The following is a 60,948-nucleotide window of genomic DNA, read 5'->3' as shown; positions in this document are numbered from 1 at the left end:
TATAGAATAGGGTCTCTTCAACCGAGAACGTAATAAACTTCTTTTTTCCTTAATTTTCACGATAGAACATGTTCTGGTGGTGTATTATTGTATTTGTATCTCCTATATGCAAGGGTCGCATTTTTGCAACAGAATTTTTTCTTAACTTTATTATATTAAGTTTAATGTATTTTACACATACTATTTTTTTTTTTATGGCAAAATATATATATATATATATATATAAACTCTCGAAAAAGTACAAGATACACCACTAGGACCTCCGTGGAGACCCAATAAAAAACAAAACCACCAGACAACAAAAACACCCTAAGAAGGACAAAAGAGCCCCAACCCGAGCTAAAAAGCCAAGGGAGGCACCAACGGACCCAACAAGAGGAGGACACCCAAACAAAACCGCGAACCATCTGCAAGAACCAGCAAAAACAAAAAGCACAAAGAAACCCCCCCCCCCCCCCCCCCCCCCCCCACAACCCCAGGAAGACCACCGCCACAAAACCCTACCGGTGCCAACAAAGGACGGGCTGCACCTCTCACTCATGATAAGTGCAGGAAACTTAGCCAGGAACCACTTCCAAGCTAAGAGCTTTGCTCTATCCACCATTGGCTCCTCACGAAGAACGCTTTTACACATACTATTTGTCTGAATGAGATCAACATGACTCTCAAAATCAACTTCTATAGTGGATGTGCCAAACAAAGATAAAATAATAGATTACCTTTGTCGATAAATAATTTTATGGTCCTTATTTATGACAGCCGAAGGCGACCTAAGCGGAGGCTTAAAATATTTCTAGCTTAATCATTCATCATTCAGTGGAGAATTGCAGCACAATGATGAGCTTTTTTGGAAAATAAAGCAAAGCAGGGGCATTTTAATATTTAAGATTTGATAAAATAAACGGTATAAGATTTTATGACTTGATAAAATCATACGGCAGAATTGAATAACTTCAATAGTAGAAAATATGGTAGAATTTCATTTTAATGGTTTAAAGTTTAAAAATGGATGGGGATAAGAACATTAGAAGCACCAATGAAAACAAGGATTTTACCAGATAGAATGATCCTATAGTTAAAAGTACCAAAGGGTAATCAAGAAAAAACTCTAGCGAGATTTAAAAGTAATATGATTGTTTTGCACAATTCTTCAACAACAAAAAAAAAATGTTTGTTTTGCACAAAAAAAGCTAATATGATTGACCTCACCTAGTAACTTGCATTTATTTATGGTGTCTCTCTTGTGCAGAAACAATGAATCAAATACACGGTAAATGTTGGTGCCAATAGGCAAGCCAACTGAGCTGAAGATACCTACAACAACAATCAAGTTTTATCCCACTAATTGGGGTCACTACATGTATCAAATTACGCCAAATACCTCGAGAATATATTTACCAAAACTTTGTAGACCAGATAGCCGGCCCAATTGGGAATATTAGTGTAACAAATAGTACGTCCTAATTTCAAATGAACCCAAACAGGGTGTGGAAAAGTGATTTCTATATTTCTCTAATCTAAACTGCACTAGTTAGAAGCTCTGTTCTAGTACTATCGGTTCTAGAATCAACACCATTAGCTCTACTACTTTGAACATCAGATTTGGATGTTAAAGCTCCTGCAGTAGTAAATGATGGGCTATTACTTAAAGATACTAATTTATCCATTTTTTTGGTACTTGAAGATGATCCGGTGCCCGACAGAATTCGCCTAAGTTGTAACTGCTGACAAACAATGCGACCTTTGTTCCATGCAGGGTAAGTAAAAGAGGATGCAACATTATCCTGCAGGAATGAAAAGGCAGCCTTTGCGATGGGGGACTCTTGGGCATCTGTGCTTTCCTCCATTTTACCACGACTGCTTAAAGATAGTAATGTGTTAGAAAGCTCTAACCAGTGATCTAAAGGTACTACACAACTGTATTGCTAAAACAATGAAATCCAAACCAATGCATTTTCCATCTACTCGTAACCAAGGTTAACCAGACGCAAGTGTATTATGGACCATTTTTACACCGTTTCTATAACATATTGGCGTGAGGAAAAGAAAGTAAATAAGATTAAATAAATAGTTTTTAGAGACAAAAGCAACTTACGCCACAACAACAGCTGCAAGTTCAGGAAGATCCTCGCCAGTCATGAACATCTCTTGCATATCGTTCAACCAAATTGATAACGCCGTTAATGCACCGCCTTCAGACATCCTGCAAGACAATCAAGCTTTAGTTTCACATAATTCATTAGAGATGAAAATGCACAAAACCTTCTCATCTTGGAGGCTAAGAAAATAGATTTCTAAGCTTTCAATTACAACAATAGTTACGTTTTCCTTCAAAAAAAATTACAACAATAGTTACATTTATCAATCTTGTAAGCCCTTTCATGTGCACTACCATTCTAGCACTTAAATTTCTTCTACAACCAATTTATCCATTGATTCCTTGGATAGGGGGATTGTTAAATAGGAATTTAGGATCTAAAAACAACTCAAGCTTCTGAAGATTACATGAAATGGAAGAGGCTAGTTGCATGAATTGAAAGTTATAGGTTCTAAACCCCAAAATTGTGGAGGTTTTGCATATGTTTTCCTTCATTAAAGAACAATCTGAGTTTAAAAGGAATTAATTGCCACCATACCTGTGTACATCTACAGACCAAACAAGTTTATTTTTACGAAAAAGTTCAGGGAAAAGCCCTCGCTTTGATGCTTCATTGAGCACTCTGGCAGCCCTTTCTCTTTGGCACATACACCATAGAGTTTCTAACAGTGCATTGTAGAACTTCATTCCAAATCCACATCCTTCAGAATTGAGTTTGTCAAAGATATACTCTACAATCTGCCAATTGGACTCATCATCAAAATCTCCCTTGATCATTTGTCCAATCACTTGATGAACATCTGACACCCTCGTTGTGATCATTTCATCGATGAGTTTATAGGCATCATTTGACCTGAAACCAAGAAATTTAGAGGTAAGCATAAGTATAAAAAATAAACAGTGCATTAAAAGTAAAATGCAGTTAATAGGCGATCAAAGATCAGCAATTAATTTGGCCTTTACCTTACACAAGAACCAGATAGCAAATATCAAAGAGAAGCGAATAGAACGGAAGGTTCCTCATTTGCAATAGAATGGAAAAGGCTCTACATATGATCGAATTGGCATTCAAATGTGCCAAAATCGTTAAAATTTCCATCACAACTCATTTTTGCTGTTAGCCCTCGATTTATGATGGACATCCACCCATACTTGATTTTTTTTATTTTGGTCACGAAGGAAGTTTTTGACCTACTGTGGAGGAGGAGATGATGGGCTAAACGTGAGGGTAAAACGACTAAGTTGGGATTAAATGATGCCATCAAGTTGTCGCCAAAGGGACTTCGTGCCAACTGAGCTAAGGCTCTATGGCAATTCTATATTTAAAATTGTCAAAACAGTCTGATAGAACTCCAATTTAAATATAAGTTGGACTGACTAATGATAGAACACTAATTTGAACAAAAGAACGATGTGATTATCACATCAAATTACAGAAAATACAGCAATACAAGCATTGCTGTCTAAGATAGAGAATAGCGACCTTCTCCCTCCCGTTTCTGACCCTACTATCATATATACCTAAAAAAACTGCCTATGATAAGTCTGCCACATATTACTTCCTAAACATAACTACCATTACACAGATACTACTATTGCTACATTGTTTCCTATGGTGTCTGACTGATTCCATCAGTCTCGCAAACTCACTCTACTGGAACAACAATGCTCACAAGTAGAGTTCAATGAATACAAGCACACACTAGAAAATAATTTTGTTTTGCAACATGTGTTGATGATGAGCATAAATAAGGATCATATATTTACATGAGGTTCTTACAATACCAACTTTTCTGGGACCATTTACAATGATTCAACTCAAATTTTCTTATTAGAGAAATAAATCATCTATACTAAGCAGAATAAAAATGTGAAAAAAGGAAATGTAAAACTCATTGCAGAAACATACAGAGACTGTTGGAAAACAACGCAAAAGGATTGGCTGCAGACGTAGAGTATAAAAGGGAACTGGAAGAGTAAGAAGTTCCTAAGAAGACATGCAAATAGTAGCAAAATATAAATCTAAATCTAAAAAATGGTGAGAACAATAAATGAACCATATTAGAAAATAGCATGGAACATCGGGACCAAATCTCATAATTTAGCAAAGCTTTTGATTATCCAAATACCTATTTTATTTTACTTGCATCCACTGGTATGTTAGTTACATGAGCAAATGCAAATAATCCTTTGTTCAAAAACTAAGATAAACTAATTATGCTTCGATGCAAAAGACGAGAAGAAATTTCCTTGCACAAGAACTTTCTTTATCGTCCAATCTCACAAATTAGGGCTTGTTTTTGGCCTGGGTAATTATTTTTTACTTTTGCTATTAATTACAGAAATGAATATTACTGAAAACAAAAATAATTTCACAAACCAAGCCCTTAGATGCCATCATTACTCAACTGCTATTTCATCTGATCTTTGATCCAATTATTTCACATTTTTATTAGTGTACCATGCTTGGCAGTGACGGAGCTAGCTAGGGACAGGGGAAGACCATGGCCACCCCAAAGTCCCAAAATTTTCATTTTTAATAGGTATACATACACATTTTTACCTAAATGTTATATTATATATATTAACATTTACTTCTAAATGACAAACGTTTGCATCCAGTGTAGTGGTAAAACACCGCGCCCATGAGCTTTGTGACCTGAGTTTGATTCCCGCGGAGATAATTTTTGCATTTCGCTGCTAATTTTTGTATTTTTTAAACAAAAGATCAAATTTTTGTAATTTTTAAACAAGAGATGTTAAAGGATAGTTTCGAACCACGGTTAAGGGACTAAAATTAAAACGAACAAGCCATTTGACCTACAACTTCATACACAAATTTATTACAACAATATATATTTCCTAAACATATGGCCCCTACAAAAAATATTGCTGGCTCCGCCACTGATGCTTGGGATATTTTTTTTTTATAAGCAAAAGATTTAATGTAAGGAGTACAAGGGTACTCTAACTCATTTACAAAAGATCAAATAATAACCAAATTAGCAACATTGCTTCACACATGCAACAGGGCAAGCACACCAGTCCTAAAAAAGGCACCTAGCGCTTTCCACTTTTGCATCTAACCTTAAACCAAGACCAAAATTGAAATTTAATGTGAACCAAAACACCAATCAAATAAAAAATTATGCCTTGAAATAAAATCTTACTACGCATAAGTCGTAATCACAGTAAGCGACGAGCTACTGTTACTTAAAACTAAAATTGAAAGTAGCATTGCAACGTTTTAAAAATAGTAGAAAAAAGCACCGCACTATAAAATGGATGAAATTTTACCTGTCATTCTTTGTGTAAAGAGTTAGCATCATGCAGTAGCACATGACACTGGGCAGTATTCCAGAAGCTTTAATTTCTTGAAACTGTTCCTCACTCTCATCAACAAGACCTGCCGAGCAGTATATGCTTAATACTGCTTCAAGTGTCGACTCATTAGGATCACAGTTTGCTTTTTCCATCTCAACATGAGCTTTTACAGCCTCTTCATATTGACCTGCTTTCCTTAAAGCTTCAATCACAGCATTGAATGAATGCACGTCCCGCGGTAAACCAGACTCACTCATCCTAAATAAAATTGCTTCAACCTCTTTGTACAATCCCCCCCTTGAAAAGGAACAAACGAGCGAATTGTAGGTCTCAACAGTTGGGGTGCTTCCAACTTCATTCATAGTGTTAAACGCTACCAGAGCCTCTTCATACAAAGCTGCCTGCCCATAAGCTTCAATCACACCAGTATAAGCCTTTGAACTCGGAACTATACCCTTTCCATTCATGTGAAGTAAAATTTTCTTAGCATCTTCATAAAGCCCTCCCTTCCCACAAGCAAATATCAAACCTTCATAAGTCTCCATGTTAGGCTCAATATTTTCATCCACCATATCATGAAACAAAGTGACAACCTCCTTAAAGTATCCACCCTCCCCAAACACCTGTATAAGAATATTATAAGTACCAGCATCCGGATCCGTGTTGCTCACTTTCATTTCAAGAAAAAGATCCCGAACATCATCATACCGCCCATGCTTCCCATACAAATTCAACAGAATACTATAAGTAGCCGCATTTGGCACACACCCCGCCTCCTGCATCTGCCTAAACACCCCAATCGACTCTTTAATAAACCCCATTTCCGCGTAAGCCTCCAACAAAACATTATAAGAACTAACATCCGGCAAACTACCACCTGCCTCCATTTCCCTAAGAAGCTCGGAAACCTTCTCGAGTTTATTCAACTTGCCAAAAGTATGAACAAGATAACTATAAGTATGAATATCCGGAACAACCCCACCTTCATTCATCGTTCTAAACACCATCTCCGCTTCATCGCCCAATCCTCTATGAGCACAAGCACTTAACAAAGTATTATAAGTTATAACATCGGGTTGAATCCCTTCATGTCTCATTTCAGCAAATAACCCTAACAAACCCTCCCAATCTAACCCACCTCTAGCACAAGCATTAATCACAGTATTATAAGTCAATATACTCGGTGAAACCCTCTCTTGCTTCATACTCTCTAACAACTCAACCGAAGTCTGATACTGACCATTACGACCATACGCATTAATAACAGCAGTATAAGCAAAAACACTTCTTGCAACACCTTGACTAGGCATTTCATCGAACACCTCGCGACACTTATCCAACAAACCTTCCCTCCCTAAAAGAGTGATCATGATTGTGTAAATATGTTCATTAGGTTTACACCAAATCTGTCTCTGCATATATTTGAATAGCCTCAATGAGCGTTGCCAATCACCGCGCTGCGCGAATTCCTTGAAAACAACGGCGAAATCATTGAGGGATAGCTTGTTTTTGAAGGAATCGAGACAGCGAGCGATGCTGCCACGTGGTGGTAAGCTACTGAGACGGTTGATTAGGGTTTCAACGTCATAGGTGTATTTTCCAGTTTCTACTGTTACGGTTGGGTTTCCGAGGATTAATTCTCTGGGCTTTGCGTGGGCTTTGAATTGGAGTTTGCGTTGGGTTTTGGGCTTTGAGAATAATGGAAAACTAAGTTGTGGGTTTGGGTCGAGGAGGGTTGGGATGAATGGAGATGGGTTTGGTAAATGGAGAGAATTTGAAATTGAAATTGAATGACTCATTTTTAATGTTATAAGGTTTTCAATTATTCAGAAAACGGTTACGTAGTAACATATTGTTGAATTTGAGAAGAAAATGAATTGAAAAAGTGAAGAAATTGAAGCAGGTTGAAGAAGATGGAGGAGAAGAGTGAAGAAGCTATGAAGGTGACTTGAGAAAATGCCACGTGGTGTTTCTTTTTGTGGATAACAGTTAAGGGTATTTATACAGTGAAAAATGAAAATGGAAAAATAATTCGGGTTATTTGTTTGACGCGATAAAGCCCATATGAGTTTCCGCGGTGTGAAGAAATGGGTTATGCGTTGACGGGTTTTAAACCGGGTCTGGTTCTGAAAAAGGTAACGGATTTTCAAACGAGGTTCGAGCGGGAGAAAGTAGTGTTACGCCGTATGTGTTTGGGTTTTTTACACTGTCTCATGTTGCAATTATGATTTTGCACAGTAATGCTGCTCTCACTATTTGTTTTTGGACTAATGATATTTTGACATCCATTTGATGACAACTTTGTTGACAACCTTGTTTTTCTCACTTCTTATTGGTCAAAAACAATGGAGAGAGAAAAAGGAAGAGAGAGGATAACAACATCATGTGAGTATGAGAGAGAAAGTTGTCCAAAAGTTGTCAAAAAGTGGTTGTCGAAATATCATTTCTCTTGTTTTTGGAGATTATTTCATAGATATATCACATATCCATTTTAGCGTAGTGTGTTTGCTTTTACATTTAGATGTTTTAGAAGTGTTTGTCAAGTGTCAGAAGCAGTTTTAGTTCTATAAATTACTTCTTTCTTTTTTTTTTTTACATTTTTTAGATATCTATAAAATCATGTTTCCCATATTTTTGAGAAATTAGTTTTGGGTATTAAAATTAATTCTACTTGAAACTACTATTTGTATCTTTTTATTTTAGAATTGATTTTAACATGTAAATTTACAATTGAAATCACTTTTATATGAATGTATCCAACATACATATCACTTTTAAATGCAATTCATTTTTAATCGGAATCAATTCATTCAAAGTTAGTTATTGTTTGTCATGGCAAAACTAAACATACATCATATCTTAAGAGAATATGAAATATAGATGATGATATGATGTGATATGTTAGTAATATGATGAGAAGAATGAGTTGGAGAGAAAATAAGATGTTAAATATATGGGAAATTAAAAAAAAATGTGCAAATCTCATTGTTTCGCTCATTGATGGATAAACGCTTAAAGCACTCAAAACCATTGTTAAATATTAAAGTTATTGGTATTTTTAAAAATAATATATGTAAATTTTGTTTTTCAAACTTTTTCAAAATGCAATTTTTTTTATTAGATTATCATAACCATCGTCGTTTAACATTTCTTTGTCAATGGATGATAAAACTGACTCTTTTAATTTTAATTTTGAAAAATTACATTCACCAAAAGTAACAGTCATGAGAATTGTTAACATTATTTTATAAGCAATATATACATTTAGAAAGAAAAAACGATTCTTTTTACATGATTAAGTATATCAGTTGGTCTTTCGGTTTCTATTGTATAATTTCTCTTAAGATGTTTAATTAAGTATATGGATCTTCTTTTGTGTGTGACAATTTGGTATCTTTTACGTACAACTGCATCAAATAATCTCTCAAGTCGAATAAGACCATAATAAATGACAAAACTCTCCCTCTAAAGATGAAGTTGTAAGACATCTTGCTGAATAATTCTAAGCCATCAATATCCAAGTTTTCATTATGTTTTAATGAACGTTCAAGATTAATCCATCAATATCTAATGACCTTAATTTCTCAATGCCAAATAGAAATCCAAAAATATTGTTATACATTTTAAATTGTTCAAACCTACTTTGAAATGAAGTAATTGTTTTATCTACTATATATAAGAAATAATCAATTTTAAATGATTATTGAGGAGATTTTACAATCTCGTTATCAATAATGTCATCAACTTGTTTCTTTCTACAAGTATAAATGATGTGAAACACAACATTAATAAAGGAGTATGAGCCACATCGTTAATAAAGGAAACAACAAACGTTAATCGTGAAAAATCACGATGTTTCACAACAAACACTAGCACATTGATAAAATATTAACTACAATTAAGGGAGTGAATCATAGAATTGATGCTAGTGCGGAAATCACAAACATTTAAAAAATTGTTGCTATCTCAAAATTGATAACAATAAACATAATACAATCGTTCAAAAAAAATTGAGGCTTAAAGAAAATGTACTACTGGTCTAACGGTTGAACGGTCTTGCTCACACTAATAAAACTCAAAACACAACCACAATTGAATAACGAATTTAGCACATCAACATCATGAATTCAGAGATAAGAACATACCTAAAATCACAGTAACAAATTAGAGCATAAATTTAACATGAATTCATTAAAAGATCATGAAAACAAGGAAGAAAAACATAAACCCTTCACTACCCACATGTTCATACAACCCTTATGTGAATATCACCCCTTACCTTAATCAACTAAAGCTAGCCACTTCTATGGTTGGGTCTCTCTTCAAGCTTCTCTCCTTGCCTCCTTGTGTTATTCTCTTCGCAACACTAGTTCCTCTCTACATCTTCTCTCAATTTTACTCTTTGTGTGTTCTAACCTAATTCTCTTAAGATTTTCTCTATTTATAACAACTTACTGGGCTTGTTTTTCTCATAACTTTCTAACATCTTTACTCTCCACTCCTCCCAAATTGGTTACTAATTCTATTGTAACTATTCAGCTTCACTATTTACACCTCATTCTATTTATTTAATTAAAACACTACTTGACTTACTTACATAAACCTCCTTTTTCACTGATACACCTCTAATCTCTCTTATTTGCTAAAAATGCCCTTTTTTCCTGAATTTCTCATAATCTCTTATTTTTCAATAAATGACTAACCCATCTATTCACTCAACACCCACAATCCAACAACATTTTATTTGAAAACACCAAACACACAAATTCCTAAATGATACTAATATTATATAACAATAATACTAATAAATCGATATTAAAAATCGGAGTATTACAAAAATTATACTTAATACAAATGTTGAATTTTCTAATTATAATTTATGAATATGACAGATAAAATAATTGAAATATTTAATTAAAAATTTATGTGAACAAGTATTTTACAGTTAGTAGATTCTTCAATCCAATAATTGATATGTATTGAATAATAAACATTGTTTCTTGTATAGATATATTATTTGTCCTCGATATATTAATAAACATAGTTGTTCAAATCATTGGAACAAAAAAAAACGTATATTTTGAGGCAATTTCTACGGTATACTCAAAAAAATTAAGTGTACTGGTACACTCATGTATTAAATGAATAGTTTAATAAGTTATTTTTTTTAGAAAAAATATAGTTTCTATCGGTTACAATTATAATAATTATATTTTTTTCCCAAAAGTGTCGGCGAATCAAAATTCAACTTTTTAAAATTTTTAATACTAATAATAGTGAATATTGATTATTTTTTCGATAAAATGTTAAAAAATTAGTATGATTCTTATAAAAAATGAAATGGTGTTTTTTCTTATGAAATAATATTTTCTAAAATATAAAAGTCGACAAATATCTCTTTATTAGATAAAAATGATCGGTAACTTATTGATTTATGAAATAGGTGTACTAGTACACCTTAATTTAAGGGTGTACCGTAGAAATTTCCATATTTTGATACCTTACATAATTTTCATAATGAATTTTAGCACGACATGTGGAAAATTGAGAACGTGTTTTCATTGACGTTTGTTTCAATGTATTTAAGGTTCTTGCAAGTGCACTCAAATTTAACAAGGATCATCACCATTTTAGTTTCAATGTATTTAAGGTTCTTGCAAGTGCACTCAAATTTAACAAGGATCATCACCATTTTAGTAAATTTAAAACCTGAACTAATTTAGTAAATTATTTGAGTTTTTGAAATAGTTTGGTAAAATAATTTGTTGAAAAAACTAAATATGCACAGGCTATATTGGTACCTATGCAATAGCAAAATCAAAAATAAAAATGGTTTGATAAGGGTTGGATAATAATATATAAACTTTATTTCTTGGATGTCATTTGTATAAAAACTTTGGTTCCTCTAACGAGACAACAATACTACAAAAGATTTGCAGCTTTGCAGAGAAATATGTTCTGCAAGAGGACATGCGCACAAGGTAAAGAAATATAGGTTATGTACAATCTTGGAACAACCACAAATATTGGAGATGATATGCAAGGATACCATGTACACAAGCTTTGAAAACCACTTCGAGGAATCAATATGAACAATATTATTAAGTCACTCAACTAGTTTCAATCTTACCATGGTTGTTGATAGTTTAAAACTATCTTCCAACCTCCACTTTTTGGTGGGCGGAGTGTTCAATGGACCCATCATTGTACAAAGCTTGATACTAGAGATGGGGCAAATTTTATTTCAGCATTTTCTGTTTTTAACAACACCACAAACCCACTCAATACTAGAGATGGGATTAATGAGCTGAAAAATTCACATTTTCACATCATTACCCAACCATGCCCAATGGACAATACTTGATGATGTTGGTCTAGCTTCAAGAATACATTGTTTGTCAACTCAACTGGAATTGGTCAATTCTTCGTACGTTTGGTTAACAAGTTTGTTGAAAATGGTGTCAACAATGGAGAGGTAACAGAAAGTTTATTTAAATTTATTAATTAATATCGAGGGTGTGAGCAAAAATACTAACAACTCGAGAAATATGATGAAGAAATGGACTTGAGGATGAAATGTAGTCACTTTTTTTTCTTCTGTGAACTAGTGAAGACTTGGATACTAGTTTTAAAATTGTTTGTTTCTTATTCCTCAATTCATCAATTTTTTTTTGTTGAACCACTTACTATTCACATTGTTACTTTGAAATTGGTTGTCACATTTTTCCTTTGTCTCAATATATCTATCTTATAGTTATTACTTGCGAAGAAACGAAACAAATCAATAGGAACAATACAACAAGTTTTGCATGCAACTAATGTGCATTTTCCTATTTAATATAAACCTTTTCAAACTTTCATATATACGACAAAGTTTTCCACAATTACCCATAACCATCTAAAAGGAGTTTGTATATGTCTTTGTTTAAGCTTTATTTTGTGTAAACTACCTATTTTCTACTCTATGGCTTAATCACAATGCATGCATGATTTTTGTTTGAAAGAACTCTTTAATTTTGAACCCAACACAAATATATACTACTATGATCTCTATTATAAGGGAAAGTTCATTTTTAAGATTTCATTAAATAAATGATGTATGTAGTTTATATTGGAAACTATATATACACATAATTTATTTAATGAACTTAAAAAGTGAAATTTCTCTCACAGAGAGATTAATTTGTGAGCATTTATTACATTTGACTTGCACAAAGTGCTTATTTTAATTCTTTAGCTTGACCATTCTTTCCTCAAAACTTAGTTTGATCCATCGGGGACAAAATTCTCCCTTCATCAAATTCTTTCTCAGCTCCAATCTCTTCCTCAAATGTTGATCTTAAGAAATCTTCTCATATAACATGGTAAAGACAATTGGTTCCACATGACAATTCGTTAGTAGAAAACAAACTTGACTTATAAAAAAAAAATCAAACTCAACCAATTTTTTTTTATTTTTTATCAAAGCTTAAGTACATTTTCTTGCCTTTCACATTGATGATGGCTCTTGCAATTGCTAGGAAGGGCCAACCAAGAAAGATCGGTACATCATCATCTTTCTTCATGTATGTTAGCATGAAGTCAATGAGAATTATTTTCAACCTTGACTAGAACATCTTTCAAAGCACCTTGCGGATATTGAGAAAATTGATCCATAAATTTCAAAATGATATTGGTTGGTTTTGGCTTGCCCTTTCCAATTTTTTTATAGATAAAATAGGGCATGATACCTATACTAACACCAAGATCACAAACACATTTATAATATATATTTCATTTTCACCTATGAAGCATGAAATAGAAAAACTTCTTGGATCTTTTAGTTTGGGAGGTATCTCACTGTGAATAATGGTGTTTAATTATTTTGAAGTGCGATTTTCAGCTATGATTTCAAGAACTTCTAATTTTATATTATTGTTTTAATAATGAAATGTAAATATGATTGTTTGATCTTAGTTATCAAAATGTGAGATTTGATAAAAAAAAACGAACAACTATATAGTTATAATTATTCAAACCTATGATATCAACGATGGAACAAGAGTGAAACTTGATATTAACTGACATACATGAATGAATAATCGTAATAATATAATTCATAATCTTAAACATTGACTGAAAGGAGCGAAGGTGGAAGGTTGATGTCAAACATATATAAGATAAAACAAAAGTTTTGAAGATGAAAATAATCAAGATTTCTTTGAGGTGATACAGAGTAATTAGACTTAACGGACTTTGTGAACAAATCCTCCATAAAAGTTTTATATTATTGCTTATGACTTATTTAGTCATTGTTATCATTTCCCTTGTTATAAGGATAAAATGACAGCTAGATATTATAGGGAATCTTCTATCTTTTTTTTTCGAATGAAGGAAATCTTTTATCTTTTATTTTCTAATTATGAAATTTAATACCTATCAAAAATACAATCTTTACCCCATTTTAATTATTTCATATGTCCTCAAAATTATATCATTAATTGTGTCTTTTGGTTAATCGTCCCATATTATTTCTCTCTTTGAATTAAAAACTATGAACTTAATAACTACCAAAAATACAATCTCATTCCATCTTAATTATTTGACACGTCATCAAAATTATATCCTTTTGTGTCTTTTGACTAACCTCCCCATATTATTTCTCTCTTTAAAAACTGTTAATTAAAACAAACTAGAACAAAAAACTAAAACGGCAATTAAAACAAACTTACTCTCAATCAACACAAATTTTTCTATAATGACTCATTTTCCAAACAAATTCTTATGTCAGTCCTTGAAGAAATGAAAAATGTGTTCCCTCATCCTCATGAAGGTACGATTAATCTTTTTTTTATATATAAATAAAATTTGTGATTTATATAGTTCTAACAATAACTTTTATGCATAAACTAACAATGCTTTTTTTTTTTATATAAATATTTCTAGGAAAGTATTACTTGGTTGATGCAGGATATCCAACCATGAAAGGATATCTATCACCATATAAAGGTGAAAGATATCATATTCCTGATTTTAGAGATGGCAGTCAAGCACAAGGCATTCATGAAGTATTCAATCATGCACATTCGTTACTTAGAAATGTCATTGAAAGAACAATTAGTGTTTGGAAGAAAAGGTGGCATATTTTATGTGATACGAGACCATTTCCACTAATCAAACAAGAAAAGATCATAGTTGCAACAACGACACATCATAACTTCATTCGAATATGTGGCGTTCAAGATGAGGAATTCAACAAATGGGACCAAATCACTGGATATATGCTCGAACGAGAAGAAGAAAGAAACATTAATGAAGATTCGAGTTCAGATAATTTAAGAGTACAAGATGGGAGCTACATGGATAGAGATAGAAATCAAATAGCCATTAAGATGTTGGAAAACAAAAATCGTTCAAGTTTATGATGTGTTATGTTTCTAATATTGGATTTATTTCTAAAACTCTTTCAATTTAACTTATGATAGTGTTTTATATAATAATAATTTATAAATTTTCATTCGGTCTAAAAAAATCAGGTCTTTACAAAATTTATTATTTTATAAAAAAATGCTTTTTATTTTATTTATGATAATTTGTAATAAAATCTCAAAGCTCTTTTAAAAATATTTTGCCAAACAGATTTGAACTTAAAAGTACTAATTAAGTTGAAAAAAACAAAAAATACCAGACAACTTTAACTTCAACTTCAAAGTTTTAATTTTCAACTTTATTCTAAAAGTGACTTTTAGACCTAAAAAAAGTAGGGCCAAACGCACCCTAAATTAATAACTCACTCTCCACTACTAAATATCTAGAATAAAAAACAATCTCCAATAAAAATTTATAATCTACTATATAATTATGAAACTTAACTGGCAAAAAAAACATAGTCATGCCCTATTTTAATAACTTGACACCTCATAATTTTCTTACTCTTTCTTGTCTTTTTGTAATTAAAAATCCCCTTTCTTGGGGAGAGAAAATAATTGGTCAAAAAATTGAGGTAGTTTTGTAACAAAAAAAGTGATTTTTATTACGATAAGTAAACACATAATAGATTCTGATTATTTATAATGAAATCACAAAAAAAAAAAAATTTCAAGTTAATTAATGTCAAAATCACATGTATTTTTTTTTTTTGTATTTTAATCCGTAACAAACGGATCCTATACAAGGCCGTTGGTTGTAACATTTTTAGAAACAAAATCACTTTACCTCTAAAAAAATCATTTTAAAAAGTATTGCATACATTTGTTACAATTTTGTTTTTTTTTTAAAAAATCAGCACATACTTTATACTTTAAAGAGTATTGTATATATATATGTCCTCGTGAGCTTAGCTCAGTTGGTTGGACAATGCATAAAAATATGCAAGGTCCGGGGTTCAAACCCCGGCCACTACCAAAAAAAGAGTATTGTATATGTTTGTTACATTTTTTCAAAATATATTTTGTGTAGAGGGGAGAGAAATCAAAATATATTTTGTGTAGAGGGGAGAGAAAATAAGTATCAAAATACGGAGATAATTTTGTAAAAATTTCTAGCCCTCATTCTATAGAGTTCGATCCATGCACATGCTCACATAGGTTCATCTCATATGTTTGTTACATTTTTTCAAAATATATTTTGTGTAGAGGGGAGAGAAAATAAGTATCAAAATACGGAGATAATTTTGTAAAAATTTCTAGCCCCCATTCAATAGAGTTCGGTCCATGCACATGCTCACATAGGTCCATCTCATTTTCATTGTTACTTTCGCATTTATATTTTTCTCAAAATAATTATCACCTTAAAAATATTAATGCAACATCTACTATATTTTTTCCCACTATTATACCCTTATTTTTTAAATTTTATTCCACTAACTACAATTTTTTTTGAGAGATCCACTAACTACAATTAATATGAGTGTTTTAGTAAATGATATTAATTTTACTATCGAAATCAACTCAACTATTCATTTTCTTAAGAACCGCATAAACCCAAAATGAGACAATTGAAGTATTTAGATGTATTTTAGTCTTAACCAGGAAACCCCCAACAACTAAATGCCCTTTAAAATATTGGGTCTATGCGATCCTACATCCAAAAACATGTTCAGGACCACCACTATGTAAACCATGAGTTGTGATCTTCTCCATTTTTGGGTTAAATATGTTTTTGATCCCTATAAATATGTCAATTTTTCGTTTTAGTCCCTCTAAAATTTTCCTTCACCTTTTAGTCCCTATAAAATTTTCAATCACAACTTTTGGTCCCTATTTTTAATTTAATTTTTGTATTTTTTAATGAAATTGTGCAGAAATGGGTAAAATATTCTAAAAAAATTTCCTAAAAAAAATTAGAATTTTTTAACAAAACACAAATTAAATATGAATTTTTAACCTTAAAACATATAAAAAATCATATTAAATTCATGTTTTGTTAAAAAATTTTGAATTTTTTTTGGAGTGATTCTTATAATATTTTGAATTTTTCTGGAAAATTTTATTAAATAATATGAATTCTACATATGAGTTTACTTTAAAAGAGGGACCAAAAGTGAAGATTGAAAATTTTATAGGGACTAAAAGTTGAAGGAAAATTTTAGAGGGACTAAAACGAAAAGTTGACATATTTATAGGGACCAAAAACATATTTAACCCTCCATTTTTTAAGATAAATGGAAGATTCCATTTAGATGAAAAAAATCATATAGTAGATCCTACCACTTAAACTTCTTTAAGTGTATCTTTTTTCAAATGAAAGAAATGAAGAATATTTATAAATTGAGAGGATCCAAAACCATAATCTTGACCGTACGTTATGGGTTGTCCTTGACCATAAAGGATGTACATTCCAATGTTGAATATGTTTTGATCCAAAAACGTTAGCAGCATCAGCGTTGCACTTCATTTCCCAACTATGGGTCTACTCCATTGCCTGGATCAAGCGTTAATTCTAACTTGTAACATTGAGCTTTATTGTAAGGATAATAGAGCAATTCTATCACATTATAAATATACAATACATAACGTTTAAATAATTTTGGATGAGAGTATATGCTATGGTTTAAAGTAAGGAAGATCTTCGAGCACAAAGTACATTTACAAAAGTACTTAAATTTAAATCTTCTAAAATATTAGCGAGGCTTGAACAGAACCCTTTAAAATAATGGCTCATTTTCACTTAATTTTTTTTTTGTCAAGTAGCATAGTGACTAGATAAATTTCCTTAAAGGTGAACAAGTGGAGTGTCCGGGTTTGAACCCCGACCCATGCATATATTATGCATTATCCCTTATCAAGTGAGCTAAGTTCACGGAGATATTTTTTTTTCTATCCCTATAATATTATTATCTTGTTCCTTGGTTAAATAATGAAGTGGCTAACAAAACTCAACCTCATGCAACCTACATGTCGTTCGATACGTGAATGACATGTTACCGCCTCCTCCACATTTCGCCTATGACACTCACACACCATTTCTAAAGTCACAACATTTTTCATCAGCTTGACCAAAACCACCAAACTCGTTGATTATATGCTAGAAAAACTCATGAGAATGAAGCTTTTCTTTTTTGGCAACAAGAAGGAACATTTCCTATCATCCACCTACTCGAATGATTTCCACCAAAAGCAAGTCTGCATGCAACTTCCTTAACCTTCCCAGTGCTTGAATTGAAACCTTTCCTCTCCTCCTCCCTTGATCAAAGCCACAACAAACTTAAAAAGAAAAATGAACCAATAGATTACTACTTCTATACACTTAAGATTGGTCGTTGTTTCGGATTGTGCCAATGCCCACGCCAAGTGAATTCTTGATCTAAAAGACAGATCGTATTATTGTGTCCCCATGAGACACACAAGGATACACCATTGATCCGATCACCACCCTCTACTTACCATCAGGTGATTTGAAAATTACTTCAAGATCCATGCATAACGTTAGTCATATTCTTGTACTAAAAAAAATTAATCATACATAGACTGCTTAGAAATTATTACCAGGCTAGACAATAGTTCTGTTAGCTTGGTAAAAAGAGAATATAATGCTGTTGCACATAGCCTTGTTCTTGTTGTATGCTAATGTTCTTGTCAAAATTATGACTTCTCTTTTGCATGGATTTCCTTTTAATGAATGAAATTCCTTTTCCGGTAAAAAAATAAATAGAAAATATTGTTTTGTGGGAACATATACCTTTGTGCGTAACTGCATAAACTAATTCATCAAGTCAGATAAAACGTTAATGAATAACAAATGTCTCCTTCAAAAATTTAACAATGCTGAATTCTTTGGTTGCAACTCAATTTCTCATAAACTCAAAGAGAATTTTTAAGTGTAACAAAAAAATTATTTGTCTTAAGCAGAGAAACCAAACGTTGGCGTTTTAAGGTTGTTTTACTTGAATTGACTGACTACTCCACGTTGGTAGTGGAGCAGGGTCCATATGGTCTAATTTGCGGGAATACGAAAAACGGAAGACCAGAAACAGGGTCCCACAAAGCCAGTGTTACGGTTTATGATTACGACGTGGTAAATGTAATTGCGCTCATACAAGGGCATTCTAGTAATCTCCTTCACTTCCTAACAGACACAACAAGCTACTACTTCTTTTGAAAGAGGGAAAAAGAATCGAAAATAAAAAATAAAAAATAAAAAAACAAAAACAATAACAAACTCTTCAAACCCACAATTCACTCTCTCTTTCTTTCCCCTTTCAATTCTTGTCGTTGGTTTCTTAACCGACGAAACCACCTTCATCTTCATCATCATCACCAACCACCAAACATCCTTTGAATGCATTAATCGATAATGGAAGATTCCGAGGTAAACCGTTTTTCAACTGTTTCTTCCGCCGCCAACCATTGTTTTTTTTCATTCCAACAATAACAAAGATTAAAGATTGATTATTTTTTTATTAAGGGTTAATGGGTTATGTTCAAATGAGTAAAATGTTTGTGTTTGATTATGTGATTATTGTTTGTAATTATTCTTTCTTGTGGGGTTTTGTGTTTTGATTTGGTTTTTTTGTGTGTTTGATCAGAAATTAACGGCTTTGAAGAAGGCTTATGCTGATATTATACTCAACACTGCTAAGGAAGCTGCCGCGCGAATTTTGGTTTCCGAGAGAAAATCAACTCATTTTCAACAAGAGCTTGCTTCTACTAAAGATGAAGCACTTCACATGCTTCTTAGACTCAAACAAATGATGGATTCTAAGGTTTATTAATCTTCCTTAAATTGGGTTGCTTTTTGTTTTGTTAAACTTGTTTTCTTTTGGATTTAAATTTAAATTTTGGTTTTTGTTTTGTTTTGTTTTGAGAGTTGGTCGGGGTTTAACCTACTTTTGTGATGTGAAGTTGGTTTTTCTCTGTGTTATTAATTGATTGAGAAAGTTTCGAACTTTACATTTCATTGGGTTAGTTTTGAATTGAATTATCGATTCACTTCTTGTATCAATTTTCAAAAACGCTTCATTTTGTTATGTTTGACAAAATTCTTTCCAAGAATAATAAGGATTGCGAGTATACTTTTTTAATATGACATTGGTGGTGGTCGTTGAAGGAATGCAATCTACATACAAGTGAGAATGTATTTGCTATATTTATCAATCAGTGTCTGCACGTCTCTTGGGCAAGCACTTCAATCAGTGTCTGCACGTCTCTTGGGCAAGCACTTATCTTGTTGCCCCTAAGTCTTGTTTGAGAATGAAAGCATTAAAGCTGACTTGATTGTGAATGTAGGCATGCTTCAATAGCTGTGTATACTCATTTTCAGATAGGAATTACATCCTGGTCATTATCATTCAGCATTTGAGCCTAAACTAATCTTATGTCACAGCAAATTGGTAGCTTACTAGAATTATGGTATACACTGACATAAAAGTAAAATAATATGCCAATCTAGGAAGTTTAAAGTGGAGTCCTCCTCGTTGAGTCATTTTTTGAGGTCCTATCTCCTGTTATGTTTGATAGATGACAATTTTTACAGGTCAAAGAAGCAGAGCTGACATCGTTGAGTCAGCAAAAGAAGATTGATGAGCTCGAAGCTCAGCTTCAGGAAGCTGAGGAAATAGTTAGAGACCTTAGGGCCGAGTTGAGAGAAACACAGGCTGAGCTGGAGAATGTCACGAAACACCAAACAAATCCCCCAGTCGAACAAAACATGAAGGATGAAGTTGCAGCTAATGGAAATTTTATGCAGGAGAACAGACTTGATCCTTCTGATGGAACTGTGCATTCGGCACCCGTTTTACAGTTTGAATCAGTATCAGTTCCTGTTTCTAGGTACCCTACTGTAAATGGAACAGATAATGGAAGTAAGTTCTGTGGGTCTCATGATCATGCAAACAGTTGCTACATTCATAATCCAGATTTTGCATCCATAGTCATAAGGAGGAAAGAGCCCGAGCTCTATAGAAATGGATGTACTCAGAGAATACGAGCGCTTGAAAGGAGCCTTTTTGATGGAAATGTGTCTGTTTCAGGAAATTTAGACAATGCGCGGGATGAATCTTTAGTAGGAGCACATGAAGAAGGCAAGGAAGCAACTGTTACAGCCAATGGCAAAGCTGATATTATTTGTGAAAAGGAAAACCCAGACGAACTTAAAACGATGAAATTAAATGCTGGCCTTGTCAAAGATCTAGTTCGTAAAAAAAACGTAAGATTTAAGAGTAGGAAGGCTCATCGATCTAGATTGCATTCTGGTTGGGTTAAGGAAACAAATAAAGAATCATATCTATCTGTAGCCAAAGATTCTCTTCATGTATCGGATAACAATGACCCTTCCAAGGTTAATGCTTCTATGACACATGAAAATGAGACTCTGAAGGATCAAACGTCTCCATTAGCTGAAGCTCCCACTGGCGCAACTGCAACAATTGAGCAACCAAATAAACTTAAAGTGGTAAAAGCAGGTGCTGACCTTATAAAAAATCTAGTTCATAGAAGACGCAGAAGATTTAGGATGAGGAATACTCATCGATCTAGATTGCATTCTGGGCGGGTTAAGGAAAGAAATAAAAAATCATACCTGTCTTGTGCAAAATATTCTCATCATCTATTGGGTAACAATGACCGTTCTATGGTGAATTCTTCTATGGCCCATGAAAATGAAGCTCAGAAGGATCTAATATCTCCTTTTGTCAAAGCACCAGCTGATGCAACTACAGCAGTCAAGCAATTAGGGTCTCATACCGATACTGAAAAAGGGGAATTATTTCTTAAAGGCTGCAGTTCTAGGAACAAGATTGAAGATCATAAGGAACCATTGAATAAATCAGATTTGACAAGACAAGGAGGTTTGTCCACCGTAAGTATGGAGGTTTCAGGTTGTAAAGATGTTAAGGCAGCCGATGGGTCACCAGATAAAATGGATCCCAAAGTATCCGATTTAGATGAGAAAGTTTCTAGTCGATTTGAAAATGATAAGCTTATCAAGTACACATTCCAGAGAAAGCGTAAGAAGGGGTCTGTAAGCAGTGGTGGTGTAGGCTGCTCTCCAGAAAATAGCAATTCAAAGAAAATTTGTGGAGAGAAGGAAAATGGTGACGTGGAGCCTCAGACGTCTTGTACAATGGCTGAATCATCTCGGGAAAGCCGAAGACTAGCACAAGTTGCTCGCCAGGTTGGTGACGCACATGCATATATATATATATATATATACGAATGCTTGGTTCTGTCTTTCATTGTTTTGGGTATGCATTTTTGTTTTGTTTTCCTGTCTGCATTTGCAAACTACTATGTGGTTTTGTGTCAGTGTTAAATGAACTACTTCTATATTTCAAAGATGGTTGTAGCCACGTCGAAGTTATGTTGTCAGTTTGCAACAAGGGCAATTGATTACATTGGCTGTTCTTTTGTGAGGTTTTGCATACCTAGGTAGAAATAAACCAATAGTTCCTATGCATGGCATTTTTGTGAGCCTTAAAAAGATGCTAACTAAGAGTTGCTGTTTATATAAATCCAAGAGAAAGGACTGCCTGACATATATTTGAAAGCTATTATCTATATATCTAGTATTCACTAGCCGGCCTTCCAAAAGTACAAGAGAAACAAGTTGGGACTTGGTATCTATACCCATTTATTTTCTTTGACTTAATTCCCCTTCCTCATTGCTTTTCACAGCAGGGCATCTTCTTGGAAATGATGTTTAGGAACTGGATCAAAATGTAAAGCAAAATAGCGTTTCATGACAGAAAACTCTATTACAATCTTGGCATTTGAAAGACCTGACTCTCACAATCTTAGTTCTTTTCCAAAACCAAAGATAACCTCTACTCCTCTCAAAAAAAAAAAAAAAAAAGATAACCTCTACTGCTTCTCTCTCATTATTATTTATAGCTTATCATCTTACACTCTCACTCCCCAACACTCTCAAAACCAAAGGTTACCTATGAATACTCCTTTCTAACTCCCCTCCAAACATTTACCTTGTACTTAAGGTGAACAGTTTGTGATTGCTGAAACAAAATCTCACTAGGGTTCTACTGTTTGAAACATTTATCTTGAGCTCCATTTCCACTTTGTTCCATTTGAATGGGTAAATAGGTTTGGCTTGGCCCATTTTTTTTGGAAAGGAAACTCGAATATAGCCATTGCGCTTGACTGGTGTCAGGAACGATACCACCACCCGACAAATCATCTCTGGTCAGACGTTATGGCAATCATACCTTTGTTGTGCTCACGATCTCCAGCATTGCATCGTTCACTGCAGCAATCACACCACACGATGCCTTCTTGACTCAACACTAGTTTTCCCCATTCATGGACCCAAATCAACATTTTTTTGAACACGCTTGAATGACGCATTGAAGTGAACTTACAGGTTGGCATCTGCTTTGCCACATAGCCCACAACAGTTGAATCTACCTCTTCATTTTCACTTTTGCTTTCTGATTTTTTATCTACAAACTTGAGGGGTTATTGTTTACTCACTTCTCCATCCTTTTTATTCTCCCTCATCATCACATACTTTTCATCTTTCCTGAACATTCTTCTTTGCATGTTGAATTTCTTCCTCCTAGGATACTTACTTTTCCAAGATTTATGAACCCGGTGTTTCTTTTTTCAGAATCTATTTTTGACCTTCTCACATTTGATTCTTTGCTTTCATCCTTAGTTGTCACTGATTATGGTTTCAAGTTAGTTCCTCAATCTGAGTCTTTAACCCAAATTGAAATATCTCAATCAAATTTCGGGAGACCAGTTGGCTCTATCCAACTCTAACTTCCTTTCCAGAAACAAAAATAACCCCTTTGATCTCTCATATTTTTTAGTCTATCATCTCAAACTTATTAACAAATAAGATTACATATCTTGATGATTTCAATTATGAATTATGATCAATCTTCTATTGTCTTTGACTGTTTTGTTACTTCGAGGCTTATATTTATTCATGATTTGGTGCTGCATTAGTTACCGCTTATGCTCCTTAACTTTTGTTGTGATTGACTTGTTCATTGTCTTATACTGATGCTCATTGTTTGTCTGCAGTATAGACTATGACTTGTGATTAATAATGAAGATGGTGATGGATATATCTTAATTTTGGGTGATTTTTTGCGATTGAGTATTATATCCATGTCTTGTATGTCTAAAGTGAGACTGAAACCTATATTTTAGAGGGTAGAGTGTAGAATTATAACCATTGTTTAAATCAACGTTGAGATTACGATAAAATACTTCTATGTGCGATAAGCCGATAACCTATTAAGTTGTTGAATCCTAAACTGTTGGTTTTCTAATAACTTAACACTTTACCCTCTAAAACACACACACACACCTTTAATTTACTTTGGAGGAGCCAAGCCCATTAACTTGATCCTTTATTATTAGATCAAAATTTTCTTGTAAATGGCATATCTTACCATCAGGTATACGTGGTACACTCACTCTGCACACCTAGTATCTTTTGCATTGAAATTTGACCTATGCCAAACAATATGTCCCCATAGGATTCACTGATTGGTTCTTGACTTCTATTGCATCTTGTATATCATTTTTCCTGAACTTTATTCTTTATTGTTAACATTGTAGATTGACTGCTGCCTTTGGCCTTATTTTTTGAATTTGGAGTCAAACATTTTCTAGAATTGTGAATTTTTTTTTACTGAGTTTTTCACTAAATATAACATGGTATTGTCATGGATTCTTCAGAATAGACTTGAACTTTCACTTCACATAATACTGTATTGTCTTCAATTTTGAGAGAGAGGAACCTAACACATTTCTTCAATCTTTTGGCAGCTCATTTCTTTGTCTGAGAAGAAATGGTGGCAGTAGATTCGTCGTTGATTGCTTGCAGTGATGAGTAATGCGCTATTATTTCCGGAGGTGGCGTTTGCTTGACGATGATAGAGCCATGGAGCATGTTAATAACTCATTATTACTATATACCTACTCCTTTTTCATCCTTAGATAGCAATTGCTAACAATATATATGTAGAACATAAATTTTATAGGGTTATGTTACAAGACACCTTCATAAAAAGTAGTGTGGTGTCTTTTATCAAGTCACACCTCAAGGTGTGATTTTCACTTTTTTAGTTATAACTTTGATAAAAGACACCTTCATAAAAAGTAGTTGGTGTCTTTTAACAAATGCTCATAGAGTAACTTGATAAAAGACACCTTCACAAAAGGTGTCTTCTATCATAACCCAATTTTATATGTGCTGTTGATGGCCTTTTCTTGGGGTCATGTTTCCAATGCAAATTTTGCTGATTATAAGTAATATTCCCACCAATGATTTTGGGTGCGTTGTTATCACTACTCTAGAACTAATAAATATATAACATATATATAAAATTGTGTTATTTTGTAGGAATAGTTTTTGGGCAAAAACATTTTAAAGAAAGTTTATAATTGTTTGGGCAAATATTTGGCCAAAATGGCGTTATACATACCACTTATTGTATTTTTTTCAAAAGCTAGCATAACAATTGGAAAAATAGTTAGTTGATCACAAGTATTTTAGACATTCTATTTAGGCACACACGCATACATTCTAGTTAGGCGTGCACACATATTACATATTTGAGAAAAGATAGAAAGAGGAAAGAATTAAATAATGTATATTTTTTTAAATATTGATATGCATTTTTGTGTATTTGCATGCCTAAATATTGTAATCAAATGTGTGTGATCATGTAAGACTTCCTCTAACGATTGTATGCAAGGTGATAATTCATATCTAAAACGTGTTAGGTTCATTTTCTTGAAGTTTAATTTTTGATTGATAGAATAAAATAAAGGCGGTTTCAATTTTGGTGTGTTAGTTTGACTTTTTCAAACATTTAGTCATGTTCTTATTAATCAATTCTATTTTGAATTGTGTAAAATCATAGAGTTTTTGTCATACAGTACAAGCTTTACTAAAGCCGCATATGTTAACTGCCTGAATTGAAGTTGACTGAATTTCATCAGTATAGATTGAGAGTTTTTTTTTTGGTGAAAATATAGATCGAGAGCTTAAAATGAATTAAAGTAAACATGAACGTCGAACCAAGTTCACAATACAAACACATAAAACTTAAATTTGGTCGATATTAATATAATTTCTCTAGTATAGTCAGAACAAAACACAACCACGAGCATAAGACACAAAGCTCATAAAACACCCAACCCAATAATAGAGTAAAAAATACGATTTTTTTTAACAAAACATGAATTAAATGTGAATTTTTATAATTTTGACGGTAAAAAATTCATATTTAATTCATATGTTGTTAAAAAAAATCTAATATTTTTTGGAGGAATTTTTATAATATTTTACACATTTCTGATCAATTTCATTAAAAAATACAAAGGCTACACATAAGTTGACATAAAAATAATGACCAAAAGTGGTGATTGAAAATTTTATAAAGACTAAAAGTCCAAGAAAACTTTTAGAAGGACTAAAACGAAAAGATTGATATATTTATAAGTATCAAAAACATATTTAAAAAAGAAAAAGAAAACATTGAGTCAACTTGGTGGAAGTGGTTGCAAGAGAGACTAGAATTGTTGTCTAACTAAAAACATAAAGGATCTTTCCCTAAAAAAATTTATAAATAGTTTATTAACGAGTGTCCCGTAACACTTTTAAAGATTAAAAAAATAAATTTCACAAAAAAAGTCAAATATTTCAAAAATAAAAAGCTAGTTATTTCCCAAATATAAATTTCACGTAAATTTTCAAAAATTGTAACCATTTAAACTCGTCAGCATTTCCCAAATATAAAAAGCCAATTTTCGTGCTAGTTCTTCGTTCCAAATTGAATTGAAGAACCAAAATCCAAAGCCACAATGTTGAAGAAGTTAAGGTACGTTATATTTCCTAACAATTCGTGTCTTCTTCGTTGTATGTTACACTCTCAATCGAATGTTAATGTTAATGTTGATGATGCCGTTACCTCATTCCATCGTATCATACTCCACCCATCTTCGAATTCGGTAAGATCTTAGGTTCCCTCGTTAAAATCAACCATTTCAACACTGTTATTTCCCTTTCTCGACAAATGGAACTCCAAGGAATTCAAACTGATGTTGTTAATTGGAGCATCTTGCTTAATTGTTTCTGCCACTTGGGTCACCTCAATTATGCTTTTTCTGTATTGTCCAAGATTCTCAAGCTGGGTTTTGAGTTTGATACCACAACATTGACTACACACATGGCTTTTGTATTGTGGGTCAATTTAAAGAAGCAGTTGGTTTGTTAAATCAAATGTTGTTGAAAAACATCAGCCCGGATGTTCAAACTTTTAATACATTGGTTGATGGTTTATGTAAGGAAGGAGAAGTTAAACAAGCTAGAAATTTGTTAGCTGTTATGACAAAACAAGGTGTGGATCCTGATATTTTTACTTATAATTCTTTAATGGATGGGTATTTCTTGGTTAAAGAAGTGAACAAGGCCACATATGTATTCAACACTGTGGCTCGAAGTGGAGTGACTCCTAGTGTTCAAAGCTACAGTGTTATGATTGATGGATTATGTAAGAAAAAAATGGTGGATGAAGCCGTCAATCTCTTCAAAGAACTGCACGTAAAAAACATGGCTCCTGATACTGTAACATACAATTCACTTATTGATGGACTTTGCAAATCGGGAAGAATCTCTGATGTTTGGGATCTTATAGATGAGATGCATAATATAGGCCAACCTGCTGATGTGATCACTTACAATTCCTTATTGGATGCTTTGTGCAAAAACCATCAGGTTGACAAGGCAATCACATTATTAACGAAGATCAAAGACCAAGGAATTCAGCCAAATATGTATACTTACACTATACTTGTCGATGGACTATGCAAAAATGGAAGACTTAAGGATGCACAAGTGGTTTATCAGAATCTTCTTATTAAGGGCTATCATTTAGATGTTAAAATGTATAGTGTGATGGTCAATGGGCTTTGTAAAGAGGGCTTGTTTGATGACGCATTGTCCTTAGTGTCAAAAATGGAAGACAACGGTTGCACCCCTAATGCTGTAACTTACGAAACTCTTATTTGTGCTTTGTTCGAAAACGGCAAGAATGATAAGGCGGTGAAACTTCTTCGTGAAATGATTGTTAGAGGTATATTGTAATGTAAAACCAGGCGAGATGTGTTCAAGTCACATGGTGTAATAATCTAATGACTAATGATATCAAGTTAACGATTATATGCTTCTATTTTTCCAGTTTCAAAGATCTTAATGTCCTATGTCAATTAGATATACATGATGATTTGTTGTAATAAATGCATTTAAGGCTTGTTTCAATTCCTCTCATTTGTCCTCTTATATATAATGTTTATCTTAATCGTATAGATTCAAAATGAAAAAGATAGAACCTAAATTTGTAGCATGTGCAAAAAATTAACTAGATCCGCGCTCTTCATATGTTGGAGTGATTACGTGCATACAACTGAAGAGTTTGATCTTCACTTACCTAGCTAGTTGTAAAAGGGGAAACTTTGTTGAATGCACACAATGAAACATCTGAAAAAGAACTAACTTCACTATTGAATTCACAAAATGCGGTGGTGTGGCGGATTTTGCTTGGCGGCCGCCACAAGGGTTACAGCCATGGCGGCGCTACGGAAAAGCCGGGTTTAAATTTTAATAAACCCTATAATATAGGTATTTAATGGCAGATTTTTGGCTAATTGCCTTCGACAACACTGGTATACCTTACATTTCAATGAATTGTTGCAATCAATTGTCGTCCTCTGTGTGCCTTGCTAATAATTTGATAAATATTTGTGCTTAGAAGATTTCAGAGTATCCTAATAGTGGAGATTAAACAAGGTTCATGTATCTGAGGTGGGGAGGTAATACTGATAATTTTAATATATCCATCTCTCGAACACAATTATTTTTAAGATATCCGGTAGGGCTATTCTACAATGGTTGTTAAATAATTTAATTCTAAGCCAAATACTTAGTACAATCTAAGCTCTTGCTCTGACTTTGGAACTTCTGTTATTCTAATTTGATTTTTTATACTTTACAGTAAACTTAGTCTCCTAGCCTTTGTTGTGCGCTTTGATATTTACAACTATGGTTTCTTACATCACAATATTCGGTTTTATGTATTGGTTTTAGTATTTTTTTTTTTATAATATACTCTTGGTCTTAGTGCATGTCTTGGCAGGACTTTTTACCACAGACAAACGTTATTGTTTGGTTTTCATGATACATTTATCATGTCTTGGCGGAAAATGGCATACTGATTTATGTGGCAACTCTGTAGTTAATGACGGTGTCCTGTAGGGTCCCTTAGACACTATGTGAAACCTTGTGTTTTTGAGTAGCAGATGCATGGCTGATACAGTGAAAGAAACACTCCATTTTTTATTAAACATCTCGGTCCCTGAGCAGTTTCTAGATTCAAACTTAGTGCATATTTGGAGATTAATTTTATATCTATCTTTGAAGGAATATTAGTTGTCTCTCCAACCTTCATAGTTGAGATCGGTGAGATCATAGTGTCTTATTGAGATTCAAACTAGAAGTTAGTTGTTGCACAGAAATAGTGTAGCCAAACCTAACTGATGGACTCTGTTGATACCATTTTTCATTATCTGTTTGTGTACTTTTCCAGGCTGTAACTGAGCATTTGGTAAAGCTAAAGTTTGTATTGAAGGGTATCGAGTGTTGGTTCGAGTGAACTTGTTATGGAGCTATGTTTTGTGCTTCACTTCTTTTTACATGCATCACTTTAATTGGTGTTCTGGTAATCCATGCTCTAGGTGCTTAACATTATAGGGCACATATGATCTTATGTAACGATGTTTTTGAGGATATAATAAGATAGATCCTGAACCTTACATTATAGGGCAAAGAAAATTGTAACTCAAAAACTGTTGTGCAAAGTTTTACTGCAACATGAAGTTTTCAAGGTAAAGTTTCCATTAGGGCACTTGTTAGCATTTTCATTAGAGGTTTTATGTTTTTCTTCTTTCTCTCATACGATGTTATAGACATTGAATTCCCATTTTCAGGGATATCCTTATAATTCCTTTTAGTCTTTGTTGAGACAAGTTGTTTTTCATTTTCATAGATATTTTATAGATACTAATTTATATATTTCAACGTTGAAGCCTCCCCTTGCTCTTGCTGCCAAAGCTCTCGAGTCTCATGCTACAATAACTGGTTTTGACCAATGTCTTTGCTTCTTTATATCTGACATAACTTTTTTTTATTGGCTAAGTTGTAACTGTTGATTCAATCATCGGCTGAGATTATGATAAAATACTTGTTTGTGTGTGATGAACTATAAGTTGTTAAATCTTAAGCGGTTGATTTCCTATTAACTTTATACCGTAAGTTTGTCGCTTCATATAATATGATATTGTCTTCCAAAAATTAACAATACCAATTTGCTGGTGGCTCTCATTATTTTTTTCATGTTCTTCTTAATTTCTTGCGTCAACCATTTGGCTTAATAGTTGCTTACGTGCTAAACACTAATAATGGTTTGGGTTGATACTATCATTTTGGCAATCCCTTCATTTTATTTTATCAGTATTACTTTGTGTAAAGGAAGGAACCTTCATAGAAAAAGTTGTCATAGATTGTCTAGAATAGACCTGAATTTTCACTTCACATAACATTTTATTGTCTTAAATTTTGAGGGAGGAACCTAACATATTTCTTCAATCTTGTGGAAGCTCATATCATTGTCCGAGAAGAAATGATGACAGTAGATTCGCCGATTGCTATGACGAGTAACGCTCTTTTGTTTCTGGAGGTGGCTTTTACAAGAATGCTTTACGTTGATGGAGCCTTGGAACATGTTTATAATATAATTTTATCTACTTTTCTTTCATCCTTAGAGAGCAACTGCTAACAATATATCTATAGAACATAAATTATACGTGCTGTTGATGGATCAAATGAATATCTGACACAAACTTAAATTAAACAACTCGATGGATTAAAGTAAACATGAACATAAAACCAAGTTCACAACACAAACATAGAAAACTTAAACTCAAGTCAATATAAATGCAATTTGTATATACATAGTCAGAACAAAATACAAACAAGAACCTAGTTTCAAACCATCAAAACTTGCACCACCCTCTTCTTTCTGAGATTAAAAAGAAAGATCTTTCCAAAAAAACTCATCAGGTTGACAATCCCAGCACAAAACACCATCATCTAGTTGATTTATCCAGTCATCAAGATCAACAAGTTGACTAAGTTGGTTTGCTGATGAACTTGGAGGCAAATCACCAAGACTAGTGAAATCCACAATCTCACTCCTATAATCAGGATTAACAACTTGGTCACTCATCTCCACAAGCCCACTAAGTTGGTTTGATGATGAACTAGGAGGCAAATCACCAAGACTTGTGAAATCCACCATCTCACTTGTATAATCAGGATTAACTACTTGGTCATTCATCTCCACAATCCCACTAAGTTGGTTTGATGGTGAACTATAGGAGGAAAATCACCAAGATCAGAAAAATCAATCATCTCACATATATCCAAAGTGCTAGTTTCTATTTGTTGCATATTTTTCAACATGCTAATTTTGTGATTGCAAGCTTGAATCTTAGCATTTATTGCAGCAATGAAGTCTCTGAGTTGATTCTCATCCAAGTTACTAAAATGTGGATGCCAAGTTGGGTAGATCTTAGTGAGGATATCTCTCCGCACTTTGTTAATCTTTGTTTCAACCTTTTCTATCTTATTTTCAAAGTAGTCCTTAACATCAAATATCTCAGGAGTTTTCTCAATCTTTTGATTCTGATACTCTTGAAGCAAGGAGTTTACACTTGTAAGGTCTTCTGGCCATGTCGTAGGTTCAATATTATTATGATCACCATCATACACAATAAAGCAAGCCTTTGCTCCAGACTTCTTACAAAATTCAGAAATTTTCTTTTCTAATCCATGCTTTCTTTGTTTGAAAGTTATTTTGCGAGATTTCACACTTTGGATGTATTTCATAGGTATTTTTGCGCGACCCATTCTACAAATTTAAAGAAAAAAACAACAGTTAGAAAAACTAGTCAAAAATTTTGAAACAATTTTCTTAAATAATAACAATGCCCCTTTTCTTGCTGAGTCCTATAAAAACTAATACTTGTGTGAGTCTTATAAGATAAAAACCAATGTAAAAGAATTATAATATAATAATGGTAATGTTAAAGTATAGTAAGAAAGAAAGAAATAGTAACAGTAGAAATTTAAGGTTTCAATGGCCATCTATTTGAAATTTCCTAGTGATTATAAAAAGGAAAAGAAAAATAAAAACATAAAGAATATAAGAAATTTTAGAGGATTATTATCAAAGCTAACATCCCGACATAAAACGTTGAGATGAGTTGAATGGTTCTTTGCTTTCTTTCTGGGTGCTTTCTGGGTGCAAGTTGAATGGTTATTTATACTAAATAGAATGACATATATGGAGGGAAGAGAAAAACAAGCATCATCAAAGAAGGCAAGTACAAGAACATAGTAAAACAAAAAACGAACATAAAATAAGAACAAAAAGAATAGCAATTGCGTTAAAGAGCATACAAAAACAATCAAACACAAGAATATACAAAGATCAACGTGTTTTTACCTTAAACGGTGGAGATGATCTTCAAAGACTGATCGACTTTTGTGATGTTGTGCTGTGAATGTGATACTCTTGTTTTCTTGAAGAGATTGTGCACAAACAAAAAGAGTGAAGTAAGGGTTTAGTGTAACAAGAGATGTATTTATAGATTAGGAATGTGGGCTTACAGCTTGATTTGGGAAACAAAATCTACGCAAACAAAATTTCTTGTTGCCCTAATTATTACACGGCGAAATTTCGTGCGTTCTTTCTTATATGTGTTAAAAGATTTAATTTAATTTTATTTTGATAAAAAAGATTTAGTTTAATTTTATTTTGATAAAAAAGATTTACTTTTATTTTATTTTGATAAAAAAGATTTACTTTTATTTTGACAAAAATCTTGTATTGAACAATCAGGATTTTTTTTTTGGAATAGCTATTAGGAACATTCCTTAAAAAAAACTATTCGGAATAGTAAATCTATATTAAAATCAGACTTTGATATTTGGATTTAAAATATTGTAATGGACTCTACGTAAATAGTACCTAGTCTTTAAAATATGAGTTCATTTTTCCATTTTGTTTGAATTATGAAATCCAAAATGTTGCATGGTAGGGTGTTTTTACATTGTATAGATTGTATAATTTAAAATGTTGTAGTGCACATGAAGGGCCGGAGAATGGAGAAAAAAATCTTTAATAATATACAACTTAAAAGGCTTGATATCCGATTAATTTATTCGATGGGTCGTCTAACAAGAAGAGAAACATGGTAAATAAACCCAATAAGGGGATTAGATTCAAGTCCATCTAAGGACTACTTCATTCTGAATGAATGATTATGAATGAGAGGAGTTGTATTTATAAGTTGATTTTCAAGTGGATTTGGATTGAAAAACTGGGCTTTTCCCTCAAATCTGCAGAGAAAAACAACAAAAAGTTGTTTTTTTATTACCCGGAAGCGCCTCGCGTGCTAGTGCATTTTTTTGCACTGGTTCGCACCCCCAAGGCGAACAACATCACACTAAGGCGCGCCGCTGCTGTCCTCTTATGCATTTTCGCCTTTTTCTTGGTCTTTTTAAGTGTTTTCTTCCTTGAAATTTATCTTGTTGAGACTTGTCATCGAATTTCTCCACTTTGTAATGTCTTTAGAGACCTCTTGAATCATAACCCATTGTCTTCACAAATTCTCATGAGATGCTTTGCTTTGCCGATTTGCATGATTTTGCATTGAATTACATTAAAAACACCAAAGAACGACTTGTTTTCGGGAAAACTAGAATTATATGACTTGAAATGAAAACATTACAAATTGTCAAACCATAGCCAATTGTTCTAAAACTCCTATAAATTGGATCAAAACTTAAAATAACTGAAAAATACGCTGAAAACAACTTAAGATGACTGTCATTAGAGGGTATCTCAAAGCACTATATCGTAAAATCTCACGTATTATGGCGACTAGACTAGCTCATGTATGACAACTAGACTAGCTCAGATTATGTGAACCACGATAACTTGATTGTGTCTTCTTCTTTATTTCGTATCTCTTACTTTGATAGGTTTGAAGCACGTTCATATATCCAATCCGAAAAATTGTAAATATCTTCCATTTAATTTTTTAGGATTGAGTATTTATATATGTGCATTGCAAATTCGACTCCTTCTATCTTTTTGTGGTTTTATAAGGATACCACTTTGATTATGGTTCTGATTGTCATAAAAACACATCCTCTTCATAGAAAACTAGTTCTATGAACTTAAGGGTCCATTTACTTTGCGAAAACATTAATTTACTATTTTTGATCCCTAAAACTTGTGTTTGTTTTACTTGTTAACTCGGAGAAAAGAGACTTTTAAAGTGAAGGTCTTGCATTTCCTGAAACAATGAAAATGTAGAAAGAAGTGTTTTCACTATTTCCGAAAATGCATCATTCCTAACTATCACTTTATCTTCTTTCCATCGGAATGACTCACTTCAAAAGTCTCGTTTCTCGTTGTTAAGGAGTTAAACTAACACACATTTTAAATGAAAAAAAGAATGTTTTCACAAAGCAAACAGGCTAAATTATCTATATGTTTGTGTCTTGTATGTCCAAAGTGAGCTAGAGGGATGTATTTTTTTTTTAGAGGGATGTATTTATAGATTAGGATTGTGGGGTTATAGCCTGATTTGGGAAACAAAATCAATACGCAAACAAAGTTTCTTGTTGCCCTAATTATCACGGCGAAATTTCTACCAACGTGCGTTTCTTATATGTGTTTGGATACCCGGTAGAAACCTTTAAACGTGCTTTTGGAGTGGTCAAACGCAGTTTGACAGCAAACTTTCTTGTTTGGCTTGCATCCATGTAAATCGATTCCATCACCAAAACCATGGTGGACCTGAAGCTACAATTTCGAGCTTCTGCGTTTGATTGAATCGCGTTTGCTTTTTAATTTCGTTTTCCAATGCCATCTTTCCCTTATTGCCCTTTATAATTGTCTGCCATAGCTGGGAAAAAACGTAGTTATTTAACTCACTGAGGAAGAAGCAGAAAGAGATGGACTATTTCTGGTGAAAATTCTTGTCTCGCATGAAAGAAATTGATTGCTAGAAATTCTCGTTTGCGTTTTGCCGGTGGTATCCCAATTCATTTTTCACAGCGAGTGACTCACTGAGTTGCTTAATTACCTTCGCTGATACCTTTCCTTTTCTAGTTTTTAATAAATTTATCCTCCTTTTTATTTTCTACAATATATAAACTTTAGATCTTCCTTCCAAAAAAAAAATTTAGATTTAAAATGATTTTCTAAACCAATAATTTTTTTTGCTAATTTTATTGAACAAAAAAATATTTAATTTTTATTATTCAACTAGGTTTAAATAATTATCTAAATTAAAATAAGAAAAGAATATATAGTTTTAATTAAATTTAAAAGGTTAATTTGGTCATTTACACATTCAAAAGCAATTCTGATTCAAACTATCCAAACATCATTAACTCATAAGAATCACTTTTACGTTGGTGTATCCAAACATAAATCAATTTACATCCAACTCACTTTTAATCAAAATCAATTCTCTCAAACTCAATTCTATCAAAATCAATTCTGCCCACCGCCAAACCAAACACACACTTAAGAGATCTTGTCAAAAAAAAATGTGTTAAAAGATTTAATTTAATTTTAATTTGATAAAAAAGATTTACTTTTTTGCTGCCCTAATTTATTTATTTTTTTTGTAAAGCTTGTCTATCAAGTTTTTTTTTTATTTTATGGTTGAAACTTGTCTGTCAAGTTTCAAATAAAGCGTCTCTAAAAAAAAAGTTTCAAATAAAGTGGACATGTTTTTTATTATTGACGGCAAAATTGTTTGACCGATCGACAATAATATTTCTACCAACGTGCGTTTTTCATTATATGTGTTAAATAAAAGATTTAATTTTGGTAAAAAGGATTTACTTTTATTTTGACAAAAATCTTTTATTGAACTATTAGGATTTTTTTTTATAGAATAGCTATTAGGAATATTCCTTAAAAAAAAAAAACTATTGGTGATATTATATCTATATATTAAAATCAAAGTTTGATGTTATCAAAGAAAATAAAATCAGAGTTTGATATTTGAATTTAAAATATTGAAATGAACTATACGGAAATAGAGTACTTTTCTTAGTATTTAAAAATATGAGAGTTTATTTTTCCATCTGGTTTGGATTATGAAATCCAAAACGATGTAGGGTGTTTTTAAACTATCTAGATTACATAATCCGAAATGTTCTAATGTGCACAAGAAGCTTAAAGACTGGGAAAAAGTTCTTTAAAAATATAGACTTAAAAGACTCAACCCAATTAATTTATTCCAAGGGTCGTCTAACAAGAAAATCCATAAAGAACATGGTAAATAAGAATTCCAATAAGGGGATTAGATTCAAGTCCATCTAAGGACCTATTCATTCTGAATGAATGATTGTGAATGAGAAGAGTTGTATTTATATGCTGATTTATGAGTGGATTTGAGCTGAAAAATTGGGTTTTTCCCTCAAACCCGCAGAGAAAAACAACAAAAAGCTGTTTTTTTCCCAAAGGCGAACACACCTCACGCGCCAGTGTATTTTTTGCACTAATTCACACACCCGGGGCGCGCCAGAGCTGTCCTCCAATGCGTTTTCGTCTTTTTCTCAGTCTTTTTGAGTGTTTTTTCTTCTTGAAACTTATCTTGGGACTTGGAATAGAATTTCTCCACTTTGTAATATCTTCAGAGGTCTCTTGAATCATCATCTATTGTCTTCCCAAATCCTTATGAGATGCTTTGCTTTGCCGATTTGCATAATTTTGCATTGAATTACATCAAAAAGACCAAAGAACGGTTTGGTTTTGGGAAAACTAGATTTATATGACTTGAAATGAAAACATTTCAAAATATCCCAAAAATCATAGTCAATTATTTGAAACTCCTCTAAATTGGATCAAAACCTAACTAAAATGACTGAAAAATATGCTGAAAATAACGTAAGATGAGTTGTCATTAGAGGGTATCTCAAAGCACCATATTAAAAAATCTCACGTATGCACCATATTAAAAAATCTCACGTATTGTGGCGACTAAACTAGCTCAGATTGTGTGAACCATAATAACTTGAGTGTGTCTTCTTCTGAAAAATTGTAAATATCTTCCATTTAATTTTTTTGGGATTGAGCATTTATATATGTGCATTGCAAATTCGACTCCTATCTTTCTGTGGTGTTATAAGGATGCCACATTGATTATGGTTCTGGTTGTCATAAAAATACATCCTCTTCATAGAAATCTAGTTCTATGAACTTAAGGGTTCATTTACTTTGTGAAAACATTTACTATTTTCAATCCCTAAAACTTGTGTTGGTTTTACATGTTAACTCGGAGAAAAGAGACCTTTGAAGGGAAGGTCTTGCATTTCCAGAAACAATAAAAATGTAGAAAGAAGTGTTTTCAATATTTTCGGAAATGCAACATTCTTAGTCAACACTTTATCTTCTTTCCATTAGAATGACTCACTTCAAGATTCTCGTATCTCTTTGTTAAGGAGATAAACTAACACACATTTTAAATGAAAATAGAATGTTTTCAAGAAGTAAACAGGCTAAATTATTTTTATGTAAGATGAGGCGGCCTCTTCAGAGTTTTACAATATGTTTATGTGTCTTGTATGTTCAAAGTGAGACCTATACTCTAGAGGGTAAAGTGCTGAGTTGATGGAGTAATGGAACATGTTCATAATATATCGGTATATATACTTTTCTTTCATCCTTAGAGAGCAATTGCTAACAATATATATCTATAGAACATAAATTATATGTGCTGTTGATGGATCAAATGAATATCTGACACAAACTTAAATTAAACAACCCTATGGATTAAAGTAAACATGAACATAAAACCAAGTTCACAACACAAACATAGAAAACTTAAACTCAAGTCAATATAAATGCAATTTGTATATACATAATCAGAACAAAATACAAACAAGAACCTAGTTTCAAACCATCAAAACTTGCACCACCCTCTTCTTTCTGAGATTAAAAAGAAAAATCTTTCCAAACAAACTCATCAGGTTGACAATCCCAGCACAAAACACCATCATCTAATTGATTTATCCAGTCATCAAGATCAACAAGTTGACTAAGTTGGTTTGCTGATGAACTTGGAGGCAAATCACCAAGACTAGTGAAATCCACCATCTCACTTGTATAATCAGGATCAACAACTTGGCCATTCCTCTCCACAAGCCCACTAAGTTGGTTTGATGGTGAACTAGGAGGAAAATCACCAAGATCAGAAAAATCAATCATCTCACATATATCCAAGGTGCTAGTTTCTATTTGTTGCATGTTTTTCAACATGCTAATTTTGTGGTTGCAAGCTTGAATCTTAGCATTTATTGTAGCAATGAAGTCTCTGAGTTGATTCTCATCCAAGTTACTAAAATGTGGATGCCAAGTTGGGTAGATCTTACTGAGGATATCTCTCCGCACTTTGTTAATCTTTGTTTCAACCTTTTCTATCTTATTTTCAAAGTAGTCCTTAACATCAAATATCTCAGGAGTTTTCTCAATCTTTTGATTCTGATACTCTTGAAGCAAGGAGTTTACACTTGTAAGGTCTTCTGGCCATGTCGTTGGTTCAACATTATTATGATCACCATCATACACAATAAAGCAAAGCCTTTGCTCCAGACTTCTTACAAAATTCAGAAATTTTCTTTTCTAATCCATGCTTTCTCTGTTTGAAAGTTAGTTTGCGAGATTTTGCATTTTGGATGTATTTCATAGGTATTTTTGCGCGACCCATTCTACAAATTTAAAGAAAAAACAACAGTTAGAAAAACTAGTCAAAATTTCTGAAACAATTTTCTTAAATAATAACAATGCCCCTTTTCTTGCTGAATCCTATAAAAAACCAATACTTGAGAGTCTTGTAAAATAAAAAACCAATGTAACAGAATTATAATATAATAATACTGGTAACGTTAAAGTATGTAAGAACGAAAGAAATAACAGTAGAAATCTAAGGTTTCAATGCAGTAAGAAAAATCAACAACATAAAAGAATATAAGAATATAATACAGTAAAGAATATAAACAACATAAAGATATAAGAAATATTAGAGGATTATCAAAGCTAACATGCAGACATAAAACGTTGTGAGTTTTTTTTTTTTTTTTTTTTGACAAAATAAAACTTGTGAGTTGAATCTTTTCTTTCTGTGTGCAAGTTGAATGGTTATTTACATAGAATGACACATAAAGAGAAGAGAAAAACAAAAAACATACTAAAACAAAAAACATAAAACAAGAACAAAAATAAAAATTGCGTTAAAGAACATACTAAAACAATCAACGTGTTTTTACCTTAACGGTGGAGACGATCTTCAAAGACTTTTGTGATGTTGTGCTGTGAATGTGATATTCTTGTTTTCTTGAAGAGTTTGTGTTGTGATATTCAAAGACAAAAAGAGTGAAGTAAGGGTTTAGTGTAACAAGAGATGTATTTATAGATTAGGATTGTGGGCTTATAGCTTAATTTGGGAAACAAAATCTACGCAAAAAAAGTTTCTTGTTGCCCTAATTATTACACGGCGAAATTTCGTGCGTTCTTTCTTATATTTGTTAAAAGATTTAATTTTATTTTATTTTGATAAAAAAGATTTAGTATAATTTTATTTTGATAAAAATCTTTCATTGAACTATTAGGATTTACCAACGTGCGTTTCTTATATGTGTTAAAAGATTTAGTTTAATTTTATTTTGATAAAAAAATATTTATTTATTTTTTTGCCCTAATTTTTTTTTTTTTGGTAAAACTTGTCTATCAAGTTTCAAAGAAAGGGGGCATGTCTTTTATTATTGACGGCGAAATTTTTTGACCGATCGACAATAATGTTTCTACCTTCCTTCAAAAAAAAAAATAATAATGTTTCTACCAAAGTGCGTTTTTTATTGTATGTGTTGAATAAAAGATTTACTTTTATTTTGACAAAAATCTTTTAATAGGATTATATTCCTTCAAAATCTATTAGGAATAGTATATCTATATTAAAATCAGAGTTTGATATTTGGATTTAAAATATGGAAATGGACTATACGGTTATAAAGTACTTTTCCTTAGCATTGGAAATAAAGTACTTAGTCTTTAAAATATGAGTTTATTTTTCGAATTTGTTTGAATTATGAAATCCAAAATGTTATAGGTGTTTGAGGGAGTTTTTACATTGTTTAGATTGTATAATTTGAACTGTTTGTAGTGCGCACAAGAAGTCCGGAGAGTGGGAAAAAAAAAACTTTAAAAATATACAACTTAAATATGAGTTTAATTTTCCAGTTTGTTTGAATTATGAAATCCAAAATGTTGTAGGGTGTTAGAGAGAGTTTTTACATTGTCTAGATTGTATTTTGAAATGTTTGTAGTGCGCACAAGAAGCCCGGAGAGTGGAAAAAAAACTTTAAAAATATACAACTTAAAAGACTCGGCCCAATTAGTTTATTCGATGTGTTGTCTAACCAAAAAAATCCATAAAGAACATGGCAAATAGACCCGATAAGAAGATTAGATGCAAGTCCATCTAAGGTGACCACTTTATCATATAACATGTTACGTTACATCAGACGATCATGCCTCCTGCACCACATCAGAAAATATTATGTCTTAGAATAGTATACAACACAAAATTGATGGAGCGTTGCCTTATCTTTTTGGCTAAAATGCACTTTTGGCCCCCTATGTTTCAAAAAGTTGCGATTTTGGCCCCCTATTAAAAAAAATCACTTTCCAGCCCCCCAACTTCACCCCCTTTTGCAACTAATAGGCCCCTTTTGATTTTGACCTGGTCAAAGTTTAAGTATCCACTCAATGGGCGACACGTGGCAAAAAAATTTAAATTAAAAATAAAAAATGCCACATATTTTTTATTGAAATTAAATAATTAAAAGAAATTTAAAAAAACATCCAAAAAAAAATAAAAAAAAAGCTCAAAAATAAAAAAAAACAAAGCCAAATGTGTTTTTTAAAAATTAAAGAAAAGGTAAGGGCAAAGGATGGAACGTGACTAATTCCAGAAACAACATATTCATCCCCTTCAACAACATATTCATCATTCTTCCACTAAAAATTCCATAAACACAAGACAACTGCCTCCTTCACTCTCTTCTCCTAAAAACACAACACAACTAATTCCAGAAACACAACACCACCACCTCTGGTCACATGAAGATGAAGATCTCATAGTATCAAACCCATGAAGATGAAGATCTCATGAAGGCAGTGATAGCAACAACACAACAGAAGGCAGTGATGGTGTATTTTCGACGGCGGAATATGCAGCCAAATCAACCCATGAAGATGAAGATCTCATAGAATCAAACCCAGAAAATACAAAAATCGATGCAAACAACATTCACCACTCAAATTCACAGCTCCAATCCCAACTTCAAATACAACATTCAAATACAATTTTTCTTTTTTGAATGCAAAGAAACAACATTTAAATACAAATTTTCTTTTTTGAAAAAACGAGAGAAATTCACCACTCAAATTCACAACTCCAATCCCAACCTCTTCAAAAGCTTTCACTGTTACATCATTTACCGGCGAAGGACTAATCGGAACCGCAACATCCTCACCTGGAAGAGAAAGCAACAGCGAAGTTAAAGGACCGTCATCCTCCTTCGCTTCCTTCGACATCGTCACCGTTTCTGGCTCTGACGTAGTTACCACAACCAAACGAATCGGAACCAGACAAAAACAGTTTGTTGTGCACCAGAATCACTTAAATCAGAGCCGAAAGTACTCTTCGGAGCACCGACGAAAGCAAAACGGAGAAGAGAGAAAAGAGGGGAAGAGACATGTGTTGAAAAATATTGATGAAGATATGTTGTTTATAGATCACATAAACATGATATGTGGGTTCATTCTTTTGCAGATATGGTGGTTTTGGGGAAGAACATGTAGGCCGTTTCCGTTTCCAGATCTTGCACAATTCATGCGGTTGCACATAAATGCTTTTTTTAATTTTTGAGCTTTTTTCTTTTTTTTTAAAAATTTTTTGGATGTTTTTTTTAATTTCTTTTAATTATTTAATTTCAATAAAAAATATGTGGCATTTTTTATTTTTAATTTAAAAAAATTTGCCACGTGTTGCCCATTGAGTGGATACTTAAACTTTGACCAGGTCAAAATCAAAAGGGGCCTATTAGTTTGCAAAAGGGGGTGAAGTTGGGGGGCTGGAAAGTGATTTTTTTTAATAGGGGGCCAAAATCGCAACTTTTTGAAACATAGGGGGCCAAAAGTGCATTTAAGCCTATCTTTTTCTAAAGAGGGCAAAAGCAAAATTGATATAACGTCCCTAATAAGCACAAGGAGTGCATCGAAGGGATAAAAGAGTATATACAAAACTGAAAAAACTAGAGAACTAACGTATCAAAAAAAGGAACTCAAAACAATAAGCCAAAACTAAAACACGTCAACCGTTTGGACCACCAAGGATGAAAGTGGTTTATGCATTTTTAGCCACCACTAGTTAAGAATGAAGTTTGATACGATCAAGGAGATGCTTAGATTTAACAATTTATTACTGAAGATTCGAGTATTGCACTCCCTCCACACAATTAAGATAGTAGCTAACCAAGTAACCTAAAGACTCAGAGATATCCTTCTTGAAAGCTTCAGAACCGCCAAATTAAAGAGCATGCTCATTAACATCAACTGGAATTGTCGTTGAATTGTAAAACTTAAGATGGAAGCTAGTAAATTAATTAAAGAGCATGCTCATCAACATCAACATCAACCGTCAAGTTTTTATGAATTGTAAAACTTGAAAAGTTTCTAAGATGGAAGCTGGCAAACTTTCATGGAGTCAAGATCCTCTCCATTTCTTCCATTTAGAGAGATAAAGACACAAAGAAGTTTGGGAATAATTAATAGTAGTGGGGCACACTTAATGGTAGGACCCATTACATACTTTTTTGTATCTATTTCTCATCAAATGACATTATCCATTTGTTTTTAGCAAATGGAGTAGATCTCAACTCACTTTCAGGGGGTTGTACCACCCCAAAACATTCATGTTTATATTTCTCTTTTCTCTTTATTTATTTTATTTTTTGGATAATAAAAATAATGCTATAAAAAAATGTGTGGGACCTTTTGTAATTAAAAAAATGAAAATAAATAAGGGTTGACCAGTAGCCCGTAAAGGGTCTAACGTTGCTCTTATGATGTTAAACTAATTTTTCAGTTACATAAACGTGTACAAGAGTTTGTTGATCGGCATTAACGTTGGCGATTCTTAATTAAATGAAGTTGCTGCAACACTAAGCTTTAAAGCAGGTAAGACTCCTTTAAAATGTGGGTCTTCCTATTCTAATAATCTGCAAAAATTGGTATTTTGGGATCTTGTGATAGAGAAATATTAGAGATGGACTATCTTCTTGAAATTTTCCAAATTTATCCATGGGTGATTCACTTGTTCTCTTGAAAGCTATAGAAATGGTTAGTAATTAAATTTCAACCTTGCTTCCCTAGCATGGCTAAATTAAAGCCATAGAGATGTGAAAAGTCCATTCCTCCATGTTCATTTCTTGGTTGTTATTTTATCTCTACTCGACTAGTTTATACCTTTTCCGCTGCTTATGTTCAGACCCCTACCAGAAAGAATTTAACATATGTTGAATCTCATCACCTAGGGTGGACGGAAGAAGAAAAATACTCATACACGCATGTCAGTATTGATTGTGCAACATGTTTTATAATTACCTCTCTATCCGCTTTAGATAAGTGTTTTCTTGACCAGCTCTGAACGCGCTTCATTATGTGATCTCAAATGTAGTTGAAAATAATCTTATTTTTCCTACAGTGATAGAGGGCAACCCCAGATACTTGCTTGATTCACAATTTTCGTCACTTTCAAAAATTCATTGTATTTATTCCTTCATTTGAGCACTAGTATTTCTACTAAAATTGATCTTTAATTTTTCCATGTTGATACCTGGTTGATAACTCGTCGTATTTGTGGAGGGTATCAAGTAAAGCTCTGACTTCTCTCTTTTTGGCCCTGCAAAACAAAAAACAATTGTAAGCAAATAATAAGCGTGTAAGGAGCGGTGCTCCCTGATATGATAAAGAGATAAGGTGATAGAGGGTCCGCTTGACGGAGTCCTCTGTCCGATTTTTGCAAACTAATTCCCTCACCATTTACTTGCACATGATACTTTTCACTTTCATACACATCCCCGTCATATTAATCCATTTCTCACGAAATCCCATATGTCCCATCATATCTTTTACATGTTGTCAATTTACTCGATCGTAAACTTTGCTTATGTCAATCTTCAACGCCACCTCTCCCATTTTGCCCCTCGCCTTACACTTCATATGGTGGAGAATTTCCTACGCTACCAAGACATTACTAAAATTGATCTATTTTCTACAAACATCAACTATTCTTGTGACGCTTCAATTGTCGATGTTTCATCCTATTCGCTAGAAACTACAAAATAACTTTGCACAAACCATTATAAAGTAAAAGCGGTCTGAAATCCCCTATTGAAACAAAATTATCCTTACTTTTTATAAGAACAATATTAGTCTCCACTACAGTAACTTAAAACTCATCTACTTACAATCACATTACTCTTTTTTTTTTTTTTTTTTTGTTCAACCACATTAGTGTAATATAAAAAATTGTGCTCCCACAAATATCCCAATATCTATCTATAAATATTATTTTCAATATAAAACTTCCTCTCTCAACAAATGCCCTTAGACCCTAAATTAAATTTGAAGTTTTTTTGTTTTGTTTTTAACTATCAAAAGAATTATGAATAATAAGATCTATTTATTTTATTTTAAAATAATAATAATTTAAATAGAATCATGAGAACGAGAGTATAACTTCGTAAGGGTGTGTGAGCGTGGAAAACAAAACCTTAGTTTGTGTTGTGAATCGAAAATGGGAATAGCTGGTAAGATTGGGGATTACACTTTCAAGGCTTTCACAGCAACTCTCGGCATCACTACTATCTACCTCACCGGCACTTTCTCCGTTAATGTTTACAAAGGCCTTGCTTGGCACAAAGCTCAATCCGTAACCCTCTTTCTCTCTCTCTCTCTCTCAATGCGTTTTATCTTATCCAATTACTTTGTTTCAATCTTCATTTCGCCAATTAATTCATATTTAGTACTGTTTGCATCAATCAATTTAGTTTAGTCGCTGAATTCGTATCGAAAATTGTAGAATTGTTACTTGATTTGGCTTATTGTGTTTGTTTTTCCTTGATCATTCATATTTTATACAATTAATTGTTCAATAGTTGGGGAAACCTATGAAATCAGTTTATGACATGCTAATAAGTTGTTTTCAGCTTATTTCCGTAAGCTCTCCAAGATAGCTTATGAAAAGAGATTATAGCTTATACGAAAAAAAATTAAATTTATATTTTGTTGTTGAAATAACTTATAAATAATTGCTTATCATGATAAGCTCTCTTAGAAATTGTGGTTGGGTCTTACACAATCGCACAAAACCGGCTTACGAGAGGTGAGGATTGCCCCCGCTTATAAACACACTGCCAGCCCATATCTTATCCAGGACTATTTAACACACCCCCTCACGTTCAGGCCTGGACATCTAGAGTGTGGATATAAACGGTGGATGGCCTAGTGGATCTTGAAAGAGAGTCTGATCCCATGTTGAATAAAAGAGAAAAGAGAGACATAATATGTTGAAAATCGTGTGACTGAATAGCACTAGGAAGGTTTATTATATAGGAGCCAAGTAGCTTAGAGAGTAAGCTATAATATATTTATAGAAGGAATATTCTACATAATATTCTATGCTAAGTAGCTTAGAGAGTAAGCTAGAATATATTTATGTCAGTAAAAATAATTATTTACTATTTATTAAAAATATCAACAAGCTCATATGCTATAAGCTGCAAATTAGCTGTTTATCCAAAAGCAAGGCATTTTTGTTAATGAAAAAATCAATAATTGATGCGATTGATTTTCTCTTCAACAATGGAAATGTTTTACTTTTATGTTTAAAGTGAGTATCCAAATTCTTCTAAAATGCTGCTAAAGTATGGGTTGGTCTTCATGTCTCTGTGTTGGGTTAATATTTGGACTGTCATAATAAATATACCCCCATACCCCTCTGTCATAATAGACGTAGCCCATCATCACCTAGTCACGTGAAAGACATGTGATGGCTTAAGTTGGGACAGACGAGTTGGTTGGCCACATGCTCGACATGTGGACGAGATATTCATTTCGGGAGCGAAGGAGTCCCCCTGTCATGACCCATAAAGGAGCGGAGCCTAGTGACCCGTATCCGAGATAGATTCAGAAGCCATTATGCTTTTGACTCAGTCCCCACATGGAAAACATGTGCTTCTGACTGGGTCTCAAGAGGATAAGCACGAAGGGGTGGGATATCGGATGAAGGCCACATTCCTGGAAGAGCGGAATCTGGTAGCCCACATCCGAGATTAAGCCTAAAGCCGTTGCGCTTCTCACTAGGCATAAAGCTAGTATAAATAAGAGATCAAGATCAGGTTACTATCATCATGGTCACAAATCACTACATTAAAGACCTCTAGCTTGGTACATCGCCGGCAGGGTCTATACCATTGTACTCACCGCAAGTACAATATTTATGGATTGTTTCACTTTTCATGACTTACGAATTATGATATTTTGATCTTATTGTTAAATCTCGTTGAGCACACATATCTTTATCTAACATTTAGTACCTCTTTGCAGAAACTTGATGTGGAGGATGCTGGTGAGAAGGCTTCGTGATTGATTGTACGCAGCCTACTTTCTTCAATTACAAGTCTTATGTGTAGAAATGTAATGTGAGATTGTTTTCTCTGATAATTTTTAACTTGATTGGTCCATAACTAAATGACCATCATGAGTAATAATCTGTTTAGCTATCAAAAGTAGATAGTGATCTTTCATAGATTGTACTTATACGTTATTTTCTAATTTACATCTTATATGCCGAAGACTTGATGGAATTTTCTTTTCAACATGCATGTGGTATACAGTAGAGTGGTCTTTGCAATATAGTTTATTTGATTGAAACGATAAAAACCCTGTCTAGTTTGTGAAGCTCATTGATGGTCCTACTTTCATGAATCTGTCAAATTACCTTTTTCCTCTGGTAAGTTACCATTCCACATTGTAGGCTGCTTCTGGCGGTATCTTGAATCACCATTCATCTGCTCCGGTGGGAAATGTTTTTTTGTGGCAGTTTTTAAAAGAACATTTTGTTAAACTTTGAGCTTTTTTACTCACATGCTGTAACTTATATTCCATCTTATGGCACGAAGTCTCAACTGATTTTTGCTTTCTGTTCGGCCTTTTATTGGTCTTTTTTCTACTTTTTCTTTTAGGTTTTAATGGTTAAATAGTGTCACCTATGAATGTCAAATTCATGTTATCCTTTTAGGTTTCAATGGTTAAATAATGTCACCTATGTGAATGAAAAATTCATGTTACCAATAATGATTCCCCTACATTGTTTACTCATTTGTTCTACAATATTATCACTTTATGATTTTGATTGACTACAAGTATTAGATAGAATATTTCAGTGCATTGACCTTTTACTTGGTTGATTGTGTGTGTGTTTGGAAAGCACCAAAATCATGGTGAAAAATCAGGGTTGAACATAAGCTACACACTGTAGCTTCTAAAAGCCACGTCGGGTGAGCTTTAAACTCACAGTGGTGGTTGCCCACCGCTCAACTAAACACATGCACACTAAGGTTTCTTTGAAAGTTAGGAGGGGCATGGGAGGGAGGGCTTTGGGAGAAATGATGGAGGAAAGGGAAGGGGAAGTAGAGGTTATAGTCTCTCTGCCTTGCATGAGAGGTTTACTTTTCCCCATATAATTATAACCCTCCAGTATGGAGGATTTCAAAATATGTATTGGTGGAAGAGTTTTGGAGGGTTTTGGCAAATTCTCCAAATCATTTTTCTCTTTTCATAATGTTCCAAATGAGAGATCTCTGTCCTTCCCATTCCCTTGCTTCCCCTCTTAACTTTCAAACAGCCTAAGTTGTTCTATTGAAGCTGGTTAGGAGGTTTAGCATTTGTCCCTCAGAATAATATACATAACAAATATCAGATTCTTTAACCCTTCCTTCCCCTCTTAACTTTCAAACAAAGCCTCTTTGAAGGTGGTTAGGAGCTTAAACCCTTCCTTCCCCTCTTAACTTTCAAACAAAGCCTCTTTGAAGGTGGTTAGGAGCATTTGTCACTCAAAGAATAAACACATAACAAACATCAAATTATTAGTTCGTATAAATTTTGGTATGCATGTATTACTTATTTTTGCCCATCCCATTCTCACCCCTAGTCAGCATATTGACTACTTCTTTATTGGCAAAATTACACTTTTAGTCCCTTAACTTTATTTTAGGTAACAGTTTAGTCTTTTATCTTTTTTTCATTTCAATTTTGTCCTTTTGATCCATTTTCATATGAATTTTTAAGCTTAAAATTCATGATTTTATTTTCTTATGGTCTTTCGATCTTCAAATCTATGATCCTTGTCTATGTTTGCATAAGAATATTAAATTTGAAGCTTGAAAATGTATATGAAAATGGACAAAAAGGACCAAATTGAAATCAAAAAAAGATAAAGGACCAAACTGTTACCTGAAATTAAGTTAAGGGACTAAAAGTGTAATTTTGCCTTCTTTATTTCATGATTACTCATTTGCTATTGAAAAAGTGCACCGAACAGAGTTTGTGAATGATTTCAAAGGAATTGATTCTCAAGGGAATAATTTAGGCATTTGTCAGTTGCCCACACCACAGTATGTGGGATTTTCGTGGCATTCAATAAGTAGTTGAGCTAGTTTGTCCATGATTTTCTAGCAATTTGTCACCGCTTGTTCAAAAACATTGGCGTTTTGCATACTATTACGATTACTTCCCACCAATATTTTACACTTTGTTTCCATTATTATCACTATCGTTCAGAGGGACGCGTAGGCTTTGTTTGGACAACCAAAGAAAGTGAAAGGTAAGAAAGTATAAGGAAAGAATGTTGAAGGAAAGAATGTTGAAGGAAAGATAGTAAGTAGAAAGTGAATGGAAAGTGAGATGATTGTTTTAGTTGTTTGGTATGAATGAAAGTGATAATAAAGTGAAAGGAAAGAAAGTTATAATTTTATGAAATGACATAAATGTCCTTATATTAAAATGAATATATATGTATATTTTTTTTGGAATGAATACATACATGTCTATACTATAATATGCACAAAAAAGTGACGATATAAAATAAAAATAAAACAATAGCAAAGCCTTAGTTTTGTTACCAGGATGGATATGATAATAAGCTTGAAGTCTTGTGACGTCAGAAGAAAATCAATTGGTAGTAAAAAAACTGCACATGTGTAAAAGAAGGTTTTCAAAAGCAAGGGCTGTTTAGTAATTATACCAAAATGGATGTGCTGATCAACCTTTCTTCGCACTTGGGAGCGGAAAGTTTTTTTTGATGTGGGACCCACCCAAAGAACACTTTCTTTCCTATCTGACAGTGCAACCAAACAATGGAAACACAAATTTGGATGAACTTTCTTTCCTTCCTACTTTCTTTACATTCACCTTCCCTAGAACCAAACAATGCCGTAGTGTGTGTGCCCATATGTTTGCTCTTTTTATTTTGTTAATGCGTAATACGAAAAAATTTGTAAAATTTTGATTAGGTATATGTATTTTGTACTTTTATATCAAACTATATTAAGATATAATTGAAATTGGAAAAATCAGTCCTAAACCATATTTTTTTTATATATATTATAGATCGTTTATAGATTTATGTATATAGTATAGATTATTTATGGATTTGTCTCCAAGATTGGTTGGAAGTACGATTTGTGTAAGTTTCATTAACTTCTAAAATGGACGCTAATTATTTCTACAAACTCGCGTTATTAGTTTGTTCGGTGAATATTTTTTCTTAAGAATTTTCGAAAACTTTCAGCAACAAAAAAATATGACCAAAAGGAGCAGAGTCCATACAAAAGAAAACCGGAAACCTTCTATTCAAAATTTATGAAATTTTGATTAGGTATACACATATACTTTACTTATCATAAAATTATTGACAAGGAGTGAGTCTCTTTATTCAATAGCTCAACTCTTAAGGTATCCAAATTCCTTACCACATAAATCAACCACTTGAGTCATTTACCTTTATTTTGATTGAATTGTTTTTTCGACACTAAAATTGTTTGTGAGTAAATTTGGTATCCTCCAAACACAACTGCAAGGACCACAATGAGCGGTAAAATCCTCCCTCAAAAGTCTTAACATTGGATTCGAAACTAAGACCTCTAAGTTAAGCTTGAAGAGTCCCATGTTATACCATTCAATCGCTTTTGGGCAAAATTGTATATGTTAGTCTTATATCTTGTTTACAAGATTAAAGCAAGTTCATTCTTTAAAAAATAAAGTAAACACATTTTAATTATATCAACTTTATAATAATTTTTACTTTAATATTCTTTTCAATTTTATGCCAAAAACGGATTCATTTTGTTTTTAGAAACACAAATATTTAGCAATTAGCAATCAACACTAAGTAATTTTTATTTTAATCTTATTTGAAATGTTTTAATAATCACTTAAATATCCCTCTTCAAAAAATCACTTAAATATAAAAAAAAAAAAAAAAAATCGTAAGTATACAGTTTCCAGCCATTTGAGCAAATCACTTTTCAATTATTATGCATCTACAAGTCCAATTGTCCAAGCGACAGCCTACAAAGCGCTGGGGATGGGTTGGCAACTCTGCACATAAGAATCTTGTTGAACTCTTTACGTTTTTTTTCTTTTTGGAAAAAGTTGAGTTCTTTTCATTTGAAGTACTTTAGAAGCAAACTAGGCGATGAGTGGGGGTGGGTTTGCGCATGAGAATCTTATAGGACCTTTTTCATTTGAACTACTTTAAATGCTGATGAGGGGAGCTCCTAAAATGGGAGAACTATATCACAATTAGAGTGATGGAGCATATCAGTGTAATAGGCACATTGTCACCAAACCAAAAGTATACGAGCCCTTGCACTTGTATTATCATCACAGAATCAATTTTTAACCAACTTAAGAGAGCATGCATAAAAAAAACGTATGAATTCGTTACTTCGCGCATCTTGTAGTGTGAGATCATTAACCTTAATAAGCTATGAGTTACTTAAGACCAGTCCCAAATATTAGCAACCATCGATTAAATACTCGTTTCAATGGAGCCATAAACTCTATCAAGGTGAAGGGGAGCCTGAAAGAGGGTAGAAATCTGTCAAGGTTTTAGTGATATACCATAATGACAGGCACATATAGACTACAATTAAGACAGTTAGTGTAAAAGAGAAAGACTTCATCACTTCCCACTTCATTTCCAACCAAAACAAAAGGGCGGTGAGAGGGGAAGGGATAGCAACTTAGATAAATACGGAGTACATGGTACAACACAATATTTAATGCAAAAAAGCAGCCTGGCACTCTATATAATATAGTAATACGTATACAAATTCACCCTCTTTTACAATAGTGTCATATTTAGCCGTGAAAGCACTCCAATCATTCTTGTCCAATGATCATCGTGCGCAAGTAAGGCGTGTAGAACGTGTAGTCTAGCCAGCTTCTCGCCTTCTTCAGCATTAACAAGACAACATGGAGCATTTTCGAGTAGCACAACAAATGTATATATATTGATTAAATCATAATTTGATGAAGCAGAATATGCAATTTTGATCAGAAGTTCGATCAATCAACATTTCTCTGGTCAAGGGATCTTAAAACCTGATTGAGAATCAACTGATGAAACCTGCTTTCTAAATTGTGCAGCACATCCGCGACAAAGTACGAAATGCAGTAATAAAAAAAAAAGGCATATGAGTAAGAGTTGAATGATGCATCAATTGGTATCACTAATCACAAAGATGCATTCCCATGGGTGATAGTGCCAAGACTATGCCTGGTCCATAGGTAAAACGTGAACCTTCTTTATAGATTGGCTATGATCAAGCAAAGTTCCTTGAATTAGTGTGTACCTCTGCCAGAGGATTAGTGATAAAACCTCCATCGAGCCTGAATCTCTGGCTTGTAAAATTAGTTTCAGCATTCCTGCCAGCTGTTTGGTGCATGGTAGCAAGTGATGGCGCACCACCACGTCGAGAGAACTGCGGGGATAAATACTGGCCTTGTGTTTTCCTCCAGAATTTAGAGCTCAAAAAATCTGCTCCAGGTAGCAAGCAACATGAATTACGAGGGACATTAGAATTAGTCATCCTTCCATTTGATACAGCCAAATCATAAGAGATATCATCCAATGCCAACTCAAGGCCATGTACACGGGTCTCTAAAGATCGCATTCCATTTTGTGAGCTTCCGATGAATTTCTGTAAGAATGTGGAGGAAAATGTTCATCATTAAAAGATTGGTTCATGCATGTAAAGGATAAAGCTTAAAAATATAATGAGTATGTTAACAAGTCTTCCTTCCAAAAATTTGCAGACAAAAACAGTGGAGATAAAAAAAAGTAACTTGGTGTTAAAATTAGCAATAAACCTGCAGAAGATCAAGTAGACTCGACTGTTGCTTCTCGATTTGTTGCAACTGGTTGCGGATCAAAGATAACTCTTCACTCTCTTTGTCATTCTTAAAAAGATCTTTGGAAACATTATTGACAGGAACTGAGTCCTGACTCTCTTCATGATACGGAACCACACGAGATCCACCATGCTTTTTTATTCTATCATCAGAATTTTTATTTAATAGTGCTCGATTCATTTCTGGCTTTAGAAATTTGCTTTTATTCACTTTGCTTGTTTCCAAAGGAGTTCCATTTTCATCCCTCTCCTGGAGTTCACCCTGATCAGCCATGGCCACTTGAACATCCCAATTCTTTTGGTTTAATTTTCGCGAAACACCCAAACTCCTTCTCTTATTACTACTTAAGGAACTCACATTCTTGCCATTGCTAGCAGTAGAACTATCTGGTGGACTGAATCTATTAACAGGAGCTGATCTCCTCCTTAGATTCGCCATTACTGAACCTGGATTACATGAATTTTGAGACACAGGAGGGTACCGCCCATCACTTGCATTCTCTGAGCCAAAAACACAAACGCAGAAAAAGCTTTCAGAAACAATAATAGCCAATCAATGCAATAGATCACAAACAGACGCATTGGAGATCATAAATTTATTTAAGATCAAACATTTGTTTTTGTCTTCACCCTCTATTTATCATAATTTCTATTTAAAGAGTCGACATTAAACAAACACAATCTGGCTTTCTATTTTTGGAAAAGAGATCTAACACATACTCATATCAGATTCTCAACTGCAAAATCATTCAAACACTAGATACCAAAATTTAATGCTACCTTTAGAAGAAGATTGTGATTTCGGAGGTGGCGAAAAATCATCAGAAACATCAGGGATATGCTTCCATGCTTCCAACATCTGATTCATAACTTCACGAACTAACTTCACCTAAACCAAAACAAACACAATCTCAATCTCAATTCACATTCAAATCATCATAAATAAACACAAGAACAAAAACAGAGAGTGAAGATTGAAAAAACCTTGTCAAATCGTCGATTCTCAAAAACTTTCATGCAATCAGCCTTGAATTCCGATAAGAAATCCCTCTCCACGTTAGCCAAAACCACCAGCGTCTCCGCCGCAGCTTTCCTCACCGCCCAATCACGATTGCTCAACGATTCCACCAAACACGGAACCAAATTCTTCAACGAAGTGTGACCGGACGCGCCACCAGCTTCAACAACACTTCCGATCAGCGTCAATAACGCCGGTTTCGCCTTAAATACTTCACGCTTAAGAAGCTTCTGGAACTTCGGCAACAGCTTTGCTAATCTAGCAGGTTCCGGATCCGGAGCTCCGTCGATCGCGGAAGCAAGACAAAGTGCAGCGCCAATTTGCGCGTTCTGTTCTTGCTCCGTGAACAGAGCTTCTGATAACGGTTTCAGAAAGGTATAAAACGGTTGCTTCGTGACGTGGCAAGATAATGCAGAAACGGAATTCACACACGCGGATCGGACCGACGAGTCGGTATCACGGAGGCGACGAATTACGTTGGCGAGGATCTTCGAGAGGTAAGGAGAAAGCGCGTTACCGTGAGTTTCGGAGAGTAATCCGAAAAGCTGAACGCATTGCTTCCGTACCGGAGATTTATCGGAAGCGTCGGTGGAGTACATGCAAGAGAGGAAAACCGGTACGGTGGTTGTGTCGAGGTTGCGTGCAATCGTGATGAGTTCTGTGGCGGCAAGGGAGTGAGTGTCGCGGTCGGAGAGTTTGGTTAGACATGTGAATACCTTTTGTTTTACGTTCTGCGGTGACGACATTGTGGTTGTGAAGGTGCCGGAGTCGGTGGTTACGGTGGAGGAGTCTTTATGATTGCGGAGGTGGATCGGGAGGAATCGCCGGCAACATCTCCGGTGAGAAAGTGGTTTGTTTTTGCGTGGGAGTTATGTGAGAACGGTTATATGAGCAGTTTGTGAAACGTGAAGACGAAGATGCAAACGGCGTGTCGTTTATTGAACTGCACTGTCGTTTTATTTGGGTTGTATCTTCAACACTAGATAGATTTTTTTTTCTCCTTTTTTTTTACTCTACTCAAGAGCTGGTTGGGTTTGTTTTCTTGGTGTGCCAATTTCATGGTTCCAATAAGAGAGTGAGACATATTTAATTTATGAATATTGGTACGTCCTAATTTTCTGATTAAGTAAGGACATTAAATTTAATTAAATTATTGTTAGTACATGTGATGTGATTGGACACCATTAGAATTTTCCTCAGAAACGTAGCTTATTTTAAAGTTAAATTTAACATAAGATAATTTTGTTTCACTTTTACAAGAATAAACAAATCCTTTGACCAACTGTCTTTTCTTTTTAACAAAAAAAGTGCCAATTTTATCCATGGTATTTGAAAGTGTTACACCCTCCTTACCAATTTAAGTGAGTTTTTGTTCATTTCACACTTATATATTAAAAAAAAATGTAGTAGTGAAGGAAAGAGAAAAATGATTTAAAGTGTTATTGTCAAGTATTGGTGCATTTATCATAATCATAAATGCAAAATATAATATATTGAATTGAGAGTGATGGAAATAGTATTAATTAAAAGGAAAATGTTAACTTATGCCCTCAGGGTATAAGTTAAGAAGACAAATGTAGAAAGTTTTTCAGTATAAGATAAGGGCACAAGTTAACATGACCCTAATTAAAATTATAATTGAAAAAAAGTAATCAGTATTGCATTGAAAAGTGAAATAGATCAGTTATTTTAGGACAATATTTTTTACAAAAGATTCACTTAAACAGTAAGTATAAGTTAAAAGATACTATTTCAAAAAAAAAAAAGTTAACAGATATTAGTAATGTATTTAGTTCCAAACTTTTTATTTATATTTGAAATTGGAGGGAGCATATATTCACAGATTCAAACGCTTATTATAGTTTTAATAGCAATATTTTTTAGAGGATGAAGAGATTGAAATAACAGTTTTCATAAGAACTAAGTTGGAAAATGTGTATATTTTATAGTAAGGTTTAAAAAAGCTATTTAAGCTATGCAAGCATTATTTTTTTAATACAAATAAAATGTTTATTTCATAATAATACCAAAAAAAATAGCAATTAATTACTCAAATTTGTCTTGTAAAGTTAAACTTGCTTGTCGTTGCTTGTCGTATCTTAATTTAAAAAAATACTCTTGCTTGTCATATTAAGATGTACATTGTGGTTAAAGTAGGGTTCAAGGCAAAACGAATTTTCCTCATAACGGCCTCCCAAATTCATCCACGTTTACAGTTGCTTCTTAAATGCTTACATAGCAATGCTCCTAACACAACACGCAATAAAATGGGGTAGGAAAAAAGTCAGTGGCGTAATTGTAACATTGTTTAACCAGGTTTGTGTATTGCTACTTGCTAGGATTAGGAAATTAATTTGAGACATTCGAAGGAGAGTGGCATGTGAAGGAAACAAATTATGAGTAGAATAGAAGAGAATTATCAATCATGGGTTATGATTTATGACATTCAGGTCTAACTTTGTAATTAAAAGTGTCAGACTGTCAGAGGAAGGTGCCTAGGCTTCATCATACAAAGGTTACCACGTTACCCTGCTAGGTCAAAATCTACAGTAGCGCTGAAATATCTACTCCGCTTTTATTTTAAGGAATATCTACTCAACTTATGTTTGTGTCTATAAATAACCGACATAATTGATTAAGGATTTTGTTACATATTAAAAAAAAAATGTACAAATAAGAAAAAGAGATACTTTTATTATAAAAGTACTCTTATTATATGTAATTACATTTAGGGTAGTGTTAACTTGTGCCTTCAGGGCACATGTTAAGAATCTAAATAATAAATTTTGTCTTGAAAATATAAGATTTCAAATTTCTATAATATTGAATGCACAATTTCCAACAAAATATTTCTATCTTTGGCTTCTTAACTTGTGTCTTGAGAACACAAGATAACATTCCCCTTACATTTATGATAAATGATGCAAATAATATAATTAGAGGACACAATTAGGATAAGATATTTAATATTGTATCGAAAATTGAAATAGATGAATCATTATAAAAAAAAAGTTTTTTTTTACAAGGGAAATGCTAACCGTGCCCCCGGGGCATTGGTTAAAGATATGAAAAAGAAAATTATATAGTAATTAATGCATTGAAATTGTGTTATTAATTTATAATAAAGTCATAAACAGTTTCCTTTTATGGTAATAATTTCCTTTTATGATATGCTTAACCAGTGCCCCGAGGGCACCTGTTAGCAGGACCCTTTTTACAAATATGTCTGTTATTCAGTGATGGAATGAGTAGTGTGTAGTGGAAGTATTTATATTTACAACAATCATTTGTACTATCCATTATAACTAATTTATTAGATACTCCCTCCGTCCCGGAATATCTGAGCCTGTTTGGTTTTTCACACAGATTAAGAAAAATGTATAAATAAAGGGGAAAGTAGAATATATTGAATTGGGAATGATGAAAGTAGTATTAATTAGAGTTATATTGTATTGGGAATGATGAAAGTTGTATTGAAAATTGAAATGGCTCAGTTATTTTGGGACACTTTTTTTTAGTAAATAGGTCAGATATTCCGGGACGGAGGGAGTAGTTATGGTCATGGACATGTCATTTGGTACGTTATTGTTGTCCAAGGTGAGTCAGAGGTGATGGGAGTAGTTGTTAATCCTTTATTTGCATGTCATAATTAGGTTGAATTATCATAATCGTAAGGAAATACTATACTTCATCTTGTACTTAAGCATTACATAATTATTATCACAGAACAGAAGGTGCAAAGATGATTCAATGTTGAACCTACTCACAGCATGGATCTCAACCTCCCCACCTACCTCTCTTTTCTATACACAGTTGTGAAAAAGCTTATAGCCTTTTATTATTTACGGAAAAAGGCAGGCCCGTCTGTGAAGAAATTACTAGCACAGTTTGTGTTAGTTGGGACTATTATTTCATTGAGTAATAACATTTGTACAACGATTTTGATGATAACTTTGGGACTATTATTTCATTGAGTAATAACATTTGTACAATGAATTTGATGATAACTTTTTCGATAATCTTCTTTTACCATTTTTTATTAATCAAATATATAATGTAAATATGAGAGAAAAATCGTTCAAAAGTTGTCAAAAAAACAATCTTAAAACTATCATTTCTCTATGTCATTTTTCAGATCTAGTAATTAATGTACCGCGTACATATGCAATTCATTATTACCTTCTTCACAAGAGTGGGATGAAAAAGAAAGGGAATTAGACCTACCGCATAAAATGAAAGGAAAGTAAAGTAAGGTAAGAAAAGGGAATTCGATTTCCATTTTGGAGATGAGTAGTTTAGTTGGTTTGGACTAAGGATGTGTTTATTTCATGGTTTTAAAGTATAGGAAAAAGATAACTTGTGTCCTTAAGGCTAAGGGCACAAGTTAATGAATTGTAATGTGTTTATTGAATCTAATTTTTGAATTTATAATAAATGCACAAAATTTTAGAAAATATTTTTACTTTAAATTCGTTAACATGTGTTTTAAGGACACAAATTAGCATGACCCTAAAAAATATTATCGGGATTAGGATTTCTAGGAATCCTAGCACTGGAATATTATTCCCACAAATGTTTTTGGCACAACTTTAACATTCCTATGAACCTCTTTTTTAGCTATTGGTAGTTGCAAACATGCGAATAAAAGTTGAGATGTTGTGTGCAAATTTTATTTTTGGCAATAAGGTTGTCAAACTTAATTTTTACTTCGACTCATTTTGCATAGATGAAATCGATTTGTAAACTTCTCGTAAAATCGTACAGGTTTACCTACAATTAAAATTATCTTACAATTAATATATACATGACATATAATAATACAAATAGTTCCCTAAAAAATACAAATAGATCAATAATTCAAAATATTAACTAAATTATAAAGACAAAATATATCTAATCTCCAAAATAAAGTGTCATGCTCAACTTTGTATCAAAATACACAAAATTATCCCACAAAATCATTAAAAAAACATCCAACAAACAATCCAAAAAAATAAGTTTCATAAATTGTTTAATAAAATTACCAACAAAAAAAAAAACTAGAGTTAGAGTTTCACCATTTCAGAATACTGGCTTTGCTACGATCATTTAATTAGGGGATGTATTGCATTAGGATTCTAAGGGATTTTAAAAGACTTTTTAATTATGAAAAAGTCTTGTGGTATTCAATCAAGACTCTTTGCAATTTAAAAAAAGTCTTGTGGTATTCAATCAAGAGTCTTTGTCATTTTAAAAAAGTCTTGAGGTATTCAATCAAGACTTTTCATCACTTAAAAAAAAGTCTCATGGTATTCAAAATAATTCAAATTTCAAAGGATTGTTTAATAAATTAGATTTTGATGGATTTTGTGAGATTGTCTAGTGAAATTTTAACAAAAAAAAAATCTTTCATGAAGACATAAAATTTCTTGGGATTGTTTTTCTTTAAAAGTTTTTACCATCTCTTTCTTATCTCTTCTTCCTTCTCTCTTCTCCCTTCCCTCTCTCCTCTCTTTTCTCCCTCCTCTCTCTCTCTCTCTCCCCCTTCTCTCTCTCTCTCTCTCTCTCTCTCTCTCTCTCTCTCTCTCTATATATATATATATATATATATATATACTCCCTCCGGTCACTATTATAAGCAAAAGTTCACTTTTTAGATACATTGAATGATTAATGTATCTAGTCTTTATTATTGACTAGATACATTAATCATTCAATGTATCTAAAAAGTGAACTTTTGCTTATAATAGTGACCGGAGGGAGTATATATCTTCTCCCTATATCTCCTCTCTTTTTTCCCTTCTCTCCCTCCTCTCTTCCCCCTCTATATCTCTCATAAAAATAAAATAAAAAAAATAAGAGTATGTATTCAAAATTTTATGATAGAGAGTGTGTTGTAATCATTTCTTTTTAATGAGTCCTTAAAATTCATAAAATCTTTTGAAATCTTATAAATCCATAAAATCCTTTAAAATCTTATGATGTAAATCCATTGAAATCCAAATTGAAAATCCTGATTGTCTTTTAAAATCATGAAAGTCATTAAAATCCTACAAAATCTTTTAAAATCTTTGAGACTTTTTTAAGCAAAAATTGTCCTTCAAAATCTTAATCCAATACACCCCCCCTAAGTGTGATGCATGGGAGATTAGTCATTTGGGGTGAGGCCTAGATTACCCTCTCTTGTTTAGGGGGTATTTACCCTTTCAAGATATCAACCAATCAAAATGTAATATACAAATGTAACATTAAATGTCAAATAAATGAGTCAATTTTTCTATAAAAAAAATCAATTTTAATAAGGTAACTTCTCATTTTTATTTAATTATATTTAGGTATACAATCTTAATTAATTTACACTATAGAACTTGTAACAATTAAAATTTCACATCAAATTCAACCCATAAATATTTATTTTTTAAGATGAAAAATTAATAAGTTTTTGGAATTTTTTTAAAACATTATTTGTTTTTTTATTAAAAACAAAAAGGTGTAGCCAATTTTTTCTCTAAAAAAAAAAAAATTGTTCCTAATTTGCACTTCCACGGATAAGTTGATATAACAAATTTCCACCAATATTTGTATTTTTGTTGCAAAATTAATAAGTCTTTGGAATACTTTAAAATTTTAAATATTATTTGTTTTTTTAATCTACTAACAATATATAAAAAAATCATTAAAAAAACAATATATTTATTAAAAAAATATCAAAATCAAAATCCAACAAAATTTCATAATTGTCCTTCTTAAAAGCCAATATATTATCTTGATAATTACGGACAACTATTTTTTCAATTCCACACAACAAATTTAAATATCTACTTTTACTACTAATCTACTACTATTAATGCTATAATAAGAAAATTAGAAAATATTACTCCAGTAAAATTTCATAATTATCCTCACAATCTTCTTAATTTTATGGGTTTAATCGGCATTTTACAAAATAAAATACAAATTTATTCATTTTGAAAAAATTATTATATATATTTTTGTTTATCTTTCTAGCCTAACTAATTCTCTATGTATCTTTATTTTTCAAATTTATCACTTCCAAGCCTAACTAATTCTCTATATCGTCATTTTGTTCTCATCTATTTTAATTTCTTGATTTTAATAATTTGCATATTTAAAAAATTAATAGAAACGATACAATAATGTTAAATTTTTTAAAATAATCATTAGTTTTCAAAATTTAAGCATATCAACTTTCTCATATCGGTATGCATAAAATTTGATTTTGGAGATATAAGCACCTAAAGTCTACAATGAGTGCGGTATAAATATTTAACGGTATTTTGAAGAAACAATACAGTGAAGTTGATATTTTAAAAATAGTCACGAGTTTTCTAAATTTTATCATATTGACTATTACATATTGTTAAAAAAA

At 32.8% G+C, this 60,948-nt stretch overlaps 6 protein-coding genes and 1 pseudogene across 6 annotated transcripts; 3 read left to right on the top strand and 4 right to left on the bottom strand.

Annotated features, from left to right (window-relative positions):
* Nucleotides 1–1,368: 1,368 nt before the first annotated feature.
* Nucleotides 1,369–7,394, bottom strand: PTAC2 (plastid transcriptionally active 2). Its single transcript, XM_085738469.1, has 4 exons — nt 5,396–7,394; nt 2,637–2,951; nt 2,096–2,203; nt 1,369–1,857 (listed from the first exon to the last, which is right to left on the bottom strand). The coding sequence occupies exons 1-4, from the start codon at nt 7,219–7,221 to the stop codon at nt 1,518–1,520; spliced, it is 2,589 nt and encodes an 862-aa protein (XP_085594595.1). The 5' UTR covers nt 7,222–7,394; the 3' UTR covers nt 1,369–1,517.
* A 6,791-nt stretch (nt 7,395–14,185) lies between these two features.
* LOC146901799 (uncharacterized) lies at nt 14,186–14,826 on the top strand. The gene is made up of 2 exons (XM_085731896.1): nt 14,186–14,234; nt 14,348–14,826. Exons 1-2 carry the CDS (start codon nt 14,186–14,188, stop codon nt 14,824–14,826), a joined length of 528 nt encoding a protein of 175 aa, XP_085588022.1.
* Nucleotides 14,827–18,829: 4,003 nt separating this feature from the next.
* On the top strand, nt 18,830–25,118 carry LOC146901798 (uncharacterized). The gene is made up of 4 exons (XM_085734294.1): nt 18,830–19,210; nt 19,428–19,604; nt 20,375–22,012; nt 24,634–25,118. The coding sequence occupies exons 1-4, from the start codon at nt 19,196–19,198 to the stop codon at nt 24,667–24,669; spliced, it is 1,866 nt and encodes a 621-aa protein (XP_085590420.1). The 5' UTR covers nt 18,830–19,195; the 3' UTR covers nt 24,670–25,118.
* Nucleotides 25,119–26,470: 1,352 nt separating this feature from the next.
* Nucleotides 26,471–28,172, top strand: LOC146901797 (uncharacterized). The gene has a single exon (XM_085733816.1). The coding sequence runs from the start codon at nt 27,095–27,097 to the stop codon at nt 27,956–27,958; it is 864 nt and encodes a 287-aa protein (XP_085589942.1). The 5' UTR covers nt 26,471–27,094; the 3' UTR covers nt 27,959–28,172.
* A 2,734-nt stretch (nt 28,173–30,906) lies between these two features.
* On the bottom strand, nt 30,907–31,837 carry LOC146901796 (agamous-like MADS-box protein AP3). Its single transcript, XM_085738495.1, has 2 exons — nt 31,310–31,837; nt 30,907–31,196 (listed from the first exon to the last, which is right to left on the bottom strand). Exons 1-2 carry the CDS (start codon nt 31,835–31,837, stop codon nt 30,954–30,956), a joined length of 771 nt encoding a protein of 256 aa, XP_085594621.1. The 3' UTR covers nt 30,907–30,953.
* A 6,118-nt stretch (nt 31,838–37,955) lies between these two features.
* LOC146901795 (agamous-like MADS-box protein AP3) lies at nt 37,956–38,727 on the bottom strand (annotated as a pseudogene).
* Nucleotides 38,728–51,312: 12,585 nt separating this feature from the next.
* LOC146901794 (ARM repeat superfamily protein) lies at nt 51,313–54,509 on the bottom strand. The gene is made up of 4 exons (XM_085731390.1): nt 53,546–54,509; nt 53,342–53,450; nt 52,521–53,062; nt 51,313–52,351 (listed from the first exon to the last, which is right to left on the bottom strand). The coding sequence occupies exons 1-4, from the start codon at nt 54,323–54,325 to the stop codon at nt 51,974–51,976; spliced, it is 1,809 nt and encodes a 602-aa protein (XP_085587516.1). The 5' UTR covers nt 54,326–54,509; the 3' UTR covers nt 51,313–51,973.
* Between the last annotated feature and the right edge of the window lie 6,439 nt (nt 54,510–60,948).

The sequence above is a fragment of the Medicago sativa genome, chromosome 8 (genome assembly GCF_051527215.1).
Source record: "Medicago sativa cultivar Bolivia chromosome 8, Bolivia_mono, whole genome shotgun sequence".
In the NCBI taxonomy this organism is placed as follows: Eukaryota; Viridiplantae; Streptophyta; class Magnoliopsida; order Fabales; family Fabaceae; genus Medicago; species Medicago sativa.
Note: the sequence above shows the minus strand (reverse complement) of the source record. Positions and strands in the feature narration are given on the sequence as shown.

Excerpts from the sequence above, each read along its gene's own strand:
- LOC146901798 (XM_085734294.1), top strand. Across the intron at positions 19,605-20,374 it reads AACAAATGATGGATTCTAAG|GTCAAAGAAGCAGAGCTGAC; the intron begins GTTTATTAATCT and ends CAATTTTTACAG. Across the intron at positions 22,013-24,633 it reads TAGCACAAGTTGCTCGCCAG|CTCATTTCTTTGTCTGAGAA; the intron begins GTTGGTGACGCA and ends ATCTTTTGGCAG.
- LOC146901794 (XM_085731390.1), bottom strand. The coding sequence starts at position 54,325 with ATGTCGTCACCGCAGAACGTAAAACAAAAGGTATTCACATGTCTAACC. Across the intron at positions 53,063-53,341 it reads ATCACAATCTTCTTCTAAAG|AGAATGCAAGTGATGGGCGG; the intron begins GTAGCATTAAAT and ends TTTTTGGCTCAG. Across the intron at positions 52,352-52,520 it reads GTCTACTTGATCTTCTGCAG|AAATTCATCGGAAGCTCACA; the intron begins GTTTATTGCTAA and ends ACATTCTTACAG.
- LOC146901799 (XM_085731896.1), top strand. The coding sequence starts at position 14,186 with ATGTCAGTCCTTGAAGAAATGAAAAATGTGTTCCCTCATCCTCATGAA. Across the intron at positions 14,235-14,347 it reads GTTCCCTCATCCTCATGAAG|GAAAGTATTACTTGGTTGAT; the intron begins GTACGATTAATC and ends AAATATTTCTAG.
- LOC146901796 (XM_085738495.1), bottom strand. The coding sequence starts at position 31,837 with ATGGGTCGCGCAAAAATACCTATGAAATACATCCAAAGTGTGAAATCT. Across the intron at positions 31,197-31,309 it reads TTTCTGATCTTGGTGATTTT|CCTCCTAGTTCATCATCAAA; the intron begins CCTCCTATAGTT and ends CTTGGTGATTTG.
- LOC146901797 (XM_085733816.1), top strand. The coding sequence starts at position 27,095 with ATGTTGTTGAAAAACATCAGCCCGGATGTTCAAACTTTTAATACATTG.
- PTAC2 (XM_085738469.1), bottom strand. The coding sequence starts at position 7,221 with ATGAGTCATTCAATTTCAATTTCAAATTCTCTCCATTTACCAAACCCA. Across the intron at positions 2,952-5,395 it reads CTTTACACAAAGAATGACAG|GTCAAATGATGCCTATAAAC; the intron begins GTAAAATTTCAT and ends TCTTGGTTTCAG. Across the intron at positions 2,204-2,636 it reads TGGTCTGTAGATGTACACAG|GATGTCTGAAGGCGGTGCAT; the intron begins GTATGGTGGCAA and ends ATTGTCTTGCAG.